Genomic DNA, 72,089 nt, shown 5'->3' on the forward strand with positions numbered 1-72,089 from the left:
TAAAGGCACAAAATACAACACATCCAGGTACAACACACAAGGCACTGAATAGAAATGTGTTTGCGATATTAATAACCTCCAATAAAGGAGACTAGAACCCAGCTAACAAAAACATACGATCAAACAAAAAGAATAGGCAAAACAATCATACAAAAAAGCATAAAACTTCAATATAGTTAACATTCAAATACAACTACAAAGGGATAGAGAGAAAGACTGTTTTTTTTGTTTTTGTTTTTTGTTTGTTTGTTTAGGACAGCGACAAGGGAGGTGTGAGTGGGCTTGGAGCAGGTGGTTGGAAATTAGATATACACAAGTAGGGTGAAATTTTAGGAGGGGTAAACAGAAAGAATAGGGAAAATCTAGAGCAGGAAAGGGTTAAGATAAACAGGGCACCAAAGGGAAAGGGTTAGGAAGAGAGTGATGGCATAAAGGTAGGGTTGAGATAGAATAAAGCATTGGAGAAGGAAAGATAAATATAGATTATAGAATCCTGATCCCAAAGTTAAAAAAACAATAATAATAATAATAATAAAAATAAACAAAAGAAACTAATATTAAAAAGGTAAAATAGTAGTAGTAATAATGTTGATTACAGCTGAGACTGGTTTGGCTCATTGGCTTGGGGACTGAAGGGTCCCAGGTTTGATTCCAGTCAAGGGCATGTACCTTGGTTGCGAGCATATCTCCAATAGGGGGTGTGCAAGAGGCAGCTGATCGATGACTCTCTCTCATAGATGTTTCTAACTCTCTATCTCTCTCCCTTCCTCTCTGTACAAAATCAATAAAATATATATTTAAAAAATAATAATGTTGATTACACATACAATATAATAATTAAAAAGATAAAATCAAGTGAGGAAAAAAGAAAAAAAATAGTTTCTTGAGTAAATGTTGCAAATAATGAAAAAATAAAAAACAAAAATTTAAAAAATTAAATTTAAAAAAATTAAATAATATTTGCAGTAATGAAGGTCATTCACTTCCTCTATTGTTTTGTTTGGCACGACTGTTTCCCAGTCCGGACAGTATTGCTGTTCCCTGCTTTTCACTGCTCCTCAGTGTTGTAATCCGGTCCTTATTTTTAAGCAGGTCTTGCTTTGATTTTATTACACTAGGGTCAATTTGTGATTTAGCCTCTGTGTGGCAGTGTTTCTAGGTTGACTTCCAGGGCTCTAAAGCCTCACTAGCTGTTTCCCCCCTCCCCTCCGGGGCACTGATCTATGGGGGGGGGGGGGGGAGCAAGTCCACTGCTCTTTAGATATCTCCCCTATTAGGAGCCCAGTCCACATTCACAGGTGACACCGGCCCAACAGCCAGGAGCTTCCACTTGTAAACACCGCCCATGTCCTCCAGTTTCCGTGCCCTGCGCCTGCAGGCTTTTGTCTTTGCTGGGAGCACTTACCCTCTCCCTGCAAAATCTGACCTTTCCCCCGCACAGTGGGGCACTCCTTTGAGTCCAAGTGTTTGAGCCATCTGGGATCAGTGCTCTGGGGCTCACAGCTATTTGGTGGTCTCTGTGGCTATGGATACTCAGGCCTCTAAAATGATCCACTCTCACTTTTAAGATGGCGAGATTTTCCCATCCAAGCCTGTAGGTATGAGAGGGCAGGGCAGGGTGAGGATAAACTCCCGACTCCACTGTGGGGCAGGGCGGAGTTATCCTCCATTTTGTGTAATTGAACGCTTGTCCAACCAGGGTTAGCCAAAACAGTGACATCACCACAGGAGTAAAACTCCAGGGCTTGGCAAAATTTGCTCTCTCTTCCACCATGCTGTCGGCGTGAGTGGAACAAAGCCCATGCTAGCATGGAAGAGGCTCTTTTGTTTATTGCATTGGACTCGGCTCCCTAGTGGTCCTTGGGGATCACGAAGTTTGGGCATAACAGTAGCTCCAGGAAGGGACCCAGCTTCGCTGTGGGTGCTTCCCTGTCAGAGGCACCCTAGTCAGCGGCCCCCCAGTTTTTCCTGGTGTTCCGCTGTCTCTTGGCTTGTCAATAAACACTCCCAGCATGACCCTCAGCCGCCCTCTCTCTCTGCTTTGGGACAAGGCTCAGAATCCGCCTATCTATTCTTTGCCATTTTGTCTCTCCCAAAATTGTTTTAGAAATAAACAAATAAAGATGTTTGAAGACCTCAGAGCTTCAGGACTAGTGCAGCTGGGTCCTTTTGAGTGGGGAATGGTGTGTGGGGTGGAGGGACTGGGGGGAGAATGGGACCCACAGAGATGGTCACCAGGAGATTGCCAGCAGCAGAAAGGGCAGAAAATCCACAGCCCCATTTCTGGGAGCTCCAATTCAGGTGGATGGAAAATACAGGAAGATGCAAAGTGCATCTAGATTCCATGGGTATCAAAGGCAAGGAAATGCAGCTGGTTGTGGGTTTAGGATGGAGAGAGAACAGGGATAAAAATGCAGTTTTCAAAACACAAATATGTCTGGATGAAAAGAGTGGGCAAGACTGGAAGCCAGTATCCAACAGGAGGGATGGGGGGAACCCAGGACAGGGGATCACACCCAACTGCAGATGGGAGAGGAGAGGATGCAGTTGGCACATGTTCAACAGGAGACTAATCTTGGGAAACACTGCACTCTGGGCGCTATTGGAAACTAATAGTACGCGGCCAGGGATCTCATCTCCCCAAGTTCACATCACACAGCTCCGACTTCCTCTCTGGAACAGGAATTCACTAGTGTTTAAGCTGTCCCAGCCTCCTAGAGAAAGAAAAAAGGAAAGCCAGAGAATGGGAGGGGGAGGGGGCTGAGAGAGGGGACGGGGGAAGATGCTGGGCGTAAAGAGGGACCAGGACTAAAAAGAAAACCTTTCTTTGAATCTCAAGTAGGGGCCTGGCGTCGAAGGGCCGAGAAAAAAAAAAGAGAGAGAGAGAGAGAGAGAGAGAGAGAGAGAGAGAGAGAGAGAGAGAGAGAGAAGTCTAATTAGTGGCAACAAAGATGTAAAGAATGGAAACGGAACTTTCCAGCGTGAAGATAAGAGCGGCATGAAATGTGGAGCAGCCTGAGGGTGGAAAGTGAGCTGATGGCCCGGCCGAGGGCGGGGTCTGCTGTGGGGAGCCGGCCGGGTGCAGGGCCAGCAGTCTGATGTCCCGGCGCGTTGGGAAGGTGCTGGAAGGGCTTGGAGAGCACGCACCTTTCCCGAGCGGGCTGGGGAGGGACCAGCCTAGGGACACACCCAGTCGGAAGCCCTCCCCTCGGCGCGGCCCGCCCCTTGACTGTGTTGGAGACCGGAAGCGAAGTCTCCCAACTGGGACTTCTGAGTCTGGGGAAGGCCTGGGCATTCCTTCCCTGTGCCCCCAACTCTGGATCGAGCGCTCCTCTACAGTGCTGGGGGCCATGGGTGCTCTGTACCGCCGACCTCTTGTCCTTCTGGAGCCCCCTCTGGGGCTAGGGCTGTTGCTACTGGTCCTGTACGAGCTGGCTCCCTGTCGCGCTTCCCTGCGGCTCTTGGACCACCCGGCACCCATTTGCTCCCAGCAGGTGAGACACTGTCGCGCCCCGGAGGAGCGGGAGCCGCCAAGATGCTGCGGGCAGAAGCGCGGAGGGACGACGAAGGCTGCCTGGCTCGAAGCTGGAGCGGGGCGGCAGGAAGTCTGTGTTGGGATCTTCAAGGGGGTTCGCGGCTTGGGCACAAGGAGCGGGCGCATCCAGGAGGACACTCGAAGCGTTGGGAGTTGAGGTTTGGACCCGGGAGAAGAGTTTGCAGGGAAAAGAGATCGCGTGGTGTATGTTGCACCATCTGACTGGCATCCTGGGCGGGAGGCGGGAGGCGGAGGGCGGAAGGCGGAGGGCGGGGGGTGGAGGGGGGGGGAAGACGGGGCGGGTGGGGGGCGGGGCGGGGAGAGAGAGAGAGAGAGAGAGAGAGAGAGAGAGAGAGAGAGAGAGAGAGAGAGGAGAAAGAAAGAACACCTCTGCTGGGCTCCAAGGTTCGGGGAAAGAGATCGAGGAGTTCGGCCCACCCGAGAGAGAGAATGGAGCTGGTTAGAACGAGCAGGGGGAGGGATTGGGCCAGCTCCCCCTCCTCCCGCCGTGCACCCTGCAGACGCCCTGCTAGGCCCAGCGGCCCCGGCCTGTAGAGCCCTGGAAAATAATTTGACCCTAATGCTACCTCTCCAGAGGAGCCCGAGAAATCCGCAGCAGCCAGATCAGAGGTGGAGGCCCCAGCGGATATTAGCCCGCTTCCCTGGGGGGAAGAGGGAACACTGCGGGCGGGCAACGCTCTGCACTAGCCTGGGCGGCCTCCGGGGCCCAAGGGTCAGAGCCTCCGGTGAGACGGGGTCTGTAACCTTCAAGGACCAGCTGTGCAGGGAGCACCTGAGGGCGGTCAACTGACTCAGGCAACTTTGTGTCACCTCTCCAGCAGGGCTAAGCCCTGAAAAATGCAGCTGATTAAGACACCGCCCCTCCAGCGCCATGCATCTCCACTACAACAACCACTCAGGCCTGGGATCTGTTTTACAATTGTCGAATAGTATCCACGTGTGCCCACAGGAGTTGACACACCTACCCTTGGGGTAGTGGCCCTGTTGTGGAGGACAAACTTAAGGGGTGCCAGAGAGAAACAGCAGCCTGGCTGGTGTTGCTTAGGGATGGAGCAGGGACCTAAGTACCAGGAGATCACCATTCCATCTTGTCAGGGCACATGCCAAGGTTTGGGGCTGGGTCCCCAGTGTGGGGCATTCAGGAGGCAGCAGATGAGTGATTCTCATAATTGATGTTTCTGTCTTTCTCTTCCTCTCTGAAGTAAATATATATATATATTTATATATATATATATAATTAAGGAGGAAACACAGTGCCCGCCTTCACAGCTTCCTTCTTCAAAGTGTTTCCCCTCTTTCCTCCACTTTCTCTCTGGTTTCCTCATCTCCCTCCCTGCTCAGTGTCTGAGTCAAAGGATGTGAAACAACTCTAAAGATATTTCTCCTTATCTAATTTTTGTAGAGAATTTACCAAAAGTGGATGGACCATGATTAGCAGAGAAAAATATATCCTTGTGACTCCACTGTTGGGCAAAGCAGGAGATATGTACTTAGCATTTGGTATAGAACTATTCTACCATGGAAAATTCCAAGTTCATATTTTGATAGCCATTTGTCAGGTGCTATTGCTGGGAAATGAAACTATAAAGAAACCCTAATGTCCAAGGGACTTGAATCATCCAGGAGAGAAAAGGCTTGAAGGTGGTAACTATGATACAAGGTGGCCTGAAGCAAGTGCTCTTTGTACAACCAGTGCATGTATAAAATTCTAGGGAAAGGAAAATTTACTTTTAGCTGGGGTGTTCTTTCTGACAGAGAAGACAGTTTGGTAGCCCTGAGAGGTCAGTAGAAGCCTCCTAGAGTTGTTGAACATCCCATGTGGTGGAAAGGGGCTGAGCCACAGCCTTTGATTGGGCAGGACAATGTATGTGGTTGAAAGTGAGAGAGGGATGGATTCAGGAGAGCTGAACTAATTGACTTTGACATTAATTGCTAAGTGGGAAGCTACTGAGAGTAGGGAGCAGGGGCACAGAATGATTCCAGAGAGAGCTGGGAAGAGATGCTTATTGGCATGCAGCCCGCACTGGCCATGAGTTTGACATGCTTGTTGTACACCAAAAGGTTGCAGGTTCAATTCCACATGGGGGCACATTTGGTAGCTAACCAATTGTTTCTCTCTCCAAAAATAAATAAAAACATGTCCTTGGGTGAGGATTTGAAAAAAAAAAAAAAAAAAGAAAGAAAGAAAGAAAGAAAGAAACTACACCTCTCAGATTTCTCTCTCTCTGCTGGTGTTGTAGCTGCAACACCCTACAGGAAGGAGAGTTAAAGCCGAAAATTTGATCTCAGAGGACCAGGGTGTACACCCCTTTTCATCACTTACAGTTTCTACAACTTTGGACATTTTAGGTTGTCTGAACCTAGCTTTCCTTATTTCTACAATAGAAAGGCTGGTTAAGTGAGCTATCTTAAAGTGGGGTCATAACACTTTACAGAATATAACTGTCTATCCAAAGCCCAGTTTGGATTAGCTCTCAGTGACTCTCATAGACAGAGAAGAGCCTATTCTGTTCCTAGCTCAGTGCTAGGAACAGAATATGGGAGCTTGAACACAGGATATGGGAGCTTGATATATATTCTATCTAATAAAGAGGGAATATGCTAATTGACCCTCATACCACTGCAAAGATGGCGGTGCCCACAGCCAATAAGGAGGGAATATGCTAATTGACTGTCACACCCTCAAAGATGGTGGCTCCCACAGCCACAAGATGGTGGTGCCCAGTCCCCTCATCTCTGGGGCGGCAAGTGCGGCAGTCCCCCAGTCTCCTTAGCCCTGCAACCGTCCAGGGCTGGCCTGAGGCACAGGCAAGCCTCAGATGGCAGCTGCCCAGCCACACAGGGCCACCTGAGGCTCAGGTAACCAGGACCAGCCAAAACTTGTGCTGCCAGCAATGGCAGTAGCAGAGGTGTGATGGAGGTGTCACTTTCCCCTGATAGCCAGGTTGCCTCCCACCCCTGAGGGCTCCTGGACTGTGAGAGGGGGCAGGCTGGGCTGAGGGACCACCCCCTGCCTAGGGCATGAATTTTCATGCACTGGGCCTCTAGCCTGGAATAAAAAATCAGAGGGATGAGTGAATTATGAATGAATGGTTAACTCTGCTTGAACAGCAATAAAAAACTGGCTGCTCAAAACCTGATGACATTGAGTTCCCACAGAAGTTGGTACTAGAGAAACCATAAGTAATTGCAGTTCCTTGGTAGGCTTTATCCAAGGTTTCCTTTGGCTATCAGCCCAGAGGAAAGCCCACAAAGATAAACCGTTAACACACAATGTTTCAGACAGAGAGTGTATGGCATTCTAAATTATTTTTTGATGTGAGCACTTCTGGTTTTGACTTGTGGTACAACAACTGTTTGGTTTAGCCCTTACTGATTTTCTAAAGTTGCTTTCAACTGGGCTGCTCTTCCAAAGTGTACAAAGGTATGTTCTATGGATGTTCTGCTGCAGTGTAGGCATTTAAGCAGTCTGGGCTGCTGTTACTGCTGGCAGTAGACCCAGCAAAGTTAACAGGTTCCTCTGCCATCATGCTGGACTTCTTACTTCCCTACTATGCTAGCCTTTTATCTAGAGACTAACATCAAAGAGCTACAGAGGCAAAGCAAGAGGTGATGCATTGTCGGGGAGAGAACATTTGGCTGAAAGTGAGATCTGGGCTTCCCTCACTAGCTCTACAGCCCTAGTCTGTTACTCCACTGCTGTGAGCATGTGTTTTAGTCTATAAAAGGAGGTGACCCTCACCTACAGGATTATCTGTAGAGTAACTTGCTAGATATATGAAAGGGCCAGATCACATGGGTTACAGTGTGGGAAGGTGCAAGGGCTACTGACATGTACTATAGTTCAGGCACTATGCTAGGGGTGTTAGCATGTTTGACTTCATTCAGAGTTCACAGTAACCTGCCAGGCCTATCATCACATGTGTTTGAGAGACTACCAGGATCATACTGCTGACCCTGGGTGAGTGCAGAGCTGAGAACCAAAGCTCTGCCTGGCCTTGGCCACCATGGCTCAATATTTAGTGTCGATCTGCACATGGAAGGATCTTGGGTTTGATTTTGATCAAGGGCAAGTACCTGATGCACGTGTGAGAGGCAACCAATCCATGTGTCTCTCTCATTAATGTTTCTCTCTTCTCTCTTCCCCTTCCCTCTCTCCACTTGCTCTGAAAACCAATGGGGGAAAAATATTCTCAGGTGAGGATTTAAAAAAAAAATAGTTCTGCCTGGGACTCCAGAGTTTACTTCTCTTTACTTTGCCACTGAGTGCACAGGGTGAATACAGCCTTTTATTTATTTCTTTTTAATCTTCACCACTATGGGTAGATAATTGGCCCACAATTTTTTATTGAGAGGCAGCATAGCAGTGATTAGGAGCATGAGTTCTGGAGCAAAGTTGCTTGAGTGTTAGCCTTGTGGGACCTTGAGCCACTTAGATAACATACCTGTGCTTCAGTTTATTCACTAGTAAAAATGAAATAATGGAACTTACCTCAGAAAGTTGTTGCAAAGGTTAAATGAAATATGTGTATAAAAGTGCTTAGCATGATGTCTGACACAGAAGAAGAGCTTGATAAATATTAGCTGCTACCATTATCATTGGATTTCTGCAAGAGGCCTTAGCATAATGTCATTCACAAACAGGTAGCTTGTAAATAATATCCTGATCCTTCTATTTTTTTTTTAAATAGGCATTGAAATAAAGAAATTAGGAATGATTTATTGGAGGGGAATAAAACAAGATCCAAAGTCCCCGAATGTATTTTTTTTAATGTTTTTATTGATTTCAGAGAGAGGAAGGGAAAGAGACATATCAATGATGAGAGTGAATATTGATCAATTGCTTCCTGCAAATCCCCTACTGTTGATAGAGCCCTCTACCTAGCCATGTGTCCTGATTAAGAATTGAACCATAACCTCCTGGTTTATGGGTCAATGCTCAACCCCTGAGCCACACTGGCTGGGCCTGAATGTATTTTTTATATTATTAAATGTTTTGTTAATATAAATTCTATGCAGAAATTAAATTATAAGAAAAAAAAAGTCTGGTATTTCTTCTCCCAAATCAGTGGTAGGCAAACTGCGGCTTGCAAGCCACATGCAGCTCTTTGGCCCCTTGAGAGTGGCTCTTCCACAAAATACCACATGAGAGCTCGCATGTACAGTGCAATTGTAACTTCATGACCCATGCGCAGAAGTCAGTTTTCAGCTCTCAAAAGAAATTTCAATCGTTGTACTGTTGATATTTGGCTCTGTTGACTGAGTTTGCCAACCACTGTCCTAAACAAATTAACGTTTTTATTTGTTTATCTTACTTTTCAATCCTTTCATTTGTTTGGCAGTGTTTCCCAAAGTGTGGTACGCCTATCCCCAGGGGTATGGGAAGAGTTTGGTGGGGATATGCACTGCACCGTGCTTAGCTGTGCCTAATTCTACGTTCTCATGAGTACGAGGAGTACTCAACGTTATGAAAATTATAGAAGGGGTACACATATGTCAAAGGTTGGGGAACACTGGTTTGGAGTAACATCATAAATAAAATTCTATCTTTTAATTAATTTTTATCAAGGTTGATCCTTTTAAAATGGTACAAAGATATTTAAAATAAAAAAGAGCGAATCCTTATTTAACCCTTTACCCCTTTCTAAATGATGGATCCACTTATACTTCTTTTAGTTATTCTGACATTTGCCTCTGTCTAAGTGTACTTACATTGTTATTCTCCATTTGTCAATTTTAAATATTATATACTGACTTATAATAGATGAATATCTAAATGTCTTATATTAACCTCCTTCCATTGCTTCTCCCAATCTTTGTTTATTATAGCAAGTAAATAATCTTCACTCATGAAAAAAGTATGTGTGCTTTTGATTATATTTATTTTTTGTTATAACTTCTTTTCCTGTGAAGGTAATAATTGCTTTAATTCTTCATTTTCATAATTTTCATTATAACTAGTCTTAGTTTTTTCTATCAGATTTGTCATGTTTTTTTCCCCCCACAAATATCAGATATCCCATCAATTTCATTCCCCTGTCCCCAGAAAACTCCCCCTGGTGCCCTCTGTCCTCCACTCCAGTCTGGAGTTATTATGCTATAGACCACTGGTCGGCAAACTCATTAGTCAACAGAGCCAAATATCAACAGTGCAACGATTGAAATTTCTTTTCCCCCCATAAGGCATTATATGTGTACATATCTTACCATTGCCCTCCCCGCCCCACATGAAATTTCTTTTGAGAGCTGAAAACCAACTTCTGTGCATGGGCCATGAAGTTTCAATTGCACTGTACATGTGTGCCCACACGTGGTATTTTTTTTTTTTATAATTTTTTAAAACATATTTTATTGATTTTTTTACAGAGAGGAAGAGAGAGGGATAGAGAATTAGAAACATCAATGAGAGAGAATCATCGATCAGCTGCCTCTTGCACACCCCTTACTGGGGATGTGCCCGCAACCAGGTACATGCCCTTGCCCGGAATCGAACCCAGGACCTTTCAGTCCGCAGGTCAACGCTTTATCCACTGAGCCAAACCGGTCCCGGTGCACACGTGGTATTTTGTGAAAGAACCACACTCAAGGGGCCAGCCACTGCACTAGACCTGTAGCACAAATGCCATACTAGGTATTCTGTCATGTTTATAGCTCCCATGTCCTGAATCTGTGTAGTTTTTTCTCAAAGATTATCTCCCTCATTTTGCTAGAGCGTATCCTCCTGTAATTTCCTAAGAAAAGTTATGAGGATATGAGGGATGGATACATACAGAGGTGGAAAAAGTAGTTGTGAGTATACAAAATACAGTTTATTCTTGTATTTATTAATTATTGTATTTATTTGCATTACAACTGTAAACCTACTTTTCCAACCCCTGTATAAACTCTCTCTCTCTCTCTCTCTCTCTCTCTCTCTCTATATATATATATATATATATATATATATATATATATATACACATATATAATCAACAGTGCAACAATTGAAATTTCTTCCCCCCCCCATTATTTTTATAAGGCATTATATGTGTACATATCTTATCATTGCCTATATATATATATATATATATATATATATATATATATATTTAAAAAGTCTTTATTTTGCCCTCACTTTTAAAATAATTTGGCTGGCTATACAAACCTTAGTTTAAAAATCATTTTTCTTCAGAATGTTGAAGACGTTGGCATTTTTATAGGAATTGCATTGAAATCTATAGATTGCTTTGGATAGTATGGACATTTTAGTTATGTTAATTATTAGAGGCCCTGTGCACAAATTCGTGCATAGGTGGGATCCAACTGGCCCACCCTGATTGAGGGCAGTTGGGCCTGCCAGGGGGAGGGGTCATTGGCGGTTGGCAGGCTTGCCGCACCTCCGATTGTGGGAGTCGACCAAGGAGGGGCTGGCTGGGAGGAGGGGCCACAAGCAGTTGGTGGGCCAGCCCCACCTCCTGGTCGAACTCCTAGTTGAATTCTGGGACAAATTCCCAGTTGAGGGGACAATTTGCATATTAGCCTTTTATTATATAGCCGTGGTCAGCAAACTGCAGCTCACAAGCTACATGTAGCTCTTTGGCCTCTTGAGTGTGGCTCTTCCACAAAATACCACAGCCTGGGCAAGTCTATTTTGAAGAAGTGGCATTAGAAAAAGTTTAAGTTTAAAAAATTTGGCTCTCAAAAGAAATTTTAATCTTTATACTGTTGATATTTGGCTCTGTTGACTAATGAGTTTGCCAACCACTGTCATATAGGATTCTATCCATAAGCACAGTATATGCTTCCATTTACTTGTATCTTCTTCAGTGTCTTATAATTTTCCAGATACCAGTCTTTTGCCTCCTTGGTTAGATTTATTCCTAGGTATTTTAATTTTTTTAATGCAATTGTAAGTGGGATTATTTTTTTAGTTTCTGTCTCTGATAATTTATTATTGGTGTATAAAAATGCAACTGATTTATGAATATTAATTTTGTATCCTGGTATTTTACTAAATTTTTCAGTTCTAGTAGGTTTTTTTGTAGAATTTTTAGGGTTCTCTCTTTATAATATCATGTCATATGCCTTTTATTTCTTCTTGTCTGATTGTTGTGGCCAGGAATTCTAGTACTATCTATATATATAAAAGGCTAATATGCAAAGTGTCCCCCTTGGGAGTTCAATTGCTCACTATGATGTGCACTGATCACCAGGGGGCAGAGCAGAGCAAAGGAGGTCCTGGCTGGCAGCCAGACAGAAAGCCCCCAATGGAAGGGCCCAGACAGAAGGGTCCAATTAGCCCTGATCACTGGCCAGGCCTAGGAACCCTACCTGTGCATGGATTTCATGCACCAGGCCTCTAGTGTTGAATAAGAGGACATCACTGTCTTATTCTTGATAATAAGGAAAATGATAATAAGGGGAAAACTTTTAGGTTTTTTTCCCTCCAGAATTTTCTTTTTATTCCTGCTATACCAAAAGTTTCATGATATTGGGCTTTGTCACTCTCTTCATCTCTTCCATTTCTTTATTCCTCAGTAACCAGTGTGTCTGATATATATCTGTCCACATGTTTTTCTATGTTCATACAGTTTATATTCACAGATTTTTTTTATTACCTATTTCCATAGAAAACTGGATTCTACAATAGTTTTTGCATCTTATTTTTCTCTTTAACACATTTAGTCATCAATCCAGCTCAATAGACATCTATATATCTAATGCTCTTTAATATTTGCATAATCCATAGTAGAAAGAACCATTTCTATTTTGATGGACAATAAGATTTAAATTAGATCTTACTTTATTCAGCCATACCCTATAATGGGTATTCAATACCACAGAAAAAGAGGGAAAGGTATTTTTTTTAAAGCTAGCAAAGCTAAATTCTAAAACTTGGTAAGTCATATACAAAAAGAAAACTATAGACCCATCTCACTTATGAATATAAATGCAAACAATTCTATTAGTAAATATTAGTAAATTTAATAGTAGAATATCAAAAGAATAGTGTTCCATAATCAAGTAGAATTTATTCCAGCAATTCAAAATTGGTCCATTATCAGCAAATCTATCAACATAATTCATTATATCAATAAAGAACAAAATCTATGAAGTTATGTTAATAAATGCTGGAGAGGTATTTTATAAGGTTCATGAGCTTTATATAAAAACTATGAAGAACGTATTTATATACAACAATGGCTATCAAAAACCAAAACCAAAAATAGTACTAAAATTTTTAAAATTTTAAAAAATATATATATTTTTAATGTTAGTAGTATTACAGACATTTCTGGCTTTGCCTCCCCTTTAACCTCACTCCCAGCCTTTACTCTCACCATCTTCCCCCCACTTATTGAGCATTTATTATAAGAAGGGGAACTACCGTATTTTTCGGACCATAAGACGCTCCGGACCATAAGACGCACCAGTTTTTAGAGAAGGGAAATGAAGAAAAAAAGATTCTGAAACAAATAGTGTCCTAAAATATTTTATGTGCATTAAAACCCAACATCACAGTCATAAACACATGTAATCAACCCTGTAAAGTAAACAGCAGCATTTAGAACCATTTTAGAGCCAGGCAAGCACACAGAGACCACACAGAGCCGGGCAAGTAAAAAAACTTTTTTTTTAAAGTATATGTGTAGGCTATATTTGGACCATAAGACACAGGGACTTTTTCCCCCCACTTCTGGGGGGAAAAAAGTGCGTCTTATGGTCCGAAAAATACAGTAGTAATAAAAAGCAGCCATTATGTGCCAGACAGTGGGCAAATTTAGTCTCATTTAGTAGGCAGTGAGACGGTTCTGTGGTTATTGCAGCCAACAGAATTTCTCATCATGATTCCCCTAAGGCTTCTAGTAACAGTGTGGGGGCATGTATTATTTTACTTAATTGTATAACTAGTACAAGAATTCATTCACTTTGTTCAAAAATTTTCACAATACAGACAGATAAGAAGTTAAGAGCACATACATACACCACCATCACTACTAGCTCACTTCCTGCCCCAATATCCTTATTTCTATTTGTATCATTTAATTTTCAACAACACTATGAAGTTGGTATTGTAGTTATTCTGATTTTATAGTTGAAGAATCAAAGCATGGCAATGTTATATTTCTTGAGGTAACTCAACTCCAGGGGTTTTATGAGGATTCATGAAACAATATAGTATATAACTCATGCAAAAAAACAGTCTGGCACATCTTCCTTAGGCAATTTATAAGGACATAAAGAAATTTTTGTACCAAGGACTAGAGTTTCTTTATCTCCCTTCTTTCAGCACTGGTTCCAGACTAAAGATTGGAAGTCTCCAGGGGTTAGAGGCCTATCACCAGGGAACCCCAGGGGAACCCTCTCAATGTTTTTAAAGTTGGAAAGTTTGTCCAGCTAGTGTGGCCTAGTGGTTGAACATCAACCTATGAACCAGGAGGTCACGTTTCAATTCCCACTTGGGGCATATATCCAGGTTGCGGGCTCGATCCTCAGTAGGGGGTATGCAGGAGGCAGATCAATGATTTCTTATCATTCATGTTTCTATCTCTCCCTCTCCCTTCCTCTGCAATCAATAATAATATATTTTTTAAATAAATGAAGTTGGAAGGTTCTCAGCTCATAATAGTTATTCAGAAAACAGCAGTTCTGTTTTGTTATCCACTTCTATTTCTTATCAGTTGGGCATGATGAGAAAGTGTGAGGATAATATCATCCCCCTTCCCAGACTAGTGAGAAGGCAGGGCCAGAATGAGCAAAAAAAAAAAAAAAAAAAAGTGTCTGGAACCCAACTTGTGAATTAAAGTTCGGATGTAATGACCTCCTTTTTTTTTTCCCCACAGGGGCTAAACTGTACAGTCAAAAATAGTAAGTCATCTCTTTTTTTTGTTGTTGTTCGTGTTGCTTTGATAAAGTGCTAACCTCATGCTGATCACTGACAAAACGCTGCCCTTCCTCTTCCAGTCTGGGATAAGGGCTGCACCTTCCAGCAGGAGATACTCTTGAGAGCCTTGAATGTTCACACCTGTGCTTTTTAACCAGAATATTCATCATCCATGGGCTGGCTGGTGTGGCTCAGTTGGTTGGTCCTCATCCAACACACTGAGAGTTGCTGGTTTCATTCCTGTCAGGGCACATACCCATGTTGTGGGATCAATCCCTGGTGTTGTGTGTGGGTGCATACAGGAGGCAGCTGATAGATGTTTTACTCTCACATTTATGTTTCTTTTTGTCTCTCCCTCTACCTTTTCTCTCTAAAAATCAATAATAAATCTTTTTTCTTTTTTTTTTAATATTCAGCTCTAGCTGGTTTGGCTCTGTGAATAGACTGCTGGCCTGTGGACTGAAGGGTCCCAGGTTTGATTCCAGTCAAAGACACATGCCTTGGTTGTGGGCTCAATTCCCGTAGGGGGCATGATGGAGGCAGCAGATCAATTATTCTCATCATTGATGTTTCTATCTCTCTTTCCCACTCCCTTCCTCTCTAAAATCAATAAAAATATATATATTTTTTAAACTTAAAAATATGTATATTCATTATCCAAAGTCAGGAAGTGAGAAGCTAAACTGACCTTTGAATTTTGAGATTATCCTTAAGGTGCTGCCATGGTGTGTCAGTAATTCAGCTTGATTTATCAGAGCTTAACACTGTAACAGGAGAGAGAACTGTGGTTCTTTGTTTTAATTCAAGAAGGCACATATTTTACATGTCTATGCTAATTAGGGACCCTGGCATATAAAAATAAAACAACTCTTTTCATTACCCCCATCCTTCCTCTGTCTTCATTTCCAATCACTACTTCATTTCAAAACTAACTTGTGTACTTTGTGTTCTTTCTTGATATGCCTTTGAGATTTCAAAGCTTTACAGTGACCCGGGACAAGCACAAGAAAAGAAGGGGCAGTGTGGGAAAGCTGAGAACCCTGCCCCTGATGTTTAAGGTCCACTTCTCTGGATATACTGCTAGGCATCTATTGATAGCTTGCATGCTTTAGTTCCTTGCAGTGTCTTGCAGAGCATGCAAGTCTCTGATTTCTGCTTTTCCTGGCTTCCAGGTACCTGCCTGGATGACAGCTGGATCCAGCCTCAAAAATTGACCCCTTCATCCCCAAAAGATGTCCAGGTCCAGCTGCACTTTGCCCAAACCCAGCATGGAGATTCCATCCCTGTGATTCATATTGAATGGACACTGCAGACGGATGGTGAGTGGCCACGCCAGTGAGACCTGAGGGATTCTGCTCACCTCAAGGTGAACCCATAGACTAGACAGACCCATGGTCAGCAAACTGCAGCTCTTTGGTCCCTTGAGTGTGACTCTTCCACAAAATACCACACCTGGGCAATTCTAGTTTGAAGAAGTGGCATTAGAAGAAGTTTAAGTTTAAAAAATTTGGCTCTCAAAAGAAATTTCAATCGTTGTACTATTGGTATTTGGCTCTGTTGACTAATGAGTTTGCCGATCACTGGACTAGACTATCTGACTCTCCCATCAGAGTCAGAATTAGGTCTCCAGTCCTGTGCTCATACATGAGGACCTAAATTAGTGCTGAAAGGATCCATCATTTCATACAGTGAATACTTTTTCAGTGTTTTAGATGTTGGTCTACAATATATTCTCATCCTACTATCCTTTATGAAAGATCTTCCTTTAGCCTAAAATCTTTTTCACCCCAAAAAAAGTCACATGACCAGACCAAATATTTAATGGTTAACACATTTGTCAGCCTGCTTTTTCCCTTACTTTAGAGCACATGTGTCAAACACAAGGCCCGCGAGCCAAATCCGTCCCGCCAGGCCTTGCAATGTGGCCCGCACCGCGCTGTCATCACTGCACTCTGCTGCGTTTCCATCACAATGACAGTTTATGACTGTTCAGTAAACCATTCGGCCCGCGATTTAGGCTGGATTTTAGATTTTGGCCCCTTCTCTGATTGAGTTCGACCCCTACTTTAGAGGTTACCATTTTTTTAAATGATAATCAAAAAAAACCCATAGGGATAGAGAGTTGCATTATAGAATTGAGAAAATTGGGGTTAATAAGAGCCACTCTAGATTTGTGAACAAGGCCTGGAGAGTTCTTTTTTTAAGTCTCCAGCCCCTGCTGCTGTTGCAGCCTCTTCAAGGATGGTAGGGTGGCCATATTAAACACCATGCCCTATTGCCAACGCCTTAGCCACAAACTCAACAAGCCTTTGCTTCTAGACCAATGTAAAGTGTTGCTTGTCCCTGGGTAGCTGGGCAGTAACTATCTGCAGGGAAGGAAGCTAACTTAGACCCAAGAATGAGCTGGGAGAAACAGGAAGTACAGGGTTGTGTAAGACGGACAGATTTTCTTTTAATAGTGAGCAAGCCTAACCAACAGGAAAGTGACACACCCAATGGTTTGTCTTACTCATTTGAATCTGTGTCTCCTCTCCTCTGGTTTTCAGCCAGCATTCTCTACCTGGAGGGTGCAGAGCTATCTGTCCTGCAGCTGAACACCAATGAGCGTTTGTGTGTCAAGTTTGAGTTTCTCTCTAAACTGCAGCATCATGACAAACGGGTAAGAATCAAGCTCCTGGATGAATTATGGTCCTATGATGATCACGATGAGCAGAACATGTTTTTGAAAACTTTCTAGACATGCCAACCCCCTGCTTTTTCTTTCAACTTTCCCTAGTTAGTCATTGTAAAGAAAGTTGAATGGGGAGAGGACTTCCCCTGTCGTGCTTCCTGCCACATTTATTTGTAACTGATATTAATCTGGGCCCTACTTTTGGAAAAGAACAATTTTGCCAACACCAGAAAACTGTGGGCGGAGCACAAGCAAATGAGTTCTGCACAATTTCAGGTCACATTGCTGTTCATGGCCAGATGGTAAAATGTTGATTCTCATTTAGTTTGTTTAAAGTGGTTGTTTTCAAAATGTGGTCCCAGAACTGCACATCAGCATGACCTGGGCTTGTTAGAAATGTAAATTCTAGAGCCTTACTTTAGACCTGCTGAATCAGAAACTCAGGTGGCAATCCTTCAACAAATCCACCAAGTGATTCTGATGCAAGCTCCAGTTTGAAAACTGCTAGTTTATATCTGCAAAAAATGGCCATTTGCAGATCTCCCACAAACACATTTTCCTCTCCCAAGTTTCATTAGCCCCCAAACTTGAGTAATAGGTACATGGTGAGGACCAGGTGCCTAGATACTTAAAAGCAAAGGACCCCACCAGGGTAATTAGAATGGAAGTTGAAGTTGGTATCTGTTATATGCACCCTCCATAAGATCTCTCCATTTACAATATGTCATCTCTGAAATAAAGGTGCCTATAGGCCCAGGATGACTAGGTCTTTTTCTATCCTTCCTTCTGTACTTTTGTGCTCCAGAACAATCTTAAGAGCTTCCTGGCTTTCCTATTTGAGGAAGAAGAGTCACTTAACAAATAGCTTTTAGCCGCCTTTTGTGTGCCAGCTCTTTAATACCTGAGCTGGATTTTGACACCATTGTTCTGTACTTTGGGAGGGCTGATGTAGGAGGAGGGCTTTCCCCAGATTCTCTTGTATATGACACTATATTGATGAGGCCAGGTCTAGGTTTTTTGAAATAGGAAGGAAAGACAAGAGGAAACAAAGAGCAAAGATACAGAAACCTCTGATTTTGGATCTTGTGATGTTTTTCTTCTTATTTTTTCACTGATCTTTTGGGTATGGGGGTAGGAGGGTTCTTTGGAAATAGCTGTGTGAGAGGTATTGTGTGTGACCTTGTCCAACCTTCCCTTCCTCCCTTTTCTTCAGTGGCGTTTTACCTTTAGCCACTTTGTGGTAGAACCTGGCCAGGAATATGAAGTGACCATTCACCACCTACCCAAGCCTATCCCTGATGGGGACCCAAACCACCAGTCAAGAAACTTTCCTGTTCCAGGTAAGAGTGCCATAACAAGCCCTTCCCTTCACCACATGGCTCTTCAGAAGAAACCAACAAATGGCCCAGACATAAGCCTCCCTGATCAGCTGACAATGCTGCCATTGTCAGCGTATGGTACTCACAGAACAAATAGATACCAGGGATGGGGAGTCCTTCTGTATGTGGTCTCAACCTCTACTCCCTGAAGACAAAGCCCATTCTCTGTTGGCACAAACAGTGGATATTGGCCCAAGACCCCAGGAGTTTTATGGGAACTGGAGTTCCTTCCTATCTAGAGAAGCATGCTCCTGCCTAGAAAGTATCAGGAAGACAAACCACTTTTGGAAGAGTTGTAACTCTTGCTTCCAGCCTCATCCCAGCTTCTATAACCTTGTTCTTCACTTTCACCCCACGTCCTGCCTGCATTTATCTACCACCACCCAATATATGACACCATCTCTTTCCCCACTAATCCATCCTGCCTATGAATACTGCTAGATTTATCTATTAAAGCAGCATTCAATGTGCACTTTCTATTTTTCTGCCCTCCCCAGAATCTCAGCCACTACTTACAACACTTTTTATTGTTGAAAATCACTATATCTAGAGCATCAGCCTCTCTGAGGACAGGATCTGAGCCTTATATTCATTTGTGTAGTCACTAGAACCTCACAAATTGGCTTGTGACCAGGAAATGCTTGTTAGAATGAGGATGACTTCCATCTGTGGAGCAATTCCGCATACACATACTCACTATCGCCACACACACACACACATACACATACTCACTATACACACACATACACACACACACACACACACATACTCACTATCCACACACACACATACACATACTCACTATCCACATACCCTACTTTATTTTCTTTTTTCTTACTTATCACTCCCTGATTCATGGGATCGGGCTTAAACAGGCAGTTGGACATCCCTCTCACAAACCAGGACTGCTTGCTCCCAACTGCTTGCCTGCCTTCCTGATTGCCCCTAACCACTTCAGCCTGCCAGCCTGATCACCCCCTAACTACTCCCATGCCAGCCTAATTGATGGCTAACTGCTCCCCTGCCAGCCTATTTGCCCCCAATTTCCCTCCTCTGCCAACCTGGTCACCCCTAACGGCCCTCCCCTGCAGGCTTGATCCCCCCAACTGCCCTCCCTTGCAGGCCTGATTCCTCCCAACTGCCCTCCCTTGTTTGCCTGATCACCACAACTGCCCTCCCTTGCAGGCCTGGTCCTTCCCAACTGCCCTTCCTGCTGGCTATCTTGTGGTGGACATCTTGTGTCCACATGGGAGGCAGGATCTTTGAACACATGGGGGCAGCTATCTTGATCTTGTGTGTTGGAGTGATGGTCAGTCTGCATATTACTCTTTTTTTAAAAAATATATTTTATTGATTTTATACAGAGAGGAATTGAGAGGGACATAAAGTTAGAAACGTCGATGAAAGAGAAACATCGACCAGCTGCCTCCTGCACACCCCCTACTGGGGATGTGCCCGCAACCAAGGTACATGCCCTTGACCAGAATCGAACCCAAGACCATTCAGTCCACAGGCCGACGCTCTATCTACTGAGCCTAACCGGTTCTGGCCATATTACTCTTTTATTAGATAGGATAGAGGCCTGGTACGTGTTTGGGGGCCAGCTGGTTTGTCCTGAAGGGTGTCCAAGATTAGGGTGGGGGTTCCCTTGGGGCATTGGGCTGCCTGGGCAAGGGGCCTGTGGTGGTTTGCAGGCCAGCCATGCCCCCTGACGACACAAGTGGAGGCCCTGGTATCTGGAATTTATTTACCTTCCACAATTGAAACTTGTAGCCTGGAGTGGAGCCAAACCTCCTGCTTGCTCCATGGCTGTCACCATTTCTTCTTGGATTTGTTTACCTTCTATAATTGAAACTTTGTAGCCTTGAGTGGAGGCCTAGGCTGGCATGATCAAGTGGAAAGCTTGGCTTCTTCCATTGCCTGGGAAACCCAAGCCTCCCTCCTGCTCTTTGTGGCCACAGCCATCTTGGAGTTAATTTGCATACTCACTCTGATTGGCTGGTGGGCATGGTTGGTGGGCATAGCTTGGGGTGTAGTAGAGGTATGGTCAATTTGCATATTACTCTTTTATTAGATAAGATTTTTGACATGTTGTTTGTTTTTATTGCTCTCTTCTACTGGAATGTAATCTCTAGAGGACAGGGACATTGTCTTATTTACCATTATATTTCCAGTTTTTGAAATGGTACCTGGCACATATTGAGAGCTCCATAAGTATTTGTTGAATGAGTGAATGTCCCCCAATTTCCTCCCCGTCCTTAAAGTAGACTGACTCGGTCCCTATCACACTGTGGCAATGGCAATTCATACCTGTCACATGTCTTCTTAAACCAAAGTAAAGCTTGGCTGACATGTCTCAGTGGTTGAGTGTTTACCTATGAACCGGGAGGTCATGGTTTGACTCCAGGTCAGGGCACATGCATGGGTTGTGGGCTTGATCTTCAATGTGGGTCTTATAGGAGGCAACCAATCAGTGGTTCTCATCATTGATGTGTTCATCTCTCTCTTCCTCTCTGAAATCAATAAAAGTATATTTAAAAAATAAAACAAATAAAATAATAATGTTACAGTCAAGGAAATTGGTAGAGATCAAGAAGATATCTATGGAGAGAAACCAAGATGGCAGCCTAAGCTGCTGCCTCACACAACAATTTCAAAACAACTAAAAGATAGCCGAAACCGGTTTGGCTCAGTGGTAGAGCGTCGGTCTGCGGACTGAAAGGTCCTGGGTTCGATTCCGGTCAAGGGCATGTACGTTGGTTGCGGGCACATCCCCGGTGGGGGGTGTGCAGGAGGCAGCTGGTCGATGTTTCTCACTCATCGACGTTCTAGCTCTCTATCTCTCTCCCTTCCTCTCTGTAAAAAATCAATAAAATATATATATTAAAAAAAAAAACAAACCTAAAAGACAGAATGGACATCATCCAAATCCACAGGAAAGCTGGTGGAGTGAGAATTCTACAACTAGAAAGAAGGAGAGAGGCTCACGGATCGGATTGGGAGCTGCAAAGTGCTGAGATAGGGAGATGCTTGTGTGCAGAAGGGTGGCCAAAAGCCTGGTTGGCAGGAGGGGAAAGGAAGTCCCCGATTGCACTGAACCCTTTCCAACTGTACTGAACCCCAACCCCGGCCAAAACCCCATGGACCCAGGCTCATATGGGTGGAGTCCGGAGAAAGGCACCTGGAGACTCAGAGACTGGGAGACTGGGGGAGCCGGGAGCTGCAGCAGGCAGGGTCTACAGTCACGCATTAGTGAGTGCACACAGAGAGGTCTGACCAAGAAGGTTGCCACAGCCTCTCCATAATGGAGAAGCTCCAGACTACAGAGACCCAACCCAATTCTGGGCAAGCCTCTGGGGCACCCACACTCTTGCATGGGGAATCTGAACAGTCAGGCAGAAACTCAGAGGAGCTGTGGAAGGCAGAGGTCAGGCGGAAACTCAGGTGAGCACACAAGGGCAGGACTGATGGTAAGCCAAGACTGTCAGCTCAGCCCTGAGACTCCACCCCAGAGGCTTTTGCAGTTTTGCAAGTCTGATCCTATAAGGCTGTCTCCAATGCAGAAGGTATCCTGGAGTAGATACAGCTGATACTCACATCCAATGGGCCTGGAGGTCAATTTCTCCCAGTGATACCTACAACAATCAAGTCTTAACTACAATAAAGCTATTCATGCAGTCCACAAGGGGAGCACCAAGAGTATCTACTTCAGGTAACTGGGGAGACTGACCCACTGGGCCATATAGGACACCAAACACACAAAGCGATCCTACCAACTCTGGGAAGCAGCAAAAATGCCGAGACAAGGAAATAGATCTCAAACAAAAGAGATGGAAGAGAACAAAAGATTGGATATAGTGTTCAAACCATACTTATAAGGTTTTTCAAGAATTTCCTAGAAAAGGCCGACAAATTTAATGATATTATACAGAGATCCAACAGCAGACTAGAGGATCACATGAATCAAGTCAAAGATTTGGAATATAAAGGGGCAAAGGACACTTCTCTGGAGAAGCAAGAAGAAAAGAGAATCCAGAAAGTTGAAAATAGTGTAAGGAGCCTCTGGGACAACTTCAGGCGTACCAACATCAGAATTATGGGGATACCAGAAGAAGAGAGAGTGCAAGTTACTGAAAACCTATTTGAAGAAATAATGGCAGAAAACTTCCCCCAGCTGGTAAAAAAAAAAAAAAGCCGAAGCCGGTTTGGCTCAGTGGTAGAGCGTCGGTCTGTGGACTGAAAGGTCCTGGGTTCGATTCCGGTCAAGGGCATGTACGTTGGTTGCGTGCACATCCCCGGTGGGGGGTGTGCAGGAGGCAGCTGGTCGATGTTTCTCACTCATCGACGTTTCTAGCTCTCTATCTCTCTCCCTTCCTCTCTGTAAAAAAATCAATAAAATATATTTAAAAAAAAAATAATAAAAAAATAAAAAAAATAGACTTACAAGGACAGGAAGTGCACAGAACCCCAAACAAGAGGAATCCAAAGAGGACCACACCAAGACACATCATAATTAAAATGCCAAGGGCAAAAGACAAAGAAAGAATCTTACAAGCAGCAAGAGAAAAACTATAAGAGAGCACCCATATGACTATCAGCTGATTTCTCAACAGAAACTATGCAGGCCAGAAGGGAGTGGCAAGAAATATTCAAAGTGATGAATATTGAGAACTTAAAACCAATATTACTGTATCCAGCAAAGTTATCATTCAGAATTGAAGGGCAGATAAAGAGCTTCATAGATAAGAAAAAGCTAAAGGAGTTCATTACCACCAAACCAGTATTATATGAAATGCTGAAAGGTATTCTTTAATAAGAGGAAGAGGAAGAAAAAATATAAAAATTATAATCAACAAATACATATATATATATATATATATATATATATATATATATATATATATATATATCAACAAGTGAATCTAAAAATCAAGTGAATTAAAAATCTGAGGAATAGAATAAACTGGTGAATATAATAGAATCAGGGGCAAAGAAAGAGAGTGGATTGATAATTATCAGGGGAAAAAGGGTGTGGGAGTGTGCTGGAAGAGACTGGATTAAAATCATATAACCTACGGATGAGGACAATGGCGGGGGGGGGGCGGGAGGGAGAGAAGGTAAGGGCAGTGGGTGGGGCAGGGGCAGGAACCGGGTGAAAGGGAGCTATGGGGGGGAAAAGGAGAAACAATTGTAATAATTTGAGCAATAAAGATTTATTTTAGAAGAAGAAGGAGGAGGAGGAGGAGGAGGAGGAGGAGGAGGAGGAGGGGGAGGAGGAGGAGGAGAAGAGGATGAAGAAGAAGAAGAGAAGAAGAAGAAGAAGAAGAAGAAGAAGAAGAAGAAGAAGAAGAAGAAGGAGGAAATAATGATGATATCTGTGGAGCAGTGGTCCTTAAGGTAGTCCCAGAACCAACAATGTCATTGAATGCAAATTCTCAGGAGCCATTCCAGACTTGCTGAATCAGAAACTACTGATGATTGCACACATGAAAATTTAAGAAACACTGCATGGAGGAACAAAGAACAAAGTTCTCCCCTCTTAAAAAGGCAGAGACAACTCTAGAGAATAAGCTACAGTGGGGAGAGATGGATCAGAAGTGGCCAAAGACTTTGGTTATCTAAAGCAAGCTCAGGTGAAATACATTTGAAACTAGACAGTTCCCTGATAGAGAAGGGATGAGACAACGAGGTCAGTCTCAGTGCTCTGGGGCCTCTGACCAATGGCCACAGTCCAGTCCTAGAGCTTGCTTTGAAGGGGCCATCCTTGTATAGGCTCTCCAGAAGGAAAAGAATGTTATTTTTGGTATCAGCATTCTGGAAGAACAGTAAACTTTATAAGGCAGAGACTTAATGGTTTCATTTTTTTTTCTGGGTCTGCAGACTGTGAGGACCCCGAGATGAAGATGACCAGGCCCTGTGTGAGTTCAGGTAACTTTGGCTGGCATGCCAGGGGAGCTTTATTTGGGTACACATACATGCCCTCTTCTCACTTTCAGCCTATGTCTGTGCCCTGGGCAGGTAGCCTGTGGGATCCCAACATCTCCGTGGAGACCCTGGAAGCCTACCGGCTGCGGGTGAGCTTCACTCTGTGGGATGAATCTACCCATTACCAGATCCTACTGAACAGTTTCCCACGCACAGATCATCAGAGATGTTTCAAACATATACTGGATATACCTGCGGTAACTTTGCCACTCTTAACCCCTCAAGCATAGCTCAGAGCCACCTCTCCAAGCCTTAGCGTCTCCTTAATGGTCCTGACAAAACTGTATTGCCAGAAGTCTAGTGCTCAGTGCTATGCCCTTTGGTATGTAGTTGATACATACTAGTAGTTGATTCTATTGTTGAGGTTTCCTTTTGCTCTAAATGTCTGTAGTTAGTTGGTCTCTGCCCTGTTCACCATCCCATCCTTTTTGTCCTTCCCTCCCACATCTCCGCTATTCTCTATTTGTTCCACTTTGTTTATTCTACTTATTTCAAAAAGGATTTGAAGATTTTTAAAATACGGAAATGAAGACAAAAGGGAAATAAAGATGAGGCAAATAAGTTGGAGCCAGGGTGAGATGAGTACAGAAAATGTATGCAACGCTGCTGGGGGTGAGCACAGATCTGTCTCCATGGTCCTTAGCAGCTAATGCAGAGGGAAATACTTGTCACCGGCTGTGTTCATAAGTTAACAACAGACCTGGAGCAGAAACCTGAAGGCATTTCTCTTGTAGCCTTTGTGTGGCACACTGACAGTAGTGGGGAATGTTGTCATCAATTCTGCAGCAATGTGGCCAGCTCTCATCTAGCTAGCCTCACCTATCCTTTCCCCTCTCTTTAGCCCACACGAGAGGACTTCCGCCAGCGATCGAATGTCACGCTCACCATACCAAACTTTAATTGGTGCTGCCACCACCAAGTGCAGGTGGGTGAGTGTGATATAACAGAGAGAGCATGCTCAGGTGGGCAATCCTTCTATAGGGATGAAGGAGGGGAGACGGCAATTTGTGACTGGTGCTCTCTCTGAGGACCCAACGCCACTTCCATCTGGGACTCCCTGACTGGAAGGCCTTCTCTGCCAGCCTCACCTGGGCAGGGCTCCTCTTAATGATGGATGGGTGGCCACCTGACTGCCACACTGAGATACTAAGCAGTCAGCCAGGGTCCATTACTCTTCTGTCAGGAAAGCGTTGATGGGGGTCCTGTGTCTCCAGTCCCTGTCTTCCCTGCCCTTCTCTGGTCTCATAGATCCAGCCCTTCTTTAGCAGCTGTCTGAATGACTGCCGTAGACACTCCGTGAATGTTTCCTGTCCAAAAATTCCAGGTAGGAAGCAGATGACTATTTTGGAACACAATTGGGGTAAGAATAAATGAAGGTCAACAACTTGAGCTGAACCCTGACCTGATCCTAAGGGTGAGAGCAGAGTTTAATTTGGAGTTATTCAGGCCTGTAATGCAGGGCTTTAGAGAGACACTCCTGGGTTAGACTCCCGACTGCCTTGTATTAGCTGTGTAGACTTGGGTAAAGTACTTAATCTTTCTGATCCTCAACTTTTGTGACTGAAAACATGGGGATTGTTACTGTCATAGAGTTACAATTATATTCCATGTACAGAACAAAATCTTTGTAAGTTGTGAACCAAAGTACCTAGAAGTAGAAACTCCTGCCCCCAAGTTCATAGATGAAGAAACTGAGGCCGAGATATGTAACTTGTCCAAGATCATACACTGAGGAAGTGGCAGAGGCTGTTCAGAGGCCTAACTTGTGGCTATAGTCAAAACTGAGCAGAAAGCAACAGGAATTGCCCTGGTTTCAACACAAACCTCAGCCTGCCAACTGAAGGGTGGGGCATTACTTAGTAGCCTAGAAACTCAGGTGTTTCATTTAGGTGGTTTCATCAAGTTAAACCTGTATCTAAAGTGGTTGAGCCCTAGCCGGTTTGGCTCAATGGATAGAGTCCTGTGGACTGAAAGGTCCTGGATTCAGTTCTGGTCAAGAGGATGTACTTTGGTTTCAGGCTTGATCTCTGGCCCTGGTCAGGGCTCATGTGGGAGGCCACCAATCGATATGTCTCTCTCACATCAATATTTCTCTCTGCCTCTCCACCTCGCTTCCATTCTCTCTAGAAACAATGGAAAAATATTCTTGGGTGAGGATAAATGAATAAATAACGTTGGTATAGGGTTGGTATAGGGCCACGGGCATTAGCATGTCCTCAGTGAATGTCAGTAATGGTTTTGTGATTACTGTTAAAAATTGAAATACTATTTTCCTTTGTTCTTATAGGAGACCCAATTGCAGGTAAGGCCACCAATCCTTCACATAGTATGTTGTGGGAGACCCAAGGGGACATTTCTCAGGGGCCACATGAGAAGTTTCTGACTGAGCCTGGTCCCAAGCCAGGCATACAAAGTTGCCCAGGGGTGGATGAGATCACCATCATGTCATGGTGCAGGCTCAGGTTGGCATACCAGGCCTCCCTGCCACATCATGCTGTTCTGCTTGTCACAGAGTATATTTCCCTGTGGATGTATGGTTTCATCACGGGCATCTCCATCCTGATGGTGGGCTGCATCATTCTGCTGATCCTCTGCATGACCTGGAGGCTATCTGGTAAGGGGCAAACTCTGTGGTGCGGATCCTGGGGTTTTCCCTCTGTTCTTCTCTTTCTGCTCATTTCCCCCTTCCCCACTCCAATTTCTGTAATGCTTTGCTCAGCAGGCACCCTTCAATCTCAAATTTGTACAAATGTCACCTCTGTGATCAATTAGAGCCTGCAGTAAGGCTGACCTGACTGGACTCAAATACCAGCTCCATCACTTAGCATCTGGGAAAATTACTTAATTCTCTAAGCCTCAAGTTCCTCTTATATCCAAGTGGAAATTATGATGCCCACATCATCAAACAATTATAAAAATTACATGAGATAATGCACATGGATTCTTAGCATAGAATTTGGCACATATTTGCTTATTACATGTTAGCCACAATTATATTTATTGCCACTGAAATTAATATTAAAATCAACAGGTTGGGGCCATGAGCATGTAGCTCATTTGGTTAGAGCATCATTCTAATATGCCAAGGTTGTAGAATCAGTTCCTGATCAAGGTACATACAAGAATCAACCAGTAAATGCATAAATAAATGGAACAACAATTCAATCTCTCCTCCCCCACCCACCTTCCTCTCTCTAAAATCAATTTTTAAAAATCAACAGGTTGGAAGGAATTACAGTGGAATTTTCCTGTAAAAGACATGATCAGCCAGACAGGTGGAACAACCTGAGCGACCCCATCCTGGAGCAGTCTCCAGACTGTACTCTTGAGGTCAGGGAGAGTAGCATGACAAGGGACAGCATGTTATGATAGGGAAAGCTATGGGGAACCAGAGCACAGCGTTGTATACCCCAGTTCATTGATTTGCAGTTATAGGCAAGTTGCTTAATAAACCATAGAGTTGGTTGTCTTTTTTAGAAAATAGAGTCATAATGCCTCCCTCTCACATCTGTGGATAGGTTAAAAGATATAGCAGGGAAGGTGCTTTTTGGTGGGTATTAACAAATATTGGTTCCCCCTCCAGACTACAGTCCTCGCTGGCCAGGTTCTAAAGAGAGAACATGGATTTTCAGGTTAGGGGATTCGACCTTTCCCTGCCCCTCCATAACCCTGGACTCCTTCTTCGTTGATCTGGGCTGCCATTTCCACACTTACAAGGCTCATTAGGATTATTTAATCAGTATTAATTATCATGTGGTGGAAAGAATACCAAACCAGACATCAGAATACCTATGGAGAGAAGTCCTTCCTAGGATAGCTGGCAGTAAAATGAGTTAAATGTCTCTGCAAGTGTTTTATAAACCATAAAGTTCTTTATAGATATCCATCTCTATAGACTTCTTGTTTCATTACTCCTTTTGCACTTCTGACCTTTCCTGAAGTGCCACATGCAGGCTAAAGGATAGAAAAGATAGGAAAGAAACCTCATTATCTACTTGTCTTTTGACAGTTCTGGAAAGAGGCCCAAAGGGTGGGGATTAAAATGAAGGTTCTACAGTAAGGGTCTTCCTTGACCGTCTATGGGTTCTCTTCTCCCGTCTGTATCACCTTGACTCCTGCACTAAGTTTCATTCATTGCATCTCTGAGGGGGGCAATTGCTCATGTATGTTGGTTTCCTTTCCTCGCTTCAAAAATATTATGAGAAAATGTAAATGCACCTTTTGGAGGCTACTGTTGGGGAAATATATTGTAAGATTTATGCTTTCCGAAAAGACACCTCTGGGGAAGGGCTTTTCCTCAAGTGAAGAGTCTCCTTGGGAGTGGCCAAATTGTGGGAAGAGTACAACCAGGACTGTAATGAGGTACCTCAGTCACCATTCTAGGGGTTCTGGCTGGGTCCGTTCCACAGAATACTTGTGACTTCAGCTGACTGAATATGTGTTGGACACGTAAACAATCTCATTTAATCACCCACCACAGACCCATTTTATAGAGATTTTCCCATGTCTCACAGCTTGTCATGGCTGGCTGAGATTCACATCTGAGCAGCTCCACACAGCACAATTTCCCTGCCTCTGGCTGCCCTCCCTTATTAGTTGCTCTTTGTTAGGGGTGGGACAGCACTCTTCTGTCAGATGCCTCTGTGAGTTAGTCCCTAGTTTAAAAAACAAAACAAAACAAAACAAAACAAAAACTATGATGTTTTTTTATTTCAGGATCTCATCATGAAAAACATGGCAATGACACCAGAGACACAGGTCAGTATTTCCTGGTGTGGGTATGCTGGGTTTAGCCTATGTTTATTTTTATTTTTTAATATATTTTTATTGATTTCAGAGAGAAAGGGAGAGGAAGAAAGAAATAGAAACATCAGTGATGAGAGAGAAGGTATGTGTTTATTTTTAAAGATGTGATGGAGGGTTCTCCTGAGATAATGGTTGGGTCACCTTCTGCAGTGTAACTCCTGAGTCCCTTCAGAAGACCTCATCCCCAAAGAGGCCACCTTAAATGGCATATCTGGGGCAAAAGTTTTGTGGGGTTTTTTTGTTGTTGTTTTTTTTAATCACTTGGACAAAGAAAGGAGGTAAGGTACTAATCATATTTTGTAGGGGGAAAAAAAGGTCATCCCTGGCCTGGCTGTGGTGGCTCAGTGGATTGAGTGTTGGCCAATGGACCAAGAGGTGCTGGGTTCGATTCCTAGACAGGGTTATGGTCTTGATCCCCAGTAGGGGATGTGCAGGAGGCAGCCAATCAGAGATTCTCATCACTGATGTTTCTATCTCTTTCTCCCTGTCCCTTCCTCTCTGAAAACAATAAAAATTTAATTTTTTTAAAAAGTGGCCATCCTTGTTCCATAGTTAGGCTTTGTTTCTATTTTTTTCTTTTTTATGAACTTACATAGGCTGAAGGCCAGTTAGAAATGTGAGAGATTCTTTTTTCCAGAAGGTACCAGACTGATTTTTTTCATGAAGCCAAAATAGGTAAAATAGCAATATCTGGTTTACTCCTAGACCTCGGTTGCATTTCTTAATCCAGGGAACCAAGCTCTGCCTGGTCTGGGTCCCTCCCCTTGGCCTGTGGTGTAAGGTCAGCACAGACACAAACCTGAACCTGTGAGCTTGGCTTGTTTTGTTTCCCCCAGATGTCCTGCCCACCACTGGCCTGATGCCCCCTCCCCTCAAGCCCAGAAAGGTTTGGATTGTCTACTCCGCTGACCACCCTCTGTTTGTGGATGTGGTCCTAAAGTTCGCTCAATTCCTGCTTACTGTTTGTGCCACTGAAGTGACCCTCGACCTGCTGGAGGAGCAGATCATCTCAGAGATGGGGGTCATGACCTGGGTGGGCCGGCAGAAGCAGGAGATGGTAGAGAGCAATTCCAAGATCATCATCCTGTGTTCCCGAGGTACCCGGGCCAAGTGGCAGGCCATACTTGGCTGGGAGGAGCCTGCTGTCCAGCTTCGATGTGACCACCAGAAGCTTGCTGGGGACCTTTTCACAGCAGCCATGAACATGATTCTGCCAGATTTCAAGAAGCCTGCCTGCTTTGGCACCTACATCATATGCTACTTTAGTGACATCAGCAGTGAGAATGATATCCCAGACCTCTTCAACATCACTTCTAGGTACCCACTCATGGACAGATTTGAGGAGGTTTACTTTCGGATTCAGGACCTGGAGATGTATGAACCTGGCCGGATGCACCGCATTGGGGAGCTCACAGGGGAGAATTACCTGCAGAGTCCCAGTGGCTGGCAGCTCAAGGAAGCTGTGGAGAGATTCAGAGAGTGGCAGGCTCAGTACCCTGATTGGTTTGAGCATGAGAACCTCTGCTCAGCAGATGGCCAGGATACTTTGTCCCTGAATGAAGAGGTGTCTGCAGAGTGGCTACTGCCACCTGGAAGAGGAATTGTGAAACAGGAGCCCCTGGTGCAGGAGCCTGCTGCTGAGGGCCACCTAGTGGTGGCATTGCTCATCACTGAGGAAGGCAGAGGAGTGGCCAGGCTACAACCTAAGCTTCAGCCCCAGGGTCAGCTGGTGGCCCAAACCCTTCATACCATGGTGCTCCCCCTGAAGGCTGTCCCTCCTACTCAAGATGTGGTACCTGCCCCTCCTGCTATTAGGAGCAGCACAGCCAGTCAGTTGGCCATTGTGGAAGGAGATGAGGCCTGCCCGCTGCTGGAACGCTGGAACCCTCAGCAGAACAGTGTCCTCTTCCTCCCCAAGGAGTCAGAGGACCCACCTCTCTGTAGCACCCCGATGGCATCACCAGACCACCTCTCAGAGGATGAAAGGGGGCAGCTTGAAGGCTTGATACTCTCACTCTCCCAGCAAAGTCTGAGCTGCCAGACCTCTGAGGGGTGGGAGAGACCTGTGGTGGTCCTCAAAGACCCATACATACCCTATGGAGAGGGACAGCGGGAGTCAGTGCAGTCTGACCAGGGCTACATCTCCAGGAGCTCCCCACAACCCCCTGATGGACTGGTGGAAATGGAGGAAGAGGAAACAAAGCAGAACCTGGGAATGTCTGCCAAGCAACTCTCCCATGAGGCCCTGGAGAGCCTGAGAAGCCTCCAGCAACAGCTTTTATTCCAAGAGCTTCAGAATAACTCTGGCTGGGACAATATGGAACCAGAGAGGCCAGATACATAGTGCCTCCTAGACAAGAGCATTGAAAGAAAGGCGTATACTTTTGTCTCTATATGTATATATAGAGGCCTGGTGCACGAAATTCATGCACTTGGTGGGGGTGTCATTCAGCCCATTCTACACCCTCTCCAATCTGGGATGCCTCTCACAATCCAGGACTGCTGGCTCCCAACAGCTCGCCTGCCTGCCTGATCACCCCCTGACCACTGCCCTGCCAGATCGATGCCTTACTGCTCTTATGCTGACCCCATCACCCCCAACTGCCCTCCCCTGCAGGCCTGGTATCCCCCAACTGTCCTCTGAAGGCCTTGTCATCCCCAATTGCCCTCATCTGCAGGCCTCGTCATCCCCAATTGTCCTCCCCTGCAGGCTTGGTCCCCTCCAACTGCCCTCCCCTGCAGGCCATCATGTGGCAGCCATCTTGTGACTACATGGCTATGGCCATCTTGTGCGAGGGCGTAATGGTCAATTTGCATATTGCCTCTTTATTATATAGGATATTCATATGTGAAATGATACCTTTAAAATATAGACACCTTGATTTTGATCTTCCTTAATTTTTCTTACTGGGACCCTAGAGCCCCCAAATCTCACACTAGTCACCGTAGTGCTGGAAATTCTGTCAATTGGACTGTGGTGTTTGCTGTCAGCCAAATGCCAAGAGCTTGAAGAATTTGTATAAAGCAAGCCAGGCCTTTCTTTTTGTATTATTTTGAACCATAGCTAAATAAAATCCTGCTTTGCCCAGAAGAGCCCCTCCAAGAACAGATGTCTCTCCCACCTCTCTGGCTCTGCTCCTAAATAGCAGAGATGGCTCAAGGTGGACAGAAGCCAACCCTGTGACCAAAACATGAAGGGGAGCAGCTGTCTGTGACTGCTATCCAATGCAAGCCTCTGAACTTTGGGTGGATTTCCATAAGTTTTTTCTGCCAGCTGTCTTGATCCTAGTTAGGGGAGTGAGAGGAGGGAGGTATAATTAGATGATGGGCAGTGTGGACATTGCTTGATATAGTGTTACTTATACTGATTTTATAAACCATTTTCTCTGCCTAGGAAGGCTCTCAGCCGTATTTCAGTTTTGAGGGATATGTTCAGTCACTTAAACATTCATATAGTAATTTGAGCTGGGATTTCCGAATGCCAAGGTATGATGGCTTTCACTTATTTCCTGCTGATCTTTGAGTATTAAATAAGGCATAAGGAAAAAGAAGCTGTACTATGGGTGTTTTTTTATTATGTAACCTTTAGGCCCAGCAATTGGTGTTCTCCTTCCCAAAAAAGTCAGAGGGAGAGCCAGATCTGTTTTGCTCCAGAATCTTCAAGAGAGTAGGGGCCCAAGTATACTTGAACTCAGAGTAAAATGCAGAGCTGGTGTTACAGCCCTCACCCTGGGCCTCAAGTAAGATGTGTTGGAGAGTGATTGTCCTTAAAAGAAGGTCAACGACAGTTAACACAAACTTAGGCCCTTGGCTCTGCTGCTTGCCAACCAAATGACTTAAATCAAGATACCTTCCTTAAGCCTGCCAACTGATGATCACTATTGGCCCCAATTCAACAGCAACAGGACTCTCTAATTTGTAGTGTGGTGAAGAAAGAAACTTGATTCAGTGCAAAGCAGCTCAATTGTGATATAGGAGAGCTATAGGACAGTTCTGGGGCCAGGCCCTTCTCAGGCCAGATAGCTCTGCTCTGTGCTGGTCTGCTTTGTGCTGTACTCCTTTGCTTTGCTCCATTCTGCTTTTGCCTGCTCTCTGCTCCAGCAAGACATCTTTGGTGTTTAGTTCAGCAAAGGAGACTGAGTCTTGGTGGAGGGAAAGTACACTTTCAGAGCCAGAGGAGAGCTGGCTTATATAGTAGAAGTCCCCATCTCTGCCACCTGATTCATCTGTCCTCATTGAAATAAGGGCTTCATATCCTCCCAGTTTGATTGGTCAGAATAGAGCCACTCTGGTTGGTCAGAGCTGTAAGCTCCAATTGGATGTAGAAAAACCTCTGTGTTATTGGTTAAAATAGGATTCCAGAAGCTTTTATAAGGGCTGATTCACATGGCAGATACAGACAGGCAGTTCAATGCAGCTTCTTTATAGTTTGTATAAAAGTCCCCTGTGTAGAAATGACTGCTAGGCTATTTTTGTTTTTGTTTTAGCCCAGTTATCCATTAGGAAACATTATTTTATTTTTTTATTGTTTAAAGTATTACAAATAGTAGTACATATGTGTCCCTTTTTTCACCCCCATTGACCTTCCCCCAGTCTCTCTTACCCCCTCACTCTTACCCCAGTGTCTTGCATCCATTGGTTATGCTTATATGCATACATATAAGTCCTTCAGTTGATCTCTTGCCTTCCTCTCTGTTCCCCAGCCTTCCTGTTGTAATTTAATGGTCTGTTCGATGCTTCTCTGCCTCTGTATCTATCTTTTTGTTCATCAGGTTATAATGTTCTTTATTATCCATAAATGAGTGAGATCATGTGGTGTGTTTTTTTTTTTTTCCACTGACTTATTTCACTGGCTTATTTCACTTAGCATAATGTTCTCCAATTCCATCCATGCTGCTGCAAATGGTAAGACTTCCTTCTTTTTGATAGCAGCCTAGTATTCCATTGTGTAGATGTACCATAGTTTTCTAATCTACTCATCTACTGATGGGCATTTAGGCTGTTTTCAAATCTTAGCTATTGTAAATTGTGCTGCTATGAACATATGGGTGCATATATCCTTTCTGGTTGGGGTTTCTGTTTTCTTAGGATATATTCCTAGAAGTGGTATTACTAGGTCAAATGGCAGTTCCATTTTTAAATTTTTGAGGAAATGCCATACTGTTTAGGAGACTTTCTTAGTGGGTGTTTTTGTTTGTTTTTGTTTGTTTGTTTGTTTGTTTTTTGGTCAGGTCTCATATTGTTTCTAAAATGGGTATAGCAGGAATTCTTAACTCACAGAGTTCTTGTGAGGAGTGGATGAAACATATCTGTGAAGCACTTAGGTGGTGTCCTACACCAGAAAACTCTGAACACACCATAGCCTTACTAGGTTGGTCCAGGCATTTCCACCCTTCCCATACTGTTGCCTTTCTAAGGAGTCCAGGGGTATCTTTAGGTCTCTTTGCCTTGGAGCAAGGAAAAGAGCTCTAACCTGATTCTGAGCCAGATCAGTTTATGAACCCAGGGTACTGATTATCTTTCCTCTTGCTACTGCTTTTTTTTTTTTTTTTTTTAACTATATGTTTACCTTTTCAGATTATAAAAGTAATATGTGACCCAATACTTGGCATATATTAAGAGCTCAGCAAATTTGTTGTCTGAGCAAATATGCTCATTTTGGGAAAACAGAAACAATATATATTATATCATAGAAGACTATAAAATAAAGCAACTGTCCCCAGCCCATAGGTATAGGCTCTGAAGTTGTACCCCATTGCTTTCTGCCAGATGGGACCTTTGTCCAATGTCTGTTTCCTACTCAGTGCTTCCAACATCACTCCTAAATGGCTTCTAGGTCCATCTTCTTTCTTTTGGCCTCTCCCGAGCTCTCCATGCCCTACTGCTGCTCCTAGATCTTGGCACTGGGTCAACACTCTCATCCTGTCAGTTTAGGTTGGTTAAGGTAAGTGTGGCACCCTACTGAGCAGGCTTGCCTGTTAGAGGAATATAGATGAGATGTTCATCCTCTCCCATGATTTGAAGGATACAAAGAAATCTTACCCAGATACCTAGATTCATTTCCTAGAAGGAATGGCCCCTTAGGTTATTAACATTTTAATATAAATTAATTTACTGGATCCTTCCTTTCTGAATAGAGAGGAAGAAGATTTTAGTGTCCTGAGAGGACGAGAGAGCAGAAAGGGGAAAGGGAGGCAAAATTGGCTGGCCCCCACTTTTGCCTGCACACTAACATGGTATCTTACCAGTTGTCTTGCTCAATGCCTCTTCCATGGCACTCACAAAGAATATGAAAACTAGCCCCTGCTTTTTAGCCAGAACTGCATAGCTTTAATGAAAGTTCAACCTGTTAACAGCTGAAGTCTAAAGGCTACTTGGGGTACAGATTTTGGAAGCAGACACACCTGGATTCAAATCTGAATCCCTTCCTGACTATGGTGTGGCATTCCAGCAAGCTTCTCTGGAAATGAAAACAAAGCTATTTGAGGTGGGTGTGAGAATGAAATAACACAATGTGCATCAAGGGCCTGATACAATCAAGCAAAGGATATAGTTCCACGCTCCTCATTAGGGGCTGAAGTGCAGGGTCTGGTTCAACACCTGAGGCAAGGCCATTTATATCTAGATCATGCTTACATTTATTCATTTTTTCCAAAATCCCTCATATATGCTCTTGCTGACCAAAATCAATGAGAGCTTGCATGCTTAACTATGAGAAATGTATAAATATTTATAACATACTTTGTCAAATTAATCAAGTTATTTTACATCTAGATTTAGGAAGGAATGAAGGTATGGCCTTATCTTGTGCTATAATTCTTTCCTGTGTAAATTTTGTCCCCTCATTATGATTATAAATGTCTTCAGGAAAAGAAACATTTTTGCATGTCACCTCATTTAATTCTTACCACATCCTTGTGAAGTAATGTTGCTCCTGTTTTATAAAGAATGAAAATGTTCCAGGAGGTTAGGTGTGAACCCAAAGGCATAGCAATTGGAGGCAAAGAAAGCTTGTGACCAGGCTCTGTAACTTTGGAACAGCCAGAGCATTATAGGGCAACAATGTAGAGTGATTTGAATAGTGCTGGCTGTCTCTGTGCTAAAGAAAAACAACAACAACAATAAACTAAAATTTTATTTTTGTTCAGACTCTATGTTCTGTCTAAGACTTCACAAAGTAATAACAAACAAAACAAAAACATGGCTTTGTTCTCATTCATACATAAGGATTCATGCTTCTGAAGGGACAAGAGTAATAGAGAAGGGCAAAGTATTTAAAAATTAGTTCTCAATCTTTTCCCCTTCGGTAAGTTATTTTTAGAAAGAAATGGGAAAGAAAGCTCTGGATAACTGGAGAAATCACTCACAGGCTGCATCTCTGTTAATTCTGCCTACAGAAAACCTGGCTAGACACCAGGTCAAGGCCAAAGCCACACTGCCCCTGAGTAGCATGCCACTAGGAGGAAATAACCAAGGTTTATTCATAATGTTAACACAAATATATACAATGGTAACAAATGTCAGAGTGACACTTAAGAATTTAGTAAGGAAACATAGGAAAGATTCACACAGGAAGTTTGTCATAAGCCTCAGGTTTTTATTTTCAATACAGAAACTGTTTTTATTTTAAAAAAGAGAAGGAGGGGGGCATGATAAATGCTAATGAGGTGCCACTTCCCCCTCTTCCAAGCTCTAGCACATGAAATCAGACTCAGGACCTGTTAAATTAGACCAGACTTTAGAGGATCTAGTCCAACCCCTTTTTAAAACAGATAAGCTCAGAGTGAGGACATGCTTACTTGCTTAAATGTTAGAAGCAGGCAGTGTGAATTCTGAACCTGGGTTCCTGGCTGTGAACTGCGCTTCCCCTCAACCTCAGGAGAAAGTGCACTCCTGTTTTTCTGACCATGGAGAACATCTCCAATCTGACTCCCACAATGCAGATGCCCCTAGAAGGCGAGAAAAATGAAGCTTTATGGGAAATTTCTCCTTGTGAATGGGGTAAGGGAAGTAAGTAAAAGCACTCAAGGAAAATATACCAGAAGGAAGGGAGGGACTGACTCTGAACACAAGGTGCTTACATCAAATATTTGGAAGAGGATTGCTGGATGGTGGTGGGGGGTGGGTGTAGATATGTGGGGGCAGACAAATCTACCAGAATTGGCCCAATTGCTATCAGTTTTATTTTTTGAACTTTCTGTTTTGTTTTTTTTTATTGATCAAGATATTACATATGTGTCCTTATCCCCCCATTTATCAGTTTCTTGATGTACCTAGGGAAGTGACAGCTCATGGGAATCTATCACAGCCTCACACCAGAAAATCAAAAGCACTCAGATTTTACAGTCATTCAGTGTTGAGAATACGATCCAAACAGTAAAAAGGGGGTGGGGTAGGGGACCAGCCAGGAGCTGGCACATGGCTCAGATGCAAAATCCTTTCACATTCACTGAGATTGGGTAGCTAGCAGGAAGCAACAAAGCTGGAGGGAGAATGTGAAAACAGAGGGAGCAACTATTGGGACCCACCTAGGGTCTGGGCCCCAGAACTCTGAGCACATGAAATTCAAAGGGAAAGAAGAGGAGTCAATACGGAAAGGAGAAAAGACAGGAGAAAAACAATTAGCTGCAAAATTCCACCAGTTTATGTTGGACCTGGTAGGGTTAGGGGGTTGAAAGCATGACAGTGTATTGAGTATAAACATTTTTTTCTCCATTGTTCCCCACTGGGAGAATATCTGGTTAATTCATGAGCCCCTTGTGTCTCTGTCCACATGGGTGTCTTCTGTCAACAAGCCCCCAACAAGTTGGGAGAAAGTGACCCCATGTAAAAAACTGAGGCCCAGAAAGCAAAAGTGACAGTCAAAATTACAACCATGATTTTTCTGATCCTTTGTCCAGGGTTTACTACACCACACAAAACTTCCCGAGCATAAGAAAGTGAAGGTGAAACAAAAATTCTTACAATTTCATCCCTCTCCTGTTGTGGGGTGGAGGAGAGTTATTTCCTAGCCTTGTTGCACACTTAACTCTCCTAAAAATACTTATCCTACCTCCAGATTCCAAGAGTGATGCCTACATTAAGACTGTTAGTGGGAAACCCCTGTATGTCCCTTCTCATCAATTTTAACAAGAGGAATACCAGAGAGAAAGGCTGTGGTGGGTTTGCCTATCCTACTCCATGAAGCTTGAATTTTCCCTGGAGATTCTCTTAACAGGGCAAAAGATAAAAGTCATCACCACAATTTCTGGTCTTCACAAAACTTTCTAGAGGGCAGGTGGACCCATGAGAGACCCAACTTCATATCTATCCAGGAACCCCACCAAGTGTGCTGTTCTGAGCCAAGATCTGACTGAGCCAGCAACAAACCTTGGGGAAACAGATATGGATGCATAGGGAGAGAGGCAGACAAGCCAATGGCTAATACTTCAGACTTTGTGACAACCTTGACAACAAAATCCCACCTGGATCTAGTGACCATGTTGAATGCAACTTCTAAGTATTTTGTATTTATGTATTTATGTATTTATTTATTTATTTATTTATTTATTTATTTATTTTTGCAAGCAGCATCAGTGCATGATGTAACAAAAGTCAAAAGCATGGGGGTAGAAATGCCCATTCACCCAAGAAAGGGTGCAGTTTGGTCCTTAGAATATGAACCCTCTGACACTCTCCTTCCCATAAGCTGAGAAGAGAGGAATAGGATTGAGGAAGATCCTTGGTGAGCTTCTTTCTTGAAGAAGAGAAACTGGGCAGCTCCCAGGAGCCTAGCTCTTTCTGGGAATTTATTGCCACAAGTTTAGGTAGGAACAAGGAGGGTGGTGCTATGTATAGTGGGCTGGGCTTCCCCAGATCTACTGATTGCAACGGGCCACAAGGTGAACATAAGAAACCAATACTACATGTACATAGAGACATAGACTTTGCATCTACCATTTGGAATAAATCCAATAAACACATGAGGGGACAGTGGATTCTGAGTCAATTTCAAGGCATGGGACAATGGTCACTAACCAAAGCCTAAAAGAAGCTGGCAGTTATAAGCAAGACAGAAGGCCTAAGGTCCATCACCCTGTGCCTGGGCATCTCCTTTCCTCCATTCCTCCCTCCTTCATACAATGGCTAGGAATTAGGGTGGAGATGGCAAAAGCAAGAAGCAGAGGTATCCAGAAGTGAGAATCAGAGTCAGGCATGGAGAAGGGAGAATAGAGTGAGTAGACCCTCCTCCCTCACCATTAGCTATTGGTCTTACTCCAAGCAGTCTTGACCCAAAGAGTGCAAAAGAACACACTAGCCCTTAACTCTATTAACAGTTACCTGTTCTTTAAATATATATCAATTGATTTTAGAGAGGAATAGAGAGGAAGGAAGAGGGAGAGAGAGAAGAAACATCAATGATGTAAGAGAATCATTGATCAGCTGCCTCCTGCACACCCCCCCTACTGGGCATTGAGCCTTCAACCTGGACATGTGCCCTAATGGAGGATGGAGCCGTGACTTCCTGGTTCATGCTCAAACACTGGAGCCACACAGGCTGGATAAAAATCACCTCTCCTAAACAAAGCTTGATATAATCTAGGTGAGAGAAAGCTAGAGGACAAGGGAGCTGAGGTCTCTCAACCGAAAAGCAAGCCTCACCCCCCACTTATTCCCCTTAATTCTGGGAGGCCACATCTAGGGTGTTGGCATAGCCATGGACTCCTGTCTCATTGTTCTCTGTAATACAGTGACTCAGCTGGGAGCCTCCCAGAGGTGGTGGTGGAGGTGGTAGTGAAGGCGGGACAGAGGGCGGAGCACAATAGCCCCCTCTGGCCTGATTGGAAGAAGCTGGTCTTTCAGGGTCCCAACAGCCTTCTAGGGCCTCCAGGCCACGGCATCCAAGGAAGAAGAGATTCTTGAGCATGAAAATGGATAGGGGCTGCTGGTAGCTCACCACTAGGAGGCATCGCAGTGCCAGCAAGGGCATGTCCACCAGGCAGCCTCCCAGTAGGCGCAGAAGGCGGCTGCAGCTGCCAGGTCCAGGAGCTTGGTCCCAGGACAAAGCTGCAGCTGCTGCAGTTGCTGCAGTGTTGAGCTCATACAGCCAAAGCACAGGCGAGGAGAGGGTGAAGAAGTAGACTATGATGAGCAGGTAGCGAAGGTGTGTGGGAAGTGCCACGTGGCCTTCCAACATGAGCTCCACTAGGGTGAAGCTATCAAGCAGATCCAGACAAGTGCCTAGGAAACATCCCGAGGCTCGGTGCTGCTGGGGCTGCAGAATCAAGGGGCCTGTTGAGCTCAGGGGAGTTCCCACCTCGCTGATGGCCCGCACCAAGCTGTAGAGTAGAGGCACCGACAGCGCCATAGTAAGGCGGAAGCCTGTGGTGCCCAGAGGTGCATGCAGCTCAATGAGGTCCAGGATGGACGAGCCCAGGATGAGCACCACCTTTGGCGTGAAGGCGATGGAATAGATGAGCCAGGCCAGGTAGGCGAAGGCAAACTCGCCCACCACCTCAGCCGCCCCTAAACCACCCCCTGGACCTCCAGAGCCCCCACGACCACCGTGAGCCTTGGCCCCTGCTGTAGCCCCAATGGAAGCAGCGGGCAGGTGCAGGGGCAGCGAGGCATGATGGTGGTGCTGGTGGTGGCTCCCAGCACTGCCCCGATGGCCCTGGCTGTTCTTGGCGAAAAAGATGGCCCAGCCCACAACCACCACCAGGTCGGTGGCAATCCAGGAACACCAGTACAGGTCGGTGACTGCGATGAAATACAGATCTAGTAGCCCTCCCTGTGCCAAAAGCAGCACCACGGACAGTGCCTGGTAGCCCCAAGGACACCCCGAACTGGGGGTGCTGTCCCCACTGTGATGCTGACCTCTGTGGTCTGATGGGGTCAGGGCCTTGTGGTTACAGAAGCAGCAGCACGAACAGCAGGAGGCGCCGCTGCTAGTCCCTGTGCCACAAGTAACCCCAACCAAGCAGATCCCGGGGCCCCCAACGCTCCCGGCAGCACCCCTACTAAAGATGCCCCTGGCAGCACCCCCACTGACATCTGCTGCTGTCATGCTGCAGGAGTAGGTGGGCATGGAGGAGAGGGTGGTGGCTGAGGTGGAGGAGAAAGCAACACCTGCGGCTGGGTCAGCGTTTGGGGCTAGGGGTCCTGTGATCCCAGCAGTGTCGGCAGTGAGAACCAGTGGTTTGGTTATACTGACGCTCAGGTTGGGGTTGTCCTCCCGCTCTGCACTGGTGCTGCTGCTGGGAGAACCGCTGTCACCGCCGCTGCTTCCCCCCCCCCCCCCCCCCCCCCGCCCCCAGCTGGTACTGGCGCTGGTGCTAGTGTTGCTGTCACCTGAGCCTCTCCTGCCAGGAGAGAAACCTCCCTGGAGGAAGGACTGCCACCCGGTGGCGGCTGGAAGCCACAGGAGGACAAGACAGAGACCGAGCGGGGATGGCGAAGAACTGGGTGCATTGTCCTCCTGGAGGTTGCCAGCTATACCCTGCCCACCTCCCCAGCTTCTGGAGTCCTACCTGGGTCTGGCAGCAGCGAGATCTGGACTGGAATCTCCCGGACTGGGCCAGCTTGGGTTGGTGACCAGCTAACACCATCACCCCAAGTTGCCACCTGCAGGGCGGAGTGGGGAGGGGCAAAGAGAAAAGGGAGACTGGCTTTGGGGAAACCAGGACTGGATTCAAAGGGGGAGGGAGTAGGAGGAGAGACTGGAGAAAGCATGGCTGGCTGCATCAGCTGGAAGAAAAGGGGGAGAGAGAGAGATATTAGGGTGGGAAGCACTGTGGACCAGGAGGATAAGAGGGGAGGAGGAGGTAGCTATCACTAGGATGAGGGATAGGAAACTGAGGGATCAGTTCTGAAGGAACCTAAGGGAAGCATAGGAGTCCTGGAGAAGATTCTTCAATGCCCCACCAGCAGAACTCCTGGAGCATTAGTGGTTAGTGACCACCATTGCCTTGGTCTCAGTATAAACTATGCCTCCCAGCACCAGGCTGAGGTGACAGGTTCAGGCCTCTATTCCCAGTGAGCAGTTTCTTTTGCAAGAATTAGGGCAACTTTAGCCTCTATGCTATCTAGTGCCCTTTCCACCACACTAACTTACCTCTCTTTAAGGCACTTAAAAACTAATAGAGCAGTCAGGTCTTTCTGACTAAAAGGACCAAGAACAGCAGTCGCAGACATGTATATCTAGATATTCATATGTCCTGCATTGGGTTCAGTGAACCACCTTGGGGAGGTTCCAATTTCCAGAGAATGGAGTAGTTCCCTGTATATAACTACTTGGAAAGAGATAGCAGTAAAATAATTATTGAATTGGAAGCAATAGGAAGATGTATATATCAGAGAGGAAAACAAAGAGGCATTTATAGGTATGGGTACCTTGATAAAAACAAAGGCTCAAAAAGGGTGATGGTGAATGTTACAAACTGCCAGGGAGGACAGAAGGTATAGTGGTTTTGCACCTACAAGCACGGAATATATACTGACTCACCCCCATGAACTCAGTCCACAGCTGGGCTGGAAGGCAGCAGGTAGAGTTATACCTACAGAGAGTTAGGGGAGAAAAAAAAAGTGACTAGAGCAGTTGGGGCTTGAAAAGAAAAGAAAAGAAAAGAAAGAAAAGAAAAGAAAAGAAAAGAAAAGAAAAGAAAAGAAAAGAAAAGAAAAGAAAAGAAAAGAAAAGAAAAGAAAAGAAAAGAAAAGAAAAAGATGAGGCTCATGTATAATGCAAACATCTCAGCCACATCAAAGCAAGGCTGGAAATTCGCCTGCTACCTCATCCTCCATATACCTCAGACTGCATGTTTCCTGACTTCCTTAAACCTTCTGCTGCTAGGTTCATCTTCCTAGACAACACCACAGAGCCTGAGGGAAGGGATCAGTGGAACCACAGTAGTTGGTTGCGCAGGGCTTGCCACTAAACCTGCCTCTTGAATAAGGATCAGTTTGACCTAAACCTTCTTTCTCCAGTCTCTTAGAGGTCAGTCTGTATAACTAACCATGGGAGTGTGGTGTTTAGAACTCACAACCTGCATTATTTCCAGCTGCCCCTGGCACATGCAACCTTTGGAAAGTTTTTTGTCCAATGGTCATTTAAGGCAAAGCATATACTAGTATAGGGAGTGGTAAGAGCTTGAGCTCTGGGATCAGTGGTCTTAGCTCTGCCACCAAGCTTGTGTAATCTTGGACTGGTTATTTCATCTTTTAAGCTCCCAACCATCCAACTAAAAAGGTATCAATATCTATCTTAACAGGCTGTTGTATAAAGACAGGACATAAATTCAAAGGGTTTTTTTTAGCCCAGTGCCTGGAGCAGAGTATGTACGCAGTTAAAGGTAGTTGATTATGATGATATTATTATCATAATTTCATTTAGCTCATGTCTTAATCTCCCAGGGAACATTTACTCATAGCACACACCACTAATGATTGCTTTCTGGGCTGGATACCTTCCTACAGCCACATTCAGAGTTCTGCTCCCCCATAGATTTGAACTTCAGTAAGTGCTAGAGAGCAAAGCTGCTCTCATTAGGAGCAGTGGTACTTGGGGCTGGTCTTCACAGGCTTCAGTGTGAGATATTCAGCTATGTCAGCTGGTGCCAAAGCCCACCCACATGGGGCAAGGATACAATCTGCACTCATTTGTGAGCATTGCAGCAGGTTCTGCAAATGTTAAGACTAGCCAGTCCAAGCCAAAAAGCAGATTGGGGGGATGCTAACTGCTAACTGGAGTGATTATAGGCAGTCTCCTAGCTTTCTCCCAGAGAAAACACCAGCCAACAGCTACCATGAACGACTTTTGCTCAAGTTAATGAAGCAGTTGAAGAAGCAGCTGCAGCTAATGAAAGCTAAGAACTGGGCTTCTGAGAAAACACTAATAAATCTGTCCCCATTCCTTCACCCCTTTGCCCCCTTGTCCTGGGGTCACTCAGAGATATTCCCCTTCTGCTCTAACCTGTCAGGTGCCTCCATCAGGACAGATTTCCTCCCTGGTGACTTGTAACAGCCCTTTGATGTTATCCTTCATATTTCTGGGAAACGTAATCAATAAGATTAACTTCCTATAAGAGATTCTTTAGCCCACTTTCTTTCAGGTCTGAGACCCTGAATAAAAAGACCATAGATAAAAATTATGAGAAAGCAAGGTACACCATAGAACAAGTTGGTAATCTGAGTATTAGAAGGATTTCCTCTTTGCATTGGATTTGTTCTAATCTTCTGTGTACACACACACACACACACACACACACACACACACACAGAGGGATGAGGGGGGAGAGACTTTGTTTCAGCCAGGAAAGGGGTTGACAAAGATGTGACTATGATGAGAAGGAAGAAAAAAATATTCTCATATATAAAGTGAGTACATACATTCCAGAAGGGTCTAGAAAAGGGAAGACATAGTCACTGAGTACCTCATAAGCACCTTGGGTCCATGTTAGATATCTTATATACAATAACTGAAAATTGAAAGATAGAGAGGTAAAGCAATTTACTCCAAATCACATAGCTACTTAAGGGCAGAGTTAGGGTTACAACCAGACTTCTGACTCTCAGTCCAGTACTCTTACCCACCTATTCCTTCTCATAGGTCTAGGACGGCAGCAGCTCACAGGCATCCTGGGATAAAGAGACAAATCAAGCTGGTTTCAACCCCCCAAAACATTTCCTTAAACAGCAGTTAAGTGCTAGGCACTGGATAAGGCTCATTTGGAAACCTAATATTATTTTTTTTAAATCCTCATTGAAATTATATTTTTATTGATTTTGAGAGAGAGAGAGAGAGAGAGAGAGAGAGAGAGAGAGAGAGAGAGAGAGAGAGAGAGAGAGAGAGAGAAGTGTGAGAGAAGCAGCAGGGGTTGCAACTGAGTTAGACTGAAGGCTCTTGGAGATTAAGGCATCCATCCTCTTGAGGGGTCTGAGCACAGACATGCTCACTCACAAACTCACTCATTCTGAGCTCCACAACAGGGCAGCAGCTCGGAAATCACCAGTGACATCTGGGGAAGAGCTGAATTCCCAAACTTCAGGGTGAGGGCTGGAAGGTCAGGACAGTTCTCTGTTGGGATGGAAGTACTGGCAGACATCATTGTTCCCCCAACCAGGCAGCAGGCACTTGTTAACTTGGTTAACAACATTCACCATATTCTGGCGATTCCCTGAGACCCCACTCTACCCAACTCAAGTGCACAGACCAAACCTTGTTTGAAGACTTTCCCACACAAACATCCTGTCTTAGCTCATGCTGTGGACTTTCCTGAAACCTCTCAAAGGTCCAGTAATCCCAAACAGTCAGTAATCCCAAACAGGTATATCCTAAGCAGCCCCAAGCCTAGCAATAGTGGAAGCCAGCCTCAGTTCACAGCTTACCATTTACTAGGACCCTCCAAGCCCAGCACAGGTGACAGTCAACTACAGATCACTTTGCAACTCCTACCAGGTGGCCCTGAATCAGGCACAGGCAGTGACTAAACTTGGTCTATACCAAAACTCCTCCCAAGAGGTCCCAGAACCAACAAACCTGGTACCTGGCTTTAGAACATACCAGGGTACCACCCAATCAGCTCCACAAATGACGTACCCAAAAGGGTAGACTCAGTAGGCACCAGGGCCAAGCTGAAGTAAATCCCATCAGTAGGGTCAGCCCCCTGACAAATAGGTTATCTCCTGCAGTCATGATCACTTCTCATAGCCAGTCAGTCTGAGGATTAATTCCTCCCAGTGATGTCACAGCAGCAATCAAGGCTCCACTACAACAGGAGGGCACATACAATCCACACAAGGGATACCAAAAGAGTACTCAGTTCAGGTGATCAAAGAGCACCTACTACTTACAGCTACTCTACCAAGACTGAAGGATATAGTAGCTCTATCTAATACATATAAACAAACACAGGGAGGCAGTCAAAATGAGGGGACAAAGAAACATGAAAAGCATGATAAAATTTCAGAAAAAGAACTAAACAAAATGAAGACAAGCAATCTATCCGAAGCAGGTTTCAAACACTGGTTATAAGGATGTTCAATGACCTTAGGGGATAGTAGATGAACTCGGTGAGAATTTTAACAAAGACATAGGAAATAAAAAAATAACCAGTCAGAAATGAATACAATAACTGAAGGATACACTAGAGAAAATCAACAGTTCATTAGATGAAGTAGAGGATGAAATTAATCATTTAGAAGAGAAGATAGAGGAAAAAACCCTATCAGAACAGCAAAAAGAAAAACAAAAACTGAGAAGAGTTTAAAGACTCCTAGTTCAACATCAACCATACCAACATCCTCATCATAGGAATGCCAGAAGAGAATTCATTTATCAGTGCCAATAGTTTTTTCTTTATTATTTAAAGTAGGGGTGTCGAACTCAATCAGAGAAGGGGCCAAAATCTAAAATCCAGCCTAAATCTCGGGCCGAATGGTTTACTGAACAGTCATAAACTGTCATTGTGATGGAAACGCAGCGGAGTGCAGTGATGACAGCGCGGTGCAGGCCACATTGCAAGGCCTGGCGGGACAGATTTGGCCCTCAGGCCTTGTGTTTGACACATGTGATTTAAAGTATTACAAATAGTAGTACATATGTCTCCTTTTATACCCATTGACCTCCCCCAGACCTCTCCTACTTCCGAATACATGTCCTCACTCCCCAGTGTCTATGTACGTTGGTTATGCTTATATGCATGCATTCAAGTCCTTCCGTTCATTTCTTACCCTCACCTCCAACCACTCCACCTTCCTCTGCCTTCTCGCTGCAGTTTGATAGTCTGTTCCATGTTTCTTTGTCTCTGTATCTACTTTTGCTCATCAGTTTATGATGTCCTTTATATACCACAACTAAGTAAGATCATGTGATATTTATCTCTCTCCAACTGGCTTATTTGTTTTTTATGAATAAATGGTAGTACTCTATTATTTTGTTTGTTTGTTGTTTCTTTGTTGTTGTTTTTTTATCTTTATTGTTGAAAGTAGTATTACATAAGTCCCCTTTTCCCCTCCTTTTTACCCCTTCTAGCCCACCCTGCCCCTGGCCTTAGGCCTTCACCACCTTATTGTCAGTGTCCATGGATTATGCATATAAGCATACAAGTTCTTTGGTTGATCTCTTCCCTCCCACCCACCTCCCCTGCCTTCCCTCTAAGGTTCAACAGTCAAAGCACAAAAGTTTTTAATATTGATAAAGTTTACTTTATTTTTTTTCTTTGGTTGTTTATGCTTTCATTATCATATCTAAGAAACCACTGCCCAATCCATGATTATGAAGATTTACATCTCTGTTTTGTCTAAGAGTTTTATAGTTTGGGTTTTTACACTTGCATTTTGAGTTAATTTTGTATATGGTGTAAAATTCAACTTAATTTGTTTACACTTGAATATTCAATTATCTCAGCACTCTTCTTTCAACTGTGTCCTTTTTTTTTTTTGTCTTTTCAATGTATTATTTGTTATTTTTTTCAGTACTCCCTTATTTTCTGGCACAATAAGATATTACCTGGAATCGGTAATTTTTGCAAGTAGCCATGGTTTTTTTTAGTGGGAAATGGTATTTGGAAACCATGATCTAAGGTTGTTACTGAGGTGTCATTGTTTTTAGGATTTTTTTTTTTTTTTTTTAGCAAATGAATCTTTTTTATTCATTTTTATTTTTTATATTATTTTTTAAATTAAGGTATTATATGTGTACATATCTTACCATTGCCCCCCCACTCCCATACATGCCCTCACCTCCCAGTGTCTTGCGTCCATTGGTTATGCTTATATGCATGCATACAAGTCCTTTGGTTGATCTCTTGCCTTTCCCTCTGCCCCACAGCCTTTTCACTGAAATTTAATGGTCTGTTCAATGCTTCTCCGCCTCTGTATCTATCTTTTTGTTCATCAGGTTATAATGTTTTTTATTATCCATAAATGAGTGAGATCATGTGGTATTTTTCCTTTCACTGACTGGCTTATTTCACTTAGCATAATGCTCTTCAGTTCCATCCATGCTGCTGCAAATGGTAAGAATTCCTTTCTTTTTATAGCAGCATCGTATTCCATTATGTATCGTAGATGTACCAAGTTTTCTAATCCACTCGTCTAAAGGGTGTCCTGGCTCAGAATGGGGGTTTCCTTGGGCATGGGGTGGCTTGGGCAAGAGACCTGTAGTGGTTTGCAGGCCGGCTACCACCCTGGCTACCCAAGCAGAGGCCCTGGTATCTGGGATTTATTTATCTTCTATAATTGAAACTCTGTAGCCTTGAGTGGAGGCCTGAGCCATCCAGGATGTGCAGGAAGCTTGGCTTCTTCCATTGCCAGGGGCACCCAAGCCTTCTGCTTGCTCCGAGACCACAGTCATCTTGGTTGGGTTAATTTGCATACTTGCTCCTGATTGGCTGGTGGAATTGGCTTGTGGACGTAGCAGAGGTATGCTCAATTTGCATGTTTCTCTTTCATTAGTGTAGATAGGTACTTGTTTGTAGCCATTTCTATTCCTTTCTTCTTTTCTATTTCTTCTTTTAATAGTATTCCTTTAGAATTTCTTGCATTGCTTAATTGGTAGTAATAAACTCCCTTAGTCTTTTTTTCTCTGTGAAGCTCCTTATTTTCCCTTCAATTTTGATAGATAGCCTTGCTGGATAGAGTATTCTTAGATACAGTCTTTTGTTTTGCATCACTTTGTTTACTTTATTCTATTCCCTGCTGGCCTGATGTGTTTCTATTGAGAAATCCTTTGATAATCTGATGGGAGAATCTTTGTAGGAAATTCTCTGTCTCTTTCTTGCAGCCTTTAAGATTCTCTCTTTCTCATTAATATTTGCTGATGTAATTATGACATGCCTTAGTATAGGTCTTTTGGGGTTCCTCTTGCTTGAGACTCTCTTGTACTTGTGTGACTTTTTTCTTCCTTATATTCGGGAAGTTTTCTGTCATTTCTTCAAATAGTTTCTCTAATCCTTGCTGCTCTTCTTGTCCTTCTTGCACCCCTTTTATAATACACTAGAGGCCTGGTGCATGAAAATCATGCATGTGGTGGTGGGGGGCGGTCCCTCAGCCTGGCCCACACCCTTTCCAATCTGTGACTCCTCAGACATCCCTCTCACATTCCAGAACTGCTGGCTTTTAACTGCTCACCTGCCTACCTGCATTATCATCCCTAACCACTCTACCTGCCTTCCTGATACCCCTAACTGCTCTCCTGCCAGCCTGATTCCTCTAACTGCTCTCCCATACAGGCCTGATGCCCCTAACTGATCCCCTGCCAGCCTGATTTCTCTAACTGCTCTCCCATGCTGGCCTGATTCCCCTAACTGCTCTCCCCTGCCAGCCTGATCACCCTAACTGCTTTCTCCTGCCAGCCTGATAGCCCTAACTTCTCTTTCCTGCTGATCTGTTTGCCCCTAACTGCTTCTGCCTCAGGCCCACCATCATGGCTTTCTCCGGAAGGATGCCAAGAAGGTCGTCCCGAAGATGTCTGGTCTAATTAACATATTAGTGTAGTTCATTTGTTTCATGTTATCCCAAAGCTCCGTTAGGCTCTCCCCCTGCTTTTTTTTTTTTTCTTTTTTCTCCCACAATTGCTCTTCCAGTTGGGCTTTTTTTCCTACCTTATCTTCTAACTCACTATTTCTGTCCTCTGCTTCTCCTAGTCTACTGTTGAAACCTTCCATAGCATTTTTTATTGTAGCTATATCATTTTGATTTCTTCATGATTTTTTCATAGATTATCTATTTTCTAATCCATCCAATTTATGAACCGTATTGACCATTACTGTGAATTCTTTTTCTGACATATTGCATGTTTCTGTTTCATTTAGTTCCTTTCTTGGTGTTTCTCTTTTTCCTTTGGAGATTGTTTCCTTGTCTCCCCATTCTTGCTATCACCAGAAGGTCCAAGCACCGAGTTGCAGTTGCATGAGCCATGCGCAGCAGGAGCATCACATCAACTAAGCATCCCTGAAGAACTCAGACACTGAGACATGTGGCTACTGTGGGTCTCTGGGAGCCACATGAGCTGAGAGTCAGAGTCACAGGTGCTCAATGCAGCTTTGTGCATGCACCAAGAATCAGGGTCCCCATGTGCACATTGAGAATTGAAGTCACTGGTGCTCTGTGCGGTTTCATGCACGCACCTAGAATCAGGTTCCCTGCACATGCACACTGAGAAACAGAGTCCCTGCATGCATGTGCCAAAAATCAGAGTCCCCAAACACATGCCAGAAATCAGAGTTCCTGTGTGCACATGCCAAGAATCAGGACTTGAAGTTTTTAGTGCTCAGTGTGGCCTTGCATGTACATTGAGAATCAGAGTCCCTATGCACATGTGGCAAGAAACAGAGTTCCCATGTCTATACACTGAGAATCAAAGTCACTAGTGCTCAGTGTGGCCTTGTGTACACACTGAGAATCAGTCCATGTGCACTGATAATCAGAGTCCCCCTACATGCATGCAATGAGAAACAGTGTTCCTGCATGTGTGTGGGGAGAATCAAAGTCAGTGGCCCCCAGTGCAGCCTCTCATTCATGCTGAGATTAAGTCCACATACATGCACATCAATAATCAGAGTTTCTAATTATTGGCAGGAGGCCTGCTCTCATGTCATAGGTCACACAGGCCCTGTGCTGCTGAGGTGGGCCAATAGAGACAGGGATGCACTCTGTGACTTGCAGAAATCTGCAACCAGGGTGTCTGGAGTCTTGGTGTCCCTGGGTCTGTAGCTGTCATAGCAGGTCTTCGTCCAGAGTGGCTATAGGATCCCATTTTGTGTCTGAGGCCAGTCTGGGAGATGGTTAGGCTAGAATCCTAGTCACAGCAGTTCAGCCCTTTAAGATGGCAGTGGTTTATATGTCAGTGCCAGCCACCTGGGAGTGTTTGCAGCAGCAGCAGTGGGGTCCTGCATTCTAAGACTGCCTATCTGCCAGCCCCCAAAAGTCCTGCAAGATCTAACTGTCCCTAGCTCACACACACATTCAGTACACACATGCACACACTCCCCTTTCACTCCCTCACTTTGTCATACTCTCTCTCCCTCCTGTCTTTCCAGTCACCATCTTCCTTTCTCTTGCCAATATTTGTGTGTGTGTGTGTGTGTGTTCTTTAGGGTTCTCCACTGAATCATGTCATCTGAAAAATAACAGCAGTTTTTCTTCTTTCTGTCCAATTTGGATGCCTTTTATTTATTTTTTTCTGTCTGATTGCTATGGCTAGGACTCTAAGTACTATGTTGAATAAGAGTGATGAAAGCAGATATCTCTGTCTTGTTTCTGATCTTAAAAGAATCAGTTTTTCCCCATTGAATTTGATGTTGGTTGTCATTTTTCATATATGGATTGTTGAGGTATTATTACTCCTCTATTCCCATTTTTCTGTGATTTTTCATCATAAATGGATATGGGATTTTGTCCAGTGCTTTCTCTGCATATATTGATAAGATCATATAATTTTTAACCTTTCATTTTGTTTATGCACATTGATAAGTTTGAAGATAGAGACTCAACCTGGAATACCAGGAATGAATTCCTCTGATCATGGTGTATAATTTTTTAATGTATTGCTGCATTTGGTTTGATGATATTTTATTGCAGATGTTTGCATATACATTCAATAGATATTGGCCTATAATCTTCTTTTGAAATGTATTTGGTTTTATAATCAGAGTAATTTTTGTTTCATAAAATTAGGTTAGAAGCTTTCTTTTTTTGTCTAATTTTTAGAATAGTTTGAGAAAAATAGGTGTTATTTTTTCTTTTTAATGTTTGGTAAAATTCACACATGAAGTCATCTGGTCCAAAATTTGGTTTGTTGGCAGTTTCTGGATTATAGATTCAATTTCATTAGTTGTTATCATTCTGTCCAGATCTTTGGTTTCTTTTTGTCTCATTTTGGAAGATAGTTTCTTTCCAGGAATTTAAACATTTCTTCCATGTCATTCAAATTGTTGGCATATAATGGTTTGTAGTATTTTCTTATACTTCTTTGTATTTCTGTGGTGTCAGTTGTTACTTCTTTTTCATTTCTGATTTTATTTGGGTACTCTCTCTTTTTTAGTGTTTAAAGTATTATAATATATCTCCTCCTCTCCTCCCCCCATCAACCCTCCCCCAGCCACTCCCACCCCCAGGACAAGATTCCACCGGCCCCAGTGTCTGTGTCCATTGGTTATGCTAATATGCATGCATACAAATACTTTGGTTGATTTCTTACCCCTCCCAACCCTCATCCACCACTGCCTTCACTCTAAGGTTTGATAGTCTGATCCATGTTTCTCTGTCTCTGTATCTATTTTTGTTCATTAGTTTATGTTGTTCATTATATTCCACAAATGAATGAGTTCATATGATATTTATCTTTCTCTGATTGTGTTATTTCACTTTGCATAACGATCGCCAGGTCCATCCATGCTGTTGCAAATGGTAAAAGTTCCTTTTTGATAGCAGCATAGTATTCCATTGTGTAAATGTACCACAATTGTTTTTTTTAATATTTCAAGAAAAATGATTTTAAATATAATAATGTTAAATGTAATAAACATTGATATTTCAAGAAAATTATTTTATATATATTACTAGTACATGCACTAAACATTAATATTATAAGAAAAATATTTTCAATATAATAACATTAACAAAACTGTATTAACATAGTAATAATATCACAAAAGTTGTAGGAAATATTAAAAATCTGCAAATAACAGGATTACTTCTATTATATTCTAAAATATATTTTTCCTTCTGCATCTATTTTTGTTCATCAGTTTATGTTGTTCATTATATTCCACAAATGAGTAAGAGCATGTGATATTTATCTTTCTCTGTCTGGCTCATTTCACTTAGCATAATGCTCTCCAGGTCCATCCATGCTGTTGCAAATGGTAAGAGTTCCTTGTTTTTTATAGCAGCGTAGTAGACGGACCACAATTTTCTAATCCACTCATCTGCTAATGGGCACTTAGGCTGTTTCCAAATCTTAGTAATGGTTAATTGTGCTGCTATGAACATAGGGGTGCATATATCATTTCTGGTTGGTCTTTCTAATTTCTTAGGATATGTTCCTAGAAGTGGGACTACTGGGTCAAGTGGGAGTTCCATTTTTAATTTTTTGATAAAACCCCATACTGTTCTCCACAGTGGTTGTACCAATCTGCATTCACACCAGGAGTGCATGAGGGTTCCTTTTTCTCCACATTCTAACCAGAACTTATCTTTTGTTGATTTGTTGGTGATAACCATTCTGACAGGTGTGAGATAGTACCTCGTTGTTGTTTTGATTTGCATCTCTCAGATAATTGGTGACTTTGAGCATGTTTTCATACGTCTCTTGGCCTGTATGTCCTCTTTTGAAAAAATGTCTATTTAGGTCCTTTGCCCATTTTTTGATTGGATTGTTTATCTTCCTTTTGTTAAGGTATATGAGTTCCCTGTGAATTTTGGAGATTAAAACATTATCATATATAATATTGGCAAATATGTTCTCTCATGCTGAGGGCTTTCTTATTGCTTTGTTGATGGTTTCATTTGCTGTGAAGATGCTGTTTATTTTGATGTAGTCCTATTTGTTTATTTTCTTAATATTTTCCATTGCCCTAGGAGCTGATAATATTAACATAGGAGCTGATAATATCAGTAACAATATTGTTACAACGTATGCATGATATTTTGCTGTCTGTGTATTCCTCTAAGATTTTTATGGTCTCCTCCCTTATGTTTAAATCCTTCATCCATTTTGAGTTTATTTTTGTGTATTGTGTAAGATGATGGTCTAGTTTCATTTATTTGCATGTGTCTGACCAATTTTCCCAGCACCATTTATTGAAGAGATTGTCTTGATTCCATTGTATGCTCTTGCCTCCTTTATCAAATACTAATTGAGCATAATGACTTCAGTTGGTTTCTGGGTTCTCTGTTTTGGTCCATTGGTCTATATGTCTGTTCTTGTGTCAGTAACAGGCCGTTGTGAGGACAGAGGCTTTGTAATATAGTTTTATATCTGGTATTGAGCTTCCTCCTACTTTGTTCTTCTTTCTCAAGATTGCTGCAGCTATTTGGGGTCTTTTTTTATTCCATATGGATTTTTGGAGAGTTTGTTCTAGGTCTGTGAAATTTGTCGTTGGTATCTTAATGGGGATTGCACTGAATCTATAAATTGCTTTGGGTAGTATGAACACTTGTTTATGTCTTCCTCAATCTCTTTTTTCAATGTCCTACAGTTTTCTGAGTACAGATCTTTCACCTCCTTGGTTAAGTTTAATTCTAGGTTTCTTATTTTTGTGTGTGTGTGCAATGGTAAAAGAGATTGCTTTTTTAAATTATTTTAAAACTATATTTTATTGATTTTTTTATAGAGAGGGAGAGTCAGAAATATCCATGAGAGAGAAACTATCAGCTATGTCCTGAACACCTCCTACTAGGGATGTGCCTGTAACCAAGGTACATGCCCTTGATGGGAATCAAACCTGGGACCCCTCAGTCCACAGGCCAATGGTCTATCCACTGAGCCAAACTGGTCAGAGCAGGGGATTTTTTTTTTCTGTGAGTTCATTATTCATCCATAAAAAAATCCATAGATTTTTGGACGTTAATTTTGTATTCTGCTACATTGCCAAATTCATTTATTAAATCTAACAGTTTCTTGATGGAGTCTTTAGGGTTCTCTATGTACAATACAAGTCAACGCCAAGCAAGATTTTAAAAGAATGTTAAAAACGACATTAATTATTACTAGACCCGATATATTGGCTGTGGGTACTTCCCAGTAGGGGGTGAGCAGGAGGCAGTTGGTCGATGTTTCTCTCTCATTGACATTTCTAGCTCTCTATTTCTCTCCTTTCCTCTCTGTAAAAAAAATCAATAAAAATATATTTTAAAAAAAGAAACAAGGAGAGAAAAACAAAATAAATAAAATCAGAAATGAAAGAGGTGAAGTAACAACTGACCCCACAGACATACAAAAGATTGTAAAAAAAACAAAACAAAACATAATAATAATAATAATAAATAACTCTATTCCAACAAACTGGACAACCTTAAAGAAATGGATATATTCCTAGAAAAATATGACCTTCCAAAACTTAATCAGGAAGAATAAAAAAATGAAAAGACAAATAACTACTGATGATAATCTCATCTGCAAATAATGACAGTATTAATTATTTTCCAATTTTGATGCCTTTTATTTCTTCTTTTTGTTGGATCGCTATGGCTAGCACTCCCAGTGGTATATAGAACAGGAGTGGTGAAAGTGGGCATCCCTATCTTGTTCCTTTTCTTATTGGAAATGGGTTTCGTTTTTGCCCATTGATTATGATATTGGCTATAGGTTTGTCTTATAAGACTTTTATTATGATCCCTCTATTCCCATTTTGCTGAGAACTTTGTTCGGAAAGGGTGTTGGATTTTGTCAAATGCCTTTTCTGCATCAATTGATATGATTATGTGATATTCATCTCTCATATTATTTATGTGCTGTATCATGTTTATTGAATTGTGGATATTGTACCACCCTGGCATCTCGAGAATAAATTCCACTTGGTCATGGTGTATGATCTTTTTAATGTAATGCTGGATTCAATTTGCTAGAATTTTGTTGAGAATTTTAACGTCTATGTTCATCATGAAAGGAATATTGTTCTCTTTCTTTGTAGTATCTTTATCTGGTTTTGGAATTAGGGTAATGCTGGCTTCATAAAAAGAGCATGGAAGTATTTAGTACTCTTGAATTTTTCCTTTAGTATGAGAAGAATAGCTTTTAATAGTTCTTCTCTGAATGTTTGATAAAACTCCTCTGTGAAGGCATCTGGACCAAGGCTTTTATTTGCTGGACGTTTTTTGATTACTGTGTCAGTTTCATCAGTAGTTATTTGTCTTCATTTTTTTATTCTTCCTGATTAAGTTTTGGAAGGTCATATTTTTCTAGGAATATATCCATTTCTTTAAGGTTGTCCAGTTTGTTGGAATAGAGTTATTTATTATTATTATTATGTTTTGTTTTGTTTTTTTACAATCTTTTGTATGCTGTGGGGTCAGTTGTTACTTCACCTCTTTCATTTCTGATTTTATTTATTTTGGTTTTCTCTCCTTGTTCCCTTTTTTAAAATATATTTTTATTGATTTTTTTTACAGAGAGGAAAGGAGAGAAATAGAGAGCTAGAAATGTCAATGAGAGAGAAACATCGACCAACTGCCTCCTGCTCACCCCCTACTGGGAAGTACCCACAGCCAATATATCGGGTCTAGTAATAATTAATGTCGTTTTTAACATTCGTTTAAAATCTTGCTTGTCGTTGACTTGTATTGACATAACCTTCAAACATATGGTATCTACAGAACGTGTGAAGTGCAATTAACAAGTTTTGCTTGAAAAAGTTTGTGTTTGGTTTGGTTTTTGTTGCAAAACTAGGGCTAAGAAGATGGCGGATGAAGAGCATATTCGGCACTGCATGCTTTACGAGTTCCAATTAGGAAGAAAAGCAAGTGAGGCTGCAAAAAACATCTGTAGTGCTCTTGGTCAAGATGCAGTTAGCGCCATAAAATGCCAGCGTTGGCTTGAGAAATTTCGCGAGGGAAATTTTTCATTAGATGACAAGAGTGGTAGAGGCCATGTGTCCAATTTTGATCAAGAAGCTCTTCAAGCTCTTTTGGTGCAAAATCCTCAAATTACCCAACAAGAGCTTGCGACAACTTTAAATTGTTCACAAAAAACAATTTCCAATCAATTGCGTGCACTTGGCAAAGTCCAAAAGTTTGGAAAATGGGTTCCTCATGAGTTGACCGACAACAACCGTAATCAAAGAGTCACAATTTGCAGTTCGCTCCTCTCTCGTCAAAACCGTTTGCTGTTTTTAGAGCAAATTGTTACCAGAGATGAAGAATGGGTGCTGTATGTTAATTTGAAAAGGCGGGCTCAATGGTTGGACAAAAATGAGGCTCCACAGCCCACGCCAAAACCTGACTTGCATGCGAAAAAAGTGATGTTGTGTGTTTGGTGGAATTTTAAAGGAATTCTTCATTATGAACTTTTACCATCTAACCAAACCATTACAAGTGCAGTGTATAGTGCCCAATTGGAAAGGTTAGCCCAAGCTTTAAGAGAAAAAGAACCCGCGCTGATTAATCAGAAGGGCGTAATTCTTCACCACGATAACACACGACCGCATACTACAAGAATCACTGCTGAAAAACTGCGCCAGTTGGAATGGGAAGTTCTCCCTCAACCTGCATATTCTCCTGATATTGCCCCTTCCGATTACCATTTGTTTCGTTCTTTGCAAAACTTTCTTCTTGGAAAAAAATTTAATAATGAAGAATGCCTCAAAAATGCATTGACCAAATTTTTTGCATCAAAATCACAAGAATTTTCAACAGAGGGATTAAAATGCTTCCTGAGCATTGGGTACAAGTAGTAGAAAACAACGGCAACTATATTGTTGATTAAATTTTGTTGTATTGTTTAAATAAATTCGATTTTAAAACAGTATTAGAAAACGACATTAATTATTACTAGACCTAATACATGCCCTTGACCAGAATCGAACCTGGGACCTTTCAGTCTGCAGACCGACGCTCTATTCACTGAGCCAAACCGGTTTCGGCTCTCTCATTGATTCTTGAGGAGCATGGCTAGAGTGCCATCAATCTTATTTATCCTATCATAGAACCAGCCCTTGGTTTCATTTATCTTTTATATTGTGGTTTTTTTTGTTTGTTTGTTTGTTTGTTTTCTCTCTATGTCATTTATTTCCACTCTGATCTTTATTATTTATTTCCTTCTGTCTTCTCTGGGATTTTCTTGCTGTTCTCTTTCTAATTCTTTATGCTGCAGGGTTAGATAACTTAATACCATTTTTTAATTGTTTTCTGAGGTAGGCCTACAATGCTATGAACTTACTTCTCAGGATGACTTTCACTGTGTCCCATAGATATTGGATTGTTGTGTTTTCATTGTAATTTGTTGCCACATTGCTTTTTATTCTTTTTTTTTAATCTCTTTGGTAACCCAATAATTATTTAATAGAATGCTATTTAGCCTTCAAGTGTTTGATTTTTTCATTGGTTTTATTGTATTTTATTTATAGTATTATGCTATTGTGATCTGAGAAGATGCTTGATAAGATTTCTATCTTCTTGAATTTGAAGAGACTTTGTTGTGTTCTAATACATGCTCTATCTTTGAAAATGTCTCATATGCACTTGAGAAGAATGTATATTCTGTAGCTTTGGGGTGAAATGTTCTGAAGACATCCATTAAGTCCATCTGATCGAGTGAATCATTTAGGATTGCTGTTCCTTTGCTGATTTTTTTTTGTTTACAGGATTTATACAGTGGTGGCAATGGGGTATTAAAGTCCCCTGGTATGATTATATTGCTGTCAATCTCTCCCTTGATATCTCTCAGAAGTTTTTTTGTTTGTTTATTTATTTATTCATTTATTTATTTATTTATTTATTTATTTATTTATTTATTTATTTATTTTTAATGTGTTTTGGTGCTCCTGTATTGGGTGCATATATATTTACCAGAGTTATATTATCTTGTTGAATTACTCCCTTTGGTGTTATGAAATGGCCCTCTTTATCTCTTGTTTTGGCCTTCACTTTGAGGTCTATTTTGTCAGATATAAGTATTTCTACCTCAACTTTTTTCTCATTTCCATTTGCCTGTAAAACTTTCCCCCAAAATTTCTTCACTATCAGTCTATGTGAGTCCTTTGTTCTGAGGTGGGTCTCTTGTAGACAGCAAATATATGGGTCATGTTTTCTTATCCATTCAGCTACCCTATATTTTTTAATGGACCATTAATCCATTTACATTTAAGTACTTGTTTGTTGCCATCTTTATTCTTTATGCCTTTGTTCCCATTTCCTTTTCTATTTCTTCTTTTTACAGCAGTTCCTTTAACATTTTTTGCATTGCTGGCTTGATGGTAATAAATTCCCTTAGCCCTTTTTTGTCTGTGAAGCTCTTTATTTTCCCTTCAAATTTGAATATCTTTGCTGGATATGGTATTCTTAGAATCAGACTCTTGCTTTGCATCACTTTGTATATTTCATTCCATTCCCTTCTAGCCTGATGTCTTTCTGTTTAAAAATCAGTTGATATTCTAATGGGGGATTCCTTCTAGTAAGGTTCTGTCTTTCTCTGGCAGATTTTAAGATTCTTACATTGTTGTTGATATTTGCCAATTTAATTATGACATGTCTTGTGTCGGTCTTTTTGGGTTCATCTTATTTAGTACTTTATGTGCTTTTTGGACTTGTGTGCCTTTTCCCTCCCAAGGTCAGGGAAGTTTTCTGTCATTTCCTTAAACAGGTTTTCTGATCTTTGCTCCACTTCCTCTCCTTCTGGCACCCCTATTATGCCAAAGTTTGTTTTTTGTTTTAAAATATATTTTATTGATTTTTTTACAGAGAGGAAGAGAGAGAGAGAGTTAGAAACATCAATGAGAGAGAATCATCAATCAGCCGCCTCCTGCACAACCCCTACTGGGGATGTGCCCGCAACCAAGGTACATGCCCTTGACTGGAATCGAACCTGGAACCTTTCAGTCCTCAAGCCGATGCTCTATCCACTGAACTAAACTGGTTTCGGCCCAATGTTGTTTTGTTCCTTGTTGTCCCAAAGCTCCCTTTGGCTCTCCTCCTTCTTTTTTAGTTTTTTGGGTTTTTTTGTTTTTTTTTTCCAGCTGCTGCTGTATTGGGGTGGTTTTTTGTCTACCTTGATTTTTAACTCACTGATGTGGTCTCTGGTTCTTCTAGTGTACTGTAGAAATTGTCCATTGTGTTCTTAATTATGCTATGTCATTCTTCATTTCCTTTTGGTTCTTCTTGATTTCCTCTTACTTTTTACACATGTTGAATTTGTCTTCCTTCCTTTTCAGCGTCTTTATAACGATTGCTTTGAATTATTTCTCTGAAAAATTGCTTGCCTCCATTCTGTTTATTTCCTTTTCTGGTGATTCTTCATTTTCTTTTAAATTGGGGTTGTTTCTTTGTCTCCCCATACTTGCTGTTCTTTTGTGATTATTTCTTCATATCAGGTCAAACTGCTATGTCACCCAGATTTTTTTGAGTTTGTAGTATATAGTAGATGTTTTTGAGACCCAGTGGTGCAATCTCTTCAATGTTCTTGGCTGGACAATCTACAGGTGCCTCCTATTTAGGTTCTGTTGGTGTATTTGTGTCTTAAATGTTATTGTCCTATTCATGGATAGAGTATCCTCTCAGGGTATCTGGTTATGTGCCTCACATTCTACCACATTGACCAAACATCACAAAATACAACTCAACATGACACAATACAAAGGGAACATAACACGAATGTACTCACAACACTGATAACCCCAATATAAGTGACCACCAGTTAAAAGAGAAATAGGGGAGATAAAAGAGAACAAAAATAATATCAAGGAAGTAAAAAATGGGGAGAAAATACCAAAGAAAAAAAGATCAACAAAAAATTGCAAACAACAAACACCCAGAAAAGATGGTGGGGGCAGAATCATTAGAGGCAGAACTTATATACAGAAAGTAAGGTTAAGGAATTGAATGAATATGTGGAGGACCTCAATTCAATATAGAAGTAAAAAGAATATGGATAGATAATAAGAAAAGAATGGAAAAAATATATAACAATTAAAAAATAAAATGAATTTTAAAAAATGCAAAACAAACAAACAAAAAAAACACACACAAGAAAATAAAGGAAAAAAATAGGAAAGGGAAAGGGGATCTTCTAGGAAGCCTGAAAATCCACAACTGCAGCAACCACAGAACAGCTGGGAGCCCCAGAACACCAGCACAAACATATGGATTCAAAGGAGCTGTTCACTCCACCAGGGAAAGGTCATATTTTGCCTGGGATAGGAGAGAAAGAAGTACATAACCAGACATCCTGAGAAGAGTGACCATGGGGAAACAAAGAAACAGCCCACATACAAAAGAAAAGCAGGCATAACCAGAAAAGGAAGTAAAAAAATAGAGGCAAGCAACCTATCAGAGAAAGAATTCAGAGAAATTGTCATAAGGTGGCTGAAAAGAATAGAAGACAATATGACAATATGAGTAAAAACCAAGATGAAATGAAGAACCAAGAAGAAATGAAAAATGACATTGCTATTGTAAAGAACTCAATAGAAAGCATCAACAGTAGACTAGAAGAAGCAGAGGCCCGCATCAGTGAGCTAGAAAACAAGATGGAATAAAATACACAAGTAGAGCTACTTCTAGAAAACAAAGTTAAAAAGCAGGGGGAGAAACTAAGGGAACTTTGGGACAACATGAAACAAAACAATATCTGCAAAATAGGCATTCCAGAAGGAAAGGAAACCGAGCAAGGAATAGAAAGCCTGTTTAAAGAAATAATGAGCCAAAACCGGTTTGGCTCAATGGATAGAGCATCGCCCTGTGGACTGAAAGGTCCCAGGTTTGATTCTGGTCAAGGGCATGTACCTTGGTTGCGGGCACATCCCCAGTAGGGGGTGTGCAAGAGGCAGCTGATCAATGATTCTCTCTCATCAATGTTTCTATCTCTCTATCTCTCTCTCTCTTCCACTCTGTAAAAAAAATCAATAAAATATATTTTTTAAAAAAAGAAAGAAAGAATGACAGAAAACTTTCCTGATATAGGGGAAAAACCCCACACAAATAAAATAGTCCCAAGCAAAATGAACCCCAAAAGACCAATGCCAAGGCACATTATAATTAAATTGGCAAACAACAACTACAAAATAAGAATCTTAAAAGTGGACAGAGAAAGACAGAAAGTTACATATAAAGGAACACCCATCAGACTAGAAACTGATTTCTCAACAGAAACTCATCAGGCAAGAAGGGAATGGAATGAAATATACAAAGTTGTGAAAAGGAAGGGTCTGAATCCATCCAAGAATACTGTACCCAGCAAGGCTATCAATCACAATCAGGAGCTTCACAGACAAAAAAGGACTAATGAAATTACCAAACCAATAATGCAAGAAATGTTAGAGTCTGCTGGAAAAAAAAAAAAAAAAAGGAAGTGAAGGAGGAACGTGGGGTAAAGAATAAAAATGGTGACAAATAAATACCTATCAATAATAACTTTAAATGTAAATGGATTAAATGGCCCAATCAAAAGACATAGGGTAATGGATTAGATAAGAATACAAGACCCATATATCTGTTGTCTGTAAGAAACCCACATCAGAAAAAAAGATGCACACAAACTGAGGGTGAATAAATGAAAAAAAAAAATTTCCAGGCAAATGAGAATAAAGAAGAAGAAGAAGAAGAAGAAGAAGAAGAAGAAGAAGCAGCAGCAGCAGCAGCAGCAGCAGCTGGGGTAGCAATACTTACATCTGAAAAATTATATCTCAGAGTGAAGGACATAAAAATAGATGAGGAAGGCCACTTCATAATACTAAAGGGAACAACCCAACAAGAAGAAATAACTCTGCTAAACATATATGCACCCAATATAGGAGCACCCAAATAATGATACATTTAAAAAAAAAAAAACCCTCCTGGAGGATATCAAGGGAGAGATTAATAGCAATACAATCAGAGTAGATTTTATTTTTTAAAATTTCAAAACCATTTATTGCAAAGAGCCAAAAGTAATAAAGAACATTGGAACAGTGGATGACAATACCTTTTTGATTGTCAATTTCATGAGCTCATCACAATTTAAAGATTCTCAAAAAAATTCAGAAATTTTGATTTTTTTATTTTTTATTTTTATTTTATTTTTTCATTTTTTAATTAAATTATTATCTGTGTACATATTTTAACATTGCCCCCCTTCCACACATATCCTCCCTCCCCAGAGTTTTGTGTCCATTGGTTGTACTTATATGCATGGATACAAGTCCTTCAGTTGATCTATTATCTCCCCCAGATCCTCCTCCCCTCCCCGCTGAAATTTGACAATCTGCTTGTTGCTTTACTGTCTCTGTATCTATCTTTTAGTTCATCAGTTTATAATGATCTTTATTATCCACAAATGAGTGAGGTCATGTGGTGTTTCTCTTTCATTGATTGGCTTATTTCACTCAGCATGATGTTCTCTAGTTCTACCCAGGTTGCTGCAAATGATGAGAATTCCTTCTTTTTTATGGCAGCATAGTATTCCATTGTGTAGATGTACCATGGTTTTTTGATCCAATCATCTGCTGACGGGCACCTAGGCTGTTTCCAGATTCTAGCTATTGTAGATTGTGCTGCTATGAACATAGGGGTGCATATATCCTTTCTGATTGGTGTTTCTAGTTCCTTGGGATATATTCCTAGGAGTGGGATTACTGGGTCAAATGGGAGTTCCATTTTCAGTTTTTTGAGGAAACTCCACACTGTTCTCCACAGTGGTTGCACCAGTCTGCATTCCCACCAGCAGTGCACAAGGGTTTCTTTTTCTCCACAACCTCGCCAACACTTGTCGTTTGTTGATTTGTTGATGTTGGCCATTCAGACAGGTGTGAGATGGTAATGCATTGTCGTTTTGATTTGCATCTCTCAGATAATTAGTGACTTTGAGCATGTTTTCGTGTGCCTTTTGGCCTTCCCTCTGTCTTCTTTTGAAAATATTCTATTTAGGTCCATTGCCCATTTTTTCATTGGATCATTCATCTTCCTGTTATTTAGTTGAATAAGCTGTTTGTAGATGTTGGAGATTAAACCTTTATCAGTGGTAACATTTGCAAATTGTTTTCCCACACAGTGGGCTTTCTTGTTGTTTTGTTGATGGTTTCTTTTGCTGTAAAAAAGCTTTCTATTTGGATGTAGTCCCATTTGTTTATTTTCTCTTTAGCTTCCATTGCCCTAGGGGCAGTATCAGTAAATAAGTTCTTTTGGCTTATGTCTGAGATTTTGTTGACTGTGGATGCTTCTAGTATTTTTATGGTTTCCCATCTTATGTTTAAGTCCTGTATCCATTTTGAGTTTATTTTTGTGTATGGTGTAAGTTGGTGATCTAGTTTCATTCTTTTGCATGTATCTGTCCAATTTTCCCAACACCATTTATTGAAGAGACAGTCTTGATTACATTGTATATTCATGCCTCCTTTGTCAAATATGAATTGAGCTTAGTGATTTGGGTTGATATCTGGGTTCTCCAGTCTATTCAACTGATCTATATGTCTGTTCTTGTGTCAGTGCCAGGCTGTTTTGAGAACAGTGGCTTTGTAATACAGTTTGAAGTCTGGTATTGAGATCCCTCATCTTCTTTCTCAGGATTGCTGTGGCTATTCGGGGTCTTTTATTGTTCCAAATGAACTTTTGGAGAGCTCTTTCTAGGTCAGTGAAATATGCCATTGGTATTTTAATGGGGAGTGCATTGAACGTATAGATTTCTTTAAGAAGTATGGACATTTTGATGATGTTGATTTTTTTTTTAGCTTCAGTACTTTTTTTATTTGAACAAATGAAAAATGTATATTTAAATTAATACATTTTTAATTTCAATTATTTTGATTTCTAGTTTACTACTTTCCTGAATTAAAACATTTGAAATTTCACATTAATGGCCACATGATTATATCATGAAATGACAGCAATAAATCTTGAATTACCTGATAGAAAATTTATAAACTAATAAAGGTGATGATGTTGATTCTACCAATCCATGAACATGGTATGTTCTTCCATCTATTTACATCTTCCTCTATCTCTTTTTTCAGTGTCGTGTAGTTTTCCACGTATAGGTCCTTTACTTCCTAAGTTAAGTTTATTGCTAGGTTTCTTAATTTTTTTGGTGCGATGGTAAATGGAATTGCTTTTTTAGTCTCTGTTCCTATAAGTTCGCTGTTGGTGTATAGAAATGCCATAGATTTCTTGGCATTAATTTTGTATCCTGCTACATTGCCAAATTCATTTATTAAGTCAATTAGTTTTTTAATGGAGTCTTTTGGGGTTTTTATGTACAATATCATGTCATCTGCAAATAAGGATAACTTTACTTCTTCTTTTCCAATTTGGATGCCTTTTATATCCTCTTCTTGTCTAATTGCAATGGCTAGTACTTCCAGTACTATGTCAAAGAGGAGTGGCGATAGTGGACATCCCTGTCTTGTTCCTGTTCTTAGAGGGAATAGTTTTCGTTTTTGCCCATTGAGTATGATGTTGGCTGTGGGTTTATCATATATAGCTTTTATTATGTTGAGGTATGATCCTTGTACTCCCACCTTGTTGAGAGTTTTTATCAGGAAAGGGTGTTGGATTTTGTCAAATGCTTTTTCTGCATCAATTGATATGACTATATGATTTTTATCTTTCAATTTGTTTATGTGATGTATCACGTTTATTGATGTGCGGATATTGTACCATCCTTGAATTACTGGAATAAATCCTACTTGGTCATGGTGTATGATCTTTGTGATGCTCTGCTGGAGACGATTTGCTAGAATTTTGTTGAGGATTTTGGCATCTATGTTCATGAGGGATATTGGCCTGTAATTCTCTTTCATAGAGTTGTCTTTATCTGGTTTTGGTATTAGGGTGATGCTGGCTTCATAGAAGGAGTTTGGAAGTGTGCCTTCCTCTTGACTTTTTGGAATAGTCTGAGGAGGATAGGTTTTAGTTCTTCTTTGAATGTTTGGTAAAACTCTCCTGTGAAGCCATCTGGCCCTGGGCTTTTGCTTGCTGGAAGCTTTTTGATGACAGTTTCATTTTCTTCCCAAGTCACTGGTCTATTGAGATTTTTAGATTCTTCTTGATTGAGTTTTGGAAGGTTGTATTTTTCTAGTAATATGTCCATTTCCTCCAGCTTGTTCAGTTTGTTGGAATAGGGTTGCTCATAGTATTTTGTAACAATCCTTTATATTTCCGCAGGGTCTGTTGTTATTTCACCTCTTTCATTTCTGATTTTGTTTATTTGGGTCTTCTCTCTTTGTTTCTTGGTTAGCCTGGCTAGAGGTTCATCAATCTAGTTTATCCTTTGAAAGAACCAGCTCCTGATTTTGTTGATCTTTTGTATTGTTTCTTTGGTCTCTATGTCATTTATCTCCGCTATGATTTTTGTTATTTCCTTCCTTCTGCTTACACTGGGCTTTTCTTGTTGCTCTTTTTCTAACTCTTTAAGTTGTAGAGTTAGATAATTTGTTACCATTTTTTTTGTTTGTTTGTTTTTTGCAATAGGCTTGTAGGGATATGAACTTCCCTCTCAAAACTGCCTTTGCTGTGTCCCATAGATTTTGGATTGTTGTATTTTCATTGTCATTTGTTTCCAGTATGTTTTTAATTTCTTCCTTGATTTTTCTGGTAACCCAGTCATTGTTTAATAGCATGCTATTTAGTCTCCATGTGTTTGATTTCTTTGGATTATTTTCATTGTAGTTAATTTCCAGTTTTATGCCACTATGATCTGAGAAGATGCTTGATATGATTTCTATCTTTTTAAATTTGAAGAGACTTTGCTTATGTCCCATAATGTGGTCTATCTTTGAGAATGTCCTATGTGCGCTTGAGAAGAATGTATATTCTGTGGCTTTGCGGTGGAATGTTCTGAAGATGTCAATTAATTCCATCTGGTCTAGCGAGTCATTTAGAATTGATATTTCTTTTCTGATTTTTTGTTTAGATGATTTGTCAAAGGGTGACAGTGGGGTATTAAAATCTCCTACTATGATTTTATTGCTATTCATATGTCCCTTAATGTCCTCCAGCAGTTTTTTATATGTTGGGGTGCTCCCATATTGGGTGTATTTCTTCTTGTTGGATTGCTCCCTTTAGTATTATGAAGTGGCCTTCATTATCTCTTGTTATGTCCTTCACTCTGAGATTTAATTTGCCAGATATAAGTATTGCTACCACAGCTTTTTTTTTCATTTCCATTCGCCTGGAAAACCTTTTTCCATCCCTTCACCCTCAGTCTGTGTGCATCTTTTTTTTCTGAAGTGGGTTTCTTGTAGACAACAGATATATGGGTCTTGTTTTCTTATCCAATCCATTACCCTATATCTTTTGAGTGGAGCATTTAGTCTATTTACATTTAAAGTTATTATTGATAGGTACTTATTTGTCACCATTTTTACTCTATACCCCTGTGTTCCTTTGCTTTCTATTTATTTACTTTTACAGTAGACACTTTAGCATTTCTTACATTGCTGGTTTGGTGGAGATAAATTCCCTTAGTCTGTTTTTGTCTGTGAAGCTCCTGATTTCACCTTCAGTTTTGATTGATAGCCTTGCTGGGTACAGTATTCTTAGATTCAGACCCTTCCTTTGCATGACTTTGTATATTTCCTCCCATTCCCTTCTGGCCTGAGAAGTTTCTGTGGAGAAATCAGTTGCTAATCTGATGGGGGTTCCTTTATATGTAACTTTCTCTCTCTCTCTGGCTGCTTTTAAAATTCTTTTTTTTTTTTGTCATTGGTGTTTGCCAGCTTAATTATAATGTGCCTAAGCGTCGGTTTTCTGGGGTTCATTTTGCTTTGAACTCTGCAAGCACCTTGGATTTGTGTGGGGTTTTTTTTCTCTATCTCAGGAAAGTTTTCTGTCATTATTTCTTGAAATGCGTTTTCCATGTCTTTGTCAGTTCCCTTTCCTTCTGGAACCCCTATTATTCTAATATTGTTTTGTTTTGTATTGTCCCAAAGTTCCCTTAGACTTTCCTCCTGCTTTTTAATTTTTTTTTCTAGAAGCTGTTCTAATTGGGTATTTTTTTCCATCTTGTCTTCTAGCTCGCTGATGCGGTCCTCTGCTTCTTCTAGTCTACTCTTGATGCTTTCTATTGAGTTCTTTACAATAATGATCAGCCATAGTGATCAGACAAGAAGATGAAATATAAGGCATCCAAATTGGAAAAGAAGAATTATAACTGTCCTTACAATAATGATGTCATTTTTCATTTCTTCTTGGTTTTTCTTCATTTCCTCTTGGTTCTTACTCATATTGTCAAATTTTTCTTCCATTCTTTTTAACCATCTTATGATCATTACTCTGAATTCTTGCTCTTGTAGGTTGCTTGCCTCTATCTTGTTTACTTCCTTTTCTGGTGAAGCCTGCTTTTCTTTCATATGCGGGCTGTTTTTTTGTCTCCCCATGATCTCTCTTTTTAGGATGTCTGGTTGTGTAGTTCTCTCTCTCCTGCTTTGATTTAAAGGCACAAAATACAACACAACCAGGTACAACATACAAGGCACTGAATAGAAATGTGTTTGCGATATTAATAACCACCAATAAAGTTGACTAGAACTTAGCTAACAAAAACATACAATCAAACAAAAAGAATAAGCAAATCAATCTTATAAAAAAAAAAGCATACAATTTCTGTATAGTTAACATTCAACATACTACTTCAAAGAGTTAGAGAGAAAGACTGTTTTTTTTGTTTTGTTTTTTTGTTTTGTTTTGTTTTTAGGACAGCTGCGAGGAGGTGTGAATGGGCTTGGAGCAGGGAGTTGGAAATTAGATATATACAAGTAGGGTGAAATTTTAGGAGGGGGTAGACAGAAAGAATGGGGAAAATCTAGAGCAGGAAAGGGTTAAGATAAACAGGGTACCAAAGGAAAAGGTCAGAAAGAGAGTGAAGGCATAAAGGTAGGGTTGAGATAGAATAAAGCCTTGGAGAAGGAAAGATAGATAAAGACTGTATAACATTAATCCTGAAATAAAAAATATATATATATATAATAAAATAAAATAAAAATAATAAAAATAAACAAAAGAAAATAAGATGAAAAAGGTAAATTAACAGTAGTAATAATGTTGATTATGTATACAATGTAATAATTATAAAGATAAAATCAAGTGAGGAAAAAGAAAAAAATAGTTTCTTGAGTAAACGTTGCAAATAATGAAAACAAAAATAAAAACCAAAAATGTTTAAAAAATAATAAAATTTTACAAATTTAAATAAATTTGCAGTAATGAAGGTCATTCGCTTCCTCTATTGTTATGATCCAGTCCTGATTTTTAGGCAGGTTTTGCTTTGTTTTTATTATACTAGAGTCAATTTGTGAATTAGCCTCTGGGTGGCAGTGTTTCTAGATTGACTTCCCAGACTCGAGCAGGGGTGTCGAACTCAATCAGAGAAGGGGCCAAAATCTAAAATCCAGCCTAAATCGCGGGCCGAATGGTTTACTGAACAGTCATAAACTGACAATGTTAACCAGAAATGTGAATTTAAAATGAGTGGAACAATCTTTTCCTTAACAGTGCTGTTAACCAACTCACATGCTATCAAGCAAAACAGTAATATTGGTATCAAGCAAAACAGTAATATTGGAATGTACCTAAAATGCTCATTGTTTTGTTTTCTGGCTAGATGTCTGACACCGTTTTCCCCGGATCAATGAGTCAATGTTCGGTTTTATTTCTTGGGCTGTAGCAACCCGCAAAACAGCATGGAGGTTGTCATTGGTAATGCGTGATCTGTGCTTGTTTTTGTTCAGATTCATTATTGAAAACATCTGTTCACAAAGATAGGTGCTCCCGAACATGGATAGAATACGGGCAGCATGAAGTCGGAGCTCTGGCATTGAGTCAGGGGGCAGTAGAGGGTAGAAGTCCTCAATTTCAACATCCTGAAACCTTGATTTCAGGCCACTGTCAGACTGAAGCTCGATTATCTCCATCTGAAGGTGATGGGGCACATTGTTGACATCAACTGTAAAAGGATTGGCAAAGATGTCAAAGCCTGAGTGCTGTGTTCTAAAGTCAGAGAAGCGCCGCTCAAATTCACTTATTGATAGTAAACGGCTAACTTTGGTAGCCAGCCGACTGCAAGGAAAAGTACCAGAAATAGTGGTTGAGATACTCAAACAAACGGGAAAGTGGGCAAGATTGTCCTGTTCCAGTTGGGACTTCCATAGTTGAAGTTTATGCTGGAATGCTGTGATCATGTCAGACATCTTCGTGATGACTTGTTTGCGTCCCTGCAGCTTCAGATTCAGTTGGGCGAGATGCTCGCATATGTCACACATCATAGCAAAATCACATAGCCAGGCGGGATCCGACAGTTCAGGCAAGGGCTTTCCTTTACTTTCCATGAAAAGAGCAATTTGTTCTCTGAGCTCAAAAAATCTTTTGAGGACTGCACTCTTGCTCAGCCATCTTACTTCTGTGTGGTATGGCACGTCTCCATGCTCTGCACCCACCTCCTGTAAAAACTGCTGGAACTGGCGATGATTCAGGCCACGTGCCCATATAAAGTTAATAGTTTTAATGACTGTGGTCATTATGTCATTCATGTCCAGAACTTTTCCACACATAGCCTCTTGGTGGATAATGCAATGATAAGTAATCAAGGGTGTGTGGCAGTGACTTTTTTGCATTCTTTCCTTCATTAGTCCAACCAAGCCTTTCTTTTCTCCGCACATTGAAGGTGCGCCATTGGTAGTTAGCCCCACCAACTTTTCCCAGGGTAATTTAAAATTATTTATAGATTTCTCCACAGCCTCAAATATATCTCTACCAGTCGTCGTCCCATGCATGGCAGCTACATCCAAAAGTTCCTCAGTGACAGAGAGGTCAGTCTTCATAGCACGTATAAAGATGGACAGCTGTGCTGTATCAGTGTTGTCTGTGCTTTCATCGATAGCAAGTGAAAAAGCGAGATAACTGCATGCCTGTTCGGCCAGCTGTGATGATAGATTTCCTGAGAGTTCTTGAACTCTATCTGCAATGGTGTTTCTTGATAAACTGACATTTTGAAAACTCTGTATCTGGTCTGGGCATACTTGCTCACACACTTTTAGCATGCATTGCTTCAAAAAGGCACCCTCTGAAAAACACCTTGAAGTACGGGCAATTTCTTCAGCCACTATAAAGCTTGCTTTCACTGCAGCATCATTTTTCGCTGTAGCCTTTGTAAACATTTGCTGCTGTGATTGTAGTTTGCCTTTTAGTTCTTTAACAATTTTATGCTTTTCTTCCAAAGTATATTTGCCATACTTAACATTATGTTTGGTGTCAAAATGACGACGTATATTGTACTCTTTCATCACCAACACTGTCTCATAACACAATATACACACTGGTTTGCCCTCTCTAAGCACAAACATGTATTCATTTTCCCATTTGTCATTAAATTGTCTGCCTTCACCGTCAACTTTTCTTTTCCTGGACATTTTGGGATCAATATTGGCAGTAAAAGATGTAGTTTACTGGAAATCTGCGTTAGAAGGGAAAAGTTGAAAACTGCACAGGGATAGCTTGATTTGGCAGATGGAGTGGAGAAAAAAAAAGTCAGTCAATAAATGCCTGGCTGGATACAGATAGCAGATTCTGTTGCGATTTTTATGCCTGCACTTTATGCCAGGAACTGGCAGCTTCTGCTGTGTATTTTTTATGCCCGCACACTCACTCTCTCCTCTGCTCTGCCACCCGCACAACCACATCGGATGCCAGACTATAGGTCACGCCTCCTGAATCTCGCGTGACTTGTTATCTATGCGCATGCGTAATAGATAGCAAGTACAGCAGCCGGCGAGACGGCCGGCGAGATCACAAGCCTCCTATGTCACCACGCGTCATTGTGATGGAACGCAGCGGAGTGCAGTGATGACAGCGCGGTGCGGGCCACATTGCAAGGCCTGGCGGGCCAGATTTGGCCCGCGGGCCTTGTGTTTGACATGTGTGCTCTAGAGCCTCTCCAGATTGTTGGTATCCCTGGGAGAAATTGACCTTCAGGCCAATTAGATGTGGGTATCAGCTGTGTCTACTCTGTGATACCTTCTGTATTGGAGACAGTCTTATAAGATCAGACTTGCAAAATTGCAGAAGCCTCTGTGCTCAGCTTGGATGAGGCAGAGTCTCAGGGCTGAGCTGACAGTATTGGCTTACCATCAGCCCTGCCCTTGTGCGCTCACCTGAGTTTCCAACTGACCATCCCAGATTCCTCATGCAAGACAGTGGGTGCCCCAGAGTCTTGCCTGGAATTGGGATGGGTCT

At 41.9% G+C, this 72,089-nt stretch overlaps 2 protein-coding genes across 9 annotated transcripts; one reads left to right on the plus strand and one right to left on the minus strand.

Annotated features, from left to right (window-relative positions):
- The first annotated feature begins 3,208 nt into the window (after nt 1-3,208).
- IL17RA (interleukin 17 receptor A) lies at nt 3,209-31,942 on the plus strand. Of its 8 annotated transcripts, none has more exons than XM_045588572.1 (14): nt 3,210-3,494; nt 14,380-14,404; nt 15,593-15,739; nt 16,967-17,079; nt 18,305-18,431; nt 24,351-24,398; nt 24,489-24,652; nt 25,297-25,380; nt 25,704-25,815; nt 26,743-26,757; nt 26,968-27,069; nt 29,172-29,213; nt 29,293-29,343; nt 30,098-31,941. In XM_045588572.1, the coding sequence occupies exons 1-14, from the start codon at nt 3,351-3,353 to the stop codon at nt 31,603-31,605; spliced, it is 2,682 nt and encodes an 893-aa protein (XP_045444528.1). In that variant the 5' UTR covers nt 3,210-3,350; the 3' UTR covers nt 31,606-31,941. The 8 variants fall into 8 exon arrangements, with proteins under 8 accessions (XP_045444524.1, XP_045444525.1, XP_045444528.1 ...); XM_045588573.1 differs by having other exon boundaries at nt 3,211-3,494; nt 25,704-25,779; XM_045588574.1 differs by having other exon boundaries at nt 3,211-3,494; nt 25,704-25,779; nt 26,746-26,757.
- A 4,902-nt stretch (nt 31,943-36,844) lies between these two features.
- Nucleotides 36,845-41,779, minus strand: TMEM121B (transmembrane protein 121B). The gene is given in 2 exon segments (XM_045588576.1): nt 36,845-41,633; nt 41,636-41,779. Coding segments are annotated over 2 exon segments (1,791 nt in total). The 5' UTR covers nt 41,712-41,779; the 3' UTR covers nt 36,845-39,918.
- Between the last annotated feature and the right edge of the window lie 30,310 nt (nt 41,780-72,089).

The sequence above is a fragment of the Pipistrellus kuhlii genome, unplaced genomic scaffold, assembly GCF_014108245.1.
Source record: "Pipistrellus kuhlii isolate mPipKuh1 unplaced genomic scaffold, mPipKuh1.p scaffold_m20_p_3, whole genome shotgun sequence".
NCBI lineage: Eukaryota > Metazoa > Chordata > Mammalia > Chiroptera > Vespertilionidae > Pipistrellus > Pipistrellus kuhlii.

Excerpts from the sequence above, each read along its gene's own strand:
- IL17RA (XM_045588568.1), top strand. The coding sequence starts at position 3,351 with ATGGGTGCTCTGTACCGCCGACCTCTTGTCCTTCTGGAGCCCCCTCTG. Across the intron at positions 24,399-24,488 it reads CAGGCCCTGTGTGAGTTCAG|GTAGCCTGTGGGATCCCAAC; the intron begins GTAACTTTGGCT and ends TGCCCTGGGCAG. Across the intron at positions 27,070-29,171 it reads CATGACCTGGAGGCTATCTG|GATCTCATCATGAAAAACAT; the intron begins GTAAGGGGCAAA and ends TTTTTATTTCAG.